The 72,089-nt window shown below is 30.5% G+C and overlaps 4 protein-coding genes across 8 annotated transcripts; 1 reads left to right on the forward strand and 3 right to left on the reverse strand.

Moving 5' to 3' along the window:
- Positions 1 to 3,882: 3,882 nt before the first annotated feature.
- On the forward strand, positions 3,883 to 7,449 carry LOC102580102 (probable xyloglucan glycosyltransferase 12). The gene is made up of 5 exons (XM_006356770.2): positions 3,883 to 4,960; positions 5,067 to 5,375; positions 5,501 to 5,791; positions 5,886 to 5,999; positions 6,105 to 7,449. The coding sequence occupies exons 1-5, from the start codon at positions 4,169 to 4,171 to the stop codon at positions 6,825 to 6,827; spliced, it is 2,229 nt and encodes a 742-aa protein (XP_006356832.1). The 5' UTR covers positions 3,883 to 4,168; the 3' UTR covers positions 6,828 to 7,449.
- A 12,413-nt stretch (positions 7,450 to 19,862) lies between these two features.
- Positions 19,863 to 24,495, reverse strand: LOC102580436 (transcription factor bHLH74). 4 transcript variants are annotated; one of them, XM_015313125.1, is made up of 9 exons: positions 24,349 to 24,495; positions 22,867 to 23,393; positions 22,173 to 22,409; positions 21,998 to 22,063; positions 21,848 to 21,916; positions 21,365 to 21,436; positions 21,138 to 21,278; positions 20,377 to 20,458; positions 19,863 to 20,278 (listed from the first exon to the last, which is right to left on the reverse strand). In XM_015313125.1, the coding sequence occupies exons 2-9, from the start codon at positions 23,323 to 23,325 to the stop codon at positions 20,256 to 20,258; spliced, it is 1,149 nt and encodes a 382-aa protein (XP_015168611.1). In that variant the 5' UTR covers positions 23,326 to 23,393; positions 24,349 to 24,495; the 3' UTR covers positions 19,863 to 20,255. The 4 variants fall into 4 exon arrangements, with proteins under 4 accessions (XP_015168611.1, XP_015168609.1, XP_015168610.1 ...); XM_015313123.1 differs by having other exon boundaries at positions 22,867 to 23,471; XM_015313124.1 differs by lacking the exon at positions 24,349 to 24,495 and adding an exon at positions 23,909 to 24,317.
- An 18,990-nt stretch (positions 24,496 to 43,485) lies between these two features.
- Positions 43,486 to 47,489, reverse strand: LOC102581225 (AP2-like ethylene-responsive transcription factor ANT). Of its 2 annotated transcripts, XM_006356775.2 has the most exons (10): positions 47,028 to 47,489; positions 46,582 to 46,951; positions 45,892 to 46,492; positions 45,591 to 45,673; positions 45,401 to 45,409; positions 45,222 to 45,310; positions 45,056 to 45,129; positions 44,906 to 44,956; positions 44,723 to 44,799; positions 43,768 to 44,426 (listed from the first exon to the last, which is right to left on the reverse strand). In XM_006356775.2, the coding sequence occupies exons 2-10, from the start codon at positions 46,904 to 46,906 to the stop codon at positions 43,768 to 43,770; spliced, it is 1,968 nt and encodes a 655-aa protein (XP_006356837.1). In that variant the 5' UTR covers positions 46,907 to 46,951; positions 47,028 to 47,489. The 2 variants fall into 2 exon arrangements, with proteins under 2 accessions (XP_006356836.1, XP_006356837.1); XM_006356774.2 differs by having other exon boundaries at positions 43,486 to 44,426; positions 46,582 to 47,489.
- An 11,449-nt stretch (positions 47,490 to 58,938) lies between these two features.
- LOC102581784 (uncharacterized) lies at positions 58,939 to 65,281 on the reverse strand. Its single transcript, XM_006356776.2, has 5 exons — positions 64,712 to 65,281; positions 64,491 to 64,618; positions 63,975 to 64,087; positions 59,979 to 60,164; positions 58,939 to 59,220 (listed from the first exon to the last, which is right to left on the reverse strand). The coding sequence occupies exons 1-5, from the start codon at positions 65,116 to 65,118 to the stop codon at positions 59,191 to 59,193; spliced, it is 864 nt and encodes a 287-aa protein (XP_006356838.1). The 5' UTR covers positions 65,119 to 65,281; the 3' UTR covers positions 58,939 to 59,190.
- Positions 65,282 to 72,089: the final 6,808 nt, after the last annotated feature.

Consider the following 72,089-nt stretch of genomic DNA (forward strand, 5'->3'; position numbering starts at 1 on the left):
CAAATGATTAATGTCAATATAGCATTTACCTACGTTGGATTCACTTTTAATGTTCCGCAATCTTTTCATATTTTTCAAAAATTTGTGTCAGTTAAACTATTCATGGTATTTAGTGCTTAATTAAATTCTATGAGTCCTCTTTTTACTCGATCAATAAATTTATCGCCCTGTTTTTTTTTAATCTTCTCAATATACTAGACATTTGTATTTGACCGCAAAGTGTCGGTGTTTGGTTGAGAGTTAATAAGTTTGTTAGATCTTCACTTTATAATTTAATCAAATTGATTTGTTTTTATGTGTCTTCTTTTTGTATATTTTTTGTTGCATGTTAATGTTCTTACATCATCAAACGCGTATTTCTCGCACAACATATTATTCGAGGGTGTAGTAAAATATACAACGTAATTTATTTCGCCAAGAGTTTGAAATGGATAGGTTGTGTTAAATTTGAGAAGATCAAAATAGATTGAATTAATAAATGGACAGGTCATTAACTCGTTCAAAGTTATTTGGGCTGAATTGAACAAAAACTCGAATCATAATCCAATCCGTCCAATTCTTACTAAGTTTTCAATTTAAAATTAATTTTTTTTAATAATTTGTTTGAGTACCTAATAAAACTTTATCCCTTATATTATGACTATAAAAAAATAGATAAAAAAAATCAATCAAAACTACGTATATATTAACTAAGTTTTAAATGAATTGGACTGAACGAGTCAAAATAAACTTATTACTAATAAATTAAGTAAATTATTAACCGTCCACGTATAAATAAATTAAATGAATTATAATTTTACGAGCTGATTTTCACATCCTTAACCCTAGAAGCTAGAGATTGATAAACTATTAAATCCATAGGTTATATTCTTTCATCACGGATAACCTTTTATAGGCTCAACTTTTCCACAGCAACATTTCTACCTTTTTTTTCATTAAATTTTTGGCTTTACATGTTACACTCTTAATAATTATCATGGGCTTTTACCTTCTTCTTTTTTTCTTATCCAACAATTATTGTGATTTTTTGTAGTTTCATTTAGGTTAAAAGAAGTGATCTCATATTACCATAATTAGTACTATAACTCTACGTAATTCACTTCATCATTTAATGAGTACCATACTTCTAAAAAGTAACAATATGTTACTCCATATTTTTGAATATTTTTACCTTTAGAAAAGGAAAGATTTTATGCAGCCTTTTTGTAGAGCTCCACTTGTTCAAGGCAACTTTCGTTATTTTCGGAATTATTGTAAAAAGACAATTTTATTTTATTTTTTATAAAAAAGAAAGAGGTCCACCACTTAATAATTTCTTTTATACGTACAATAATTCGTATAGTATTTTTGTCTTTTCAAATTTTTGTTTAGTTGAAGTGTCAAATTTTGGTTTGTGCATTTGTGTTTTTGGCGGAGCGTGAATGACGCTAATTATTTAGATAAGTATAATTATTACCACAAAGACAAAAACCGATTAAGACGAAAGGAAAAAGTTGACTAAATAAAGTGTAATTACTATCAAGTCCTCATGAAAAAATCTTTAGTTTGAAATTATATACACTGACAACATAGAGAATACATTATATTGAGTTTTAGTTTTTGAAGTTATTATATCAAGATTAATGTTGAGAGTTATTAATTGTTGTATGTCTACTTAAAATAGTTGTAATTCATTTTTCTCAAAATTATCAAGTCGTTTGGTACATTCGACAAATATAGATAATTTTGGTATTAAACATTTAGTAGTTTCCTCTTGTTTGGTTATTGATTCTAGATACGTTATAGTATGATTAGTAATTAGTTTTGAGATAAGTTTTTTCAAGAGTGAAATTGTTTAGTGCTAACTCTACTAACCACCTACTTATCTCATGATAAAATAATTAAAATGACAGAAACACCCTTAAACTTTCTCTATTTATTATTCATTACTCATTAAATAAGATGAATGATATTTTTATAAACAACAACTTCTTAAAAATTAAATAACATATGTTATTTTTAATAAAAACAATCGAACAAATAATAAGAAATAATATCAAAATAACCAGCCACATCATAATTAGTTACAACATACGTTATCTTTAATTCAAAGATCTCTTAGTGTATTATATATTTCGTGCACAATTTTTTTTAATCTAAGTGGGATTATATAATTCCATGCACTAAAAAGTCTGATCTAATGATCATAAAGCAACTCAATACCACACAAGTTAATCCGTACACTACGATTATTAAATTCTAAAAAACATATTTCATATATTATAGGAGAGTACCATTTCAAAGGGGGTGATTTGGACATTAATCCTTTGATGACGGCAATGACCCGCTGTTTTCTCGGTCAAGGAATTTCGAACATGACCAAAAACAGTACTAATTTTTCTTTTTTTTCTTCTTCTTTCCTTTTCTTTTATTCTTACAAAAAAATATATTAGGAATTTATTACAGCTAAAAACAAAAATTAAATGCTCATTATTTCCCAGATCTTATGATCTTAAGATTAGATGATTAGTTAAGCCCTTTCATCATATCCTCCTCCTATCCTATATTGTTCTCCTTGTGTATTCATTTCATATATATACAAAATTTATCATTTATATTATCAAAAGAAAAATCTTGAATCTTGATTTATTACCTCGTGGAATTCACACGGTAAAAAAATTCATGAGAGAAGGAGCCAAGATTTGAAGCTTCGTTAGATCTTTTATCATTTGAATCTCTATCTCTGTTTATCTACAACTATATACACGCATTATATTATTATTATTATTAATATTATTAATATGAATATAATATCTACTATTTCATTCTTCTTTCTTGATTTCATTATTATAAAACACCATTAAGGAGTATACAGTAGGTGAAAAATACAATAGTCCACAAAATTTCATGTCCTGTTTGATTTTTGGGTTTTTTTTTTTTTTTTTCTTGGTCATGTGAAAGGGTGAAAAAAAAGGAGCAATTAAACCACTCTGGTAATTTATTTATTTTTTATATATATAAAAAATAAATAAATTACCAGAGTGGTTTAATTGCTCCTTTTTTTTCACCCTTTCACATGACCAAGAAAAAAAAAAAAAAAAATTTCACAATTTTTGTTATGGTAACAGCGCAACACGTCTTTGATTTTTGTTAAAATCAAATATCTCAAAAGAAAATTTTGACAGCACGTTGTTCTTTTTTCTTTCAAATACCACCACTCTTTTTTTTATATATATAAAAAAAGAGTGGTGGTATTGAACGAAAAAAGAACAACGCGCTGTCAAAATTTTCTTTTGAGATCTTTGATTTTATAAAAATCAAAGACGTGTTGCGCTGTTACCATAACAAAAATTGTGAAATTTTTTTTTTTTTTTTTATGTTCTTGGTCATGTGAAAGGGTGAAAAAAAAGGAGCAATTAAACCACTCTGGTAATTTATTTATTTTTTATATATATAAAAAAAAGAGTGGTGGTATTGAAAGAAAAAAGAACAACGTGCTGTCAAAATTTTCTTTTGAGATCTTTGATTTTATAAAAATCAAAGACGTGTTGCGCTGTTACCATAACAAAAATTGTGAAATTTTTTTTTTTTTTTTTATGTTCTTGGTCATGTGAAAGGGTGAAAAAAAAGGAGCAATTAAACCACTCTGGTAATTTATTTATTTTTTATATATATAAAAAAAGAGTGGTGGTATTGAAAGAAAAAAGAACAACGTGCTGTCAAAATTTTCTTTTGAGATATTTGATTTTACAAAAATCAAAGACGTGTTGCGCTGTTACCATAACAAAAATTGTGAAAGTTTTTTTTTTTTTTTTTGCAAGCTGTAATCCAAGGGGCTCTGTTTGTACTGCTTTCTTTAACTAAATCATATCATTATATTGTAGCTCTTTTTTTCACTCTTATTATATGGTCCTCTCTCTCTCTCTCTACATTCAATATACTGTTTTGCAAATTTTCATATTCCCTTTATAAACCTCTGTGAGTGTGTGTATTTTTGTGTCTCTCTTCTTATCTCTTCTCTTTCTGGACTCTGAAATGAGTTCAAGAATTCAAAAATCCAACACCCTTTAGTTTTTTCCATCTGGGTTTACTAGCATTGTGTTGATTTGAGGTGAAAAACAGATAAAGATTCAATCTTTACAGTTTTTAAGTGATTTTCCCATCTGGGTCTGTTTCAAGAATCTCAACAATGGCACCTTCTTTTACCTGGTGGGGTAAAGAAACCCATAGGGGTACACCAGTAGTAGTAAAAATGGAGAATCCAAATAATTGGTCAATGGTTGAGCTTGAAGGACCATCAGAAGATGATTTCTTGTTACCAAACGATGATGTTTCTTCAATGTCTCCTTATAAACGTGAAAAAGTCAGAAACAAGAATGCTAAACAGCTTACATGGGTTCTTCTTCTTAAGGCTCATAAGGCTGCAGGTTGTTTAACTTCTATAGCATCAGCATTGTTCAGCTTAGCCTCCGTCGTACGCCGCCGTGTCGCTGCCGGTCGGACTGATTCTACCGACAACAGCTCCACTGAGAATCCGGCAGTCAAGAACCGGTTCTATACTTGCATAAAGATCTTTCTTTGGTTGTCGGTAATCTTGTTAGGGTTTGAAATAGCAGCTTATTTCAAAGGCTGGTACTTTAGTGCAACAGATCTTCAATTACAGTATTTGTACTCATTGGATTTTCATACATTTGCTAATCCATTAGCTGTGCAAAGTGTTTTTGATTGGTTTTACTCAAAATGGGTGTTGATTAGGGTGGAGTATCTTGCTCCTCCTCTTCAATTTTTAGCTAATGGTTGCATTGTCCTTTTTCTTATCCAAAGTGTGGATAGATTAGTACTATGTTTAGGGTGTTTATGGGTTAAAATGAAGAAGATTAAGCCAATAGCAAAAGAAGGTGCAATGGATCTGGAGTCTGGTGATGGTAGTGGTTATTACCCTATGGTACTAGTTCAGATCCCCATGTGTAATGAAAAAGAGGTAAACTTTAGTAAATTTTTTGTCTTTCCAAGATTTTGTGTTTAATTGTTTATCAACAACTCATTTTTATGTTGTCGGTGGGAATTGTTATTATTATTATTATCAGGTTTATCAGCAATCCATTGGTGCTGTGTGTTGTTTGGAGTGGCCTAAATCAAGATTGTTGATTCAAGTTCTTGATGATTCTGATGACCCAATTACTCAGACATTGATCAATGAAGAGGTTCGTAAGTGGCAGAAGGAAGGTGCTAATATCGTATACAGGCACAGAGTGAACAGAGAGGGTTATAAAGCTGGAAATCTTAAGTCAGCTATGAATTGTAGCTATGTCAAAGACTATGAATTTGTTACCATTTTCGATGCTGATTTCCAGCCTATGCCTGATTTTCTTAAAAGAACTGTCCCTTATTTCAAGGTATTGATTACCTTCATATGTGATAATTTCAAGTAATTGTGTATGGTTTGTGTTATATGCTATCACTTTAGAGTAGAATGTGCTAATGATGTGAGTGGTTTGTTTGTTTTGATATTGAATTGTAGGATAATGAGGACATAGGATTGGTTCAAGCAAGATGGTCTTTTGTGAACAAGGATGAAAATCTACTTACAAGATTGCAGCACGTTAATTTGGCTTTTCATTTTGAAGTGGAGCAGCAGGTGAATGGTATTTTTCTGAATTTCTTTGGCTTTAATGGGACTGCTGGAGTATGGAGGATTAAGGCATTAGAAGAATCTGGTGGTTGGTTGGAGCGGACGACCGTTGAAGATATGGACATTGCAGTCAGGGCTCATCTCCATGGGTGGAAATTTATATTTCTCAATGATGTAGAGGTAAATTCACTGCAAAAGCTTCGCTTTCGAGTATTGCTTTATTGGAAGTAGTTGCTTTGTTTTGAGCCTAAAGAAGAATTTGTTGATACTTCAGTGTCAGTGTGAGTTACCGGAATCATATGAAGCGTATAGGAAGCAACAACATAGATGGCATTCGGGGCCAATGCAGTTGTTTCGTGTCTGTTTACCTGCCATCATTAAATCGAAGGTATTGGAATGCTTCCATTTAAGTGATCTCCAGTTTAATTTGTTAAGTTTTAGCATATTTGGATGTTGTGCCTAGCAATAATGCTTGCAATTTGGTTGGATGCAGATAAGCATATGGAAGAAGGGCAATTTGATATTTCTTTTCTTCCTTTTGAGGAAATTGATATTGCCATTTTATTCATTCACTCTGTTTTGCATAATCCTCCCAATGACAATGTTCATTCCTGAGGCGACGCTCCCATCATGGGTTGTCTCTTACGTCCCTGCCACCATGTCATTTCTCAATATACTTCCGTCACCTAAATCTTTCCCATTCATCGTGCCATACCTTCTATTCGAGAACACCATGTCCGTTACCAAGTTTAATGCCATGGTCTCTGGCCTCTTCCAACTAGGAAGTGCATACGAATGGGTAGTCACCAAGAAATCAGGACGTTCCTCTGAGGGTGATCTTGCTTCGTTAGCTGAGGAAAAACCAAAACACCAGCGAGTTGCTTCGGAAGAATGGACAGCGACCAAGAAATCAGGACATTCCTCTGAGGGTGATCTTACTTTGTTGGTCGATGGGAAACCAAAACACCAACGAGGTGTTTCAGTGCCTGATTTGGAGGAACTAAGAGAGGAAATTAAAGAGAAGGAGAAGAAGGCGTCAAGGAAGAAGAAGCACAACAGAATATACACAAAAGAATTGGCTTTAGCTTTCTTGCTGTTGACAGCTTCACTAAGGAGCCTACTATCAGCTCAAGGAATCCACTTTTACTTCTTGCTGTTTCAAGGTATATCATTCCTGCTTGTTGGCCTAGACTTGATCGGTGAGCAGGTCGATTAAATCTTTCATAGCTTAGGGATAAATATTAGTTCAACTGAAAAAGTCAAGTTGGAAACTAGACGCTGAACCTGACCTTTGGTACATTCCTGTAAATGAGAAGAGCAAGCAATGGGGGGAAATTGTGGAGAGTTGAGTGCACTTATATCGCCTCCGCAAACCGTTGGAAACCCTTAAAGATGATGAAGGAAAGTTACATTAGAGCAGATGGTTGAGCAAATGCAACATCCTTGAATAGAGAAAACCATTAAGAATGGTGAATAGTGTTCATTTTAAGCAACCCCCCTCCCACTCTTTCATGTAATTTCTTTATCTTCTGAATTCTTTTTTTTTCTTCTTTCTTTTGGCTATATTCTTTTGTAAGAAGAATTTGTCTTTGAAACATTAAACAAGGAATTTAGTGGAAGTTGAATAGAGTATAGCAAAGCATGCAGCTTTTTTTCACACATAAATCTCCCTTGGTTCATTTCTTGTTTGGAGAATCTCTCAGGAGGAGTATTATGTAACCAAAAGATTGTACATTTTTTCATAACTAGGATAAGAAGATGCAATAGGTTTTCTATTGGTGACTTTTTGTTTAGTCTTTAGCCCCTGAAACCAAGTACCAAAGGACCAGTTTATAGTGTCTTTTGAGCTGCATCTTTGTGACATTGTTCCTCCAAAGCACATTTTTATCTGGTTTTTTGACATACACAATCTGAATTTCTTTATTCCTGCAAATGTATGACATGTACTATTTTTCTAGTAGAAATAGCAAATATTAGTGAAATAGTTGTATGTGTTGTTTGAAAGTAAGTTTTTAGGTAAATGGTAAAGTTGTTGCACTGTGATTAGGAGGTCATAGATTGGAGATGTGAAACAATCCTTAGTAGAAATGTAAGGAGAAATTATATACAATAGATCTTTGTGGTTAGATCCTAAAGTGTTGTTTGAAGGGGAGTTTTTGCGTGTCTAGTAAAGTTATCGCTCCAATCAAGAGGTCATAGACTCAAGTTGTGAAATGTAGTTTTTTTTGTAGAAATATAAGGTAAATCTACATGGAATAGACACTTGTGATCCGAGTTTGAAGCTTGCAAACTAATTCAAACAAAAACTCTATTTGTTCACTTTTATTCGTCATGTTATGCTTTTCGAAAGTCAATTTGATTAATTCTTAAAGTTAAATTAGATTACATTAATTCGATATTTTTCATCAAAAAATTTAGATATTCAAAAACTATACGAAAAGTACTACTTATAAATTGCAATTTTTTGCATATCAATATGATGAAAAAATATATTATAAAATGTCAGTCATAGTTCTTATAGTTTGACTCGAAAAAAGAAACCATTACGATTAAAAGTGGACAGAGGGAGTAAGTAGTTTGGCTTGGATTTCCAATAATACCCCTAATAGAAATAAATTTAAGAAGGAATGTGAGGGTCTAGAATCCATTTGTTTCTTTTGTTACCTTTTATTTTTCTTCGGAGTTAGAAAAACACCGACAAATAGTAGATTTAATACAGTCAACTCTGCATTCTCATTAACTTTTTTTATTTGTATCTTTTAGTGAAATTGCATACAATAATTATTTTTTAAAAAAAATCCATGATCTTGGACCTTTATTCTAATTAGGAAATAATTAATCACGCTGGTTATCGTTGACATAAATGCAAATTTCGGCGGAATAATTGGAAAGGAATTCATCTATTATTACACCTTCCGTCTCAAATTATCTGACGAACGTCAATTATCTCAAACTATTTATTATTTTTTTAAAATTTAGCATATAGTTAATATCTTTTTATTTTATCCTTAATAATTTTATATGCCAACTCCGCCATAAGCATTGTGCAAGGGAAGATTTTTTAAAATAATTGAATGTGTAGGCGAGCTTTATGTGTACTACTACGTTAAATGCAGCACGTTATTCGAGTATTTCTTCTTTTATTTACTCTCTCCGTTCACTCTTAATTGTCATAAACAAGAACTTTGATTAATATTTTATGGTACATTTTTTCATTATATTGATATGTAAAAAATTACAATTTATAGTACCTTTTATATAATTTTTGAATAATTTTTTTTGTTTCAAAGATCGAATTAATATAATATAATTTAACTTTAAAAATTATTCAAATTCACTTTCGAAGAGCGTAACATAACAACTAGAAATGGATGGAGGAAGTATTTATTTTTAGATAAAAAACTTTCACCGTTCCTATTTACATGTCGACTTTATTAAATATAAATACTTTTTTAATACTTGTCATTTCACAAACCAAATACACAAATAATACTACTATTCTTCTTATTTTACCCTGAAAGTTATTAGCATTGAAACTATGAATTTGATTAATATAAAAAAACTAAATAATTAATTTATGTTCATTGGTCAATTTAATTAATTAAAATAAAATCTTGACTTCATATATTTATTAAAAGTTTATTTTATTAAATTAATTTTATACGTTAATTTAAAATTTTAAGTTCCTGTACTTTATATAGTTATTTAATGACAGAAAGGTAGGATTATAAATTTTACAGGTAGGCCACTAATTAATAGATGGCCGTCCTTAACCTAATTTTTCTGCCATTTACTCAATGCAGTGGTTACAAACTACAGTAAACAATTCCTATAAATTCACAACTAAACATTAAATTATTATGACTTTATTTTGAGAAAAATAATCAAAATGGTCCTTAGTGTATGTGTAATGCTATATTTTGATCCTTGATGTATTTCAATTATGATCTTCAATGTATAATAAAAGTTTCATTTTGATCCTTAATATATTTCACTTGATTGAAATGTGCTTTAATTATAGTAAAAATTGTTCATTTTAGTCCCTTATCCTAAATTTAACAGATTTACTAAAAAAAAAAAGTTAAATTTAATTATGAACCCATGTGACTAACTAAATTCACCGTTGATGTATTCTTTGTTAGCTCCAAAGAAAATTTCATCAAATCTAACACTATTTTCTTTACTTTCTCTAACAAAATTTATTATTTTCTTTTGTTTAAAACAGAAATGGATATTACATTAGTAGACTAATATTTTTAAAAAGAAAAAATAGAAAATTTTGTTGGAGAAACTAGAGAAAATGTGTTAGATTTTACGGAGTTCTTTTCTTTGAAGCTAACAAAAAAGACAACAATGGTAAATTTTGTTAGTCACGTAGGGTTTATAATAAAATTTAACACTTTTTTTTTAAAAAAAAATCTGATTGTTTTAAGGTAAAGGATCAAAATGAACATCTTTTGTCATACATTGAGGATATTTCAATCAAGTAAAATATATTGAAGACCAAAAAGAATACATTTGTTATACATTTAGGACTATTTCAATCCTCATCCCATACCAACATGGATTGTGGTGCACTGGTGGGAGTGCTTCACCCTTAACCAGATGTCTCAAGTTCGAGCCCTGGGTATGGAGAAAATCCTGTTGGAAGCGCCACCCTCAAATGGGTCATGCAGTGCGCGATCCAGACGATTTAGTCGGAGCTTCAATATGGACTCCGAACACCGGATGAAGAACAAAAAAAAGAACTATTTCAATCAAGTGAAATACATTAAAAACCAAAATAAAGTATTACCATTTTAGTCATTTTTTCACTTTTTTTTAATACATAAGTATGAGATTTTGCATATTACTAATCATAAGGTTGTAAGAAAGGCTTATTCAAGACACCATTTTGCATTCATAAATTTATTGTTTTCTTCTATTTATTTAACTTATCATATTTTTTTAAACGCTCCATAAAGAAAAATATTAATCTAAAAGCAATTTAACTATTTTTTAAAATATTTTTATCTTAATTAATATTACCTTTTATCACTACACTCATTATTAAATAAGATAAGAAGTATGTGCTAACTAAGTAATAAACTCCAAATTTCTCAAATCAACAATAAATACAAGTTTTTCTCTTTGTCCATCTTTTCAATTTCTATTACATTGGGAGGAAATTGAAAATAACTTCTTATTATTGTGTGAGAGATTCTCATATATTTCACTACACTCTATGTCTTAATCATTCTTACTTCCATAGCTCATTGTCTTAATCATTCCTACTTCCATAGCTCATTTTTACTTAATCTGCATTTGATTTGACACATTTCTTAAAAATATATTGAAAGATAATTATGAATAAAAATGAACAAACATTACAACAACAAAAAATTAGCGGCAATAAATATAGACATTAGTAAAGAGTACTCAAGTCTTTACCGGCATTAGTTAAGTGCCATTAGAATCAATGTCGCGGGACATATACAAAGAATGCTAATTGCCGCTAAAATACATATTTAGCGGCAATCAAGCTATTCCGTTAATTAATTGCCGCTAATAATCATTTTTGACGTAGTGAAATGAAGTAGTAACAAATTTGAGTTAAAAATCATAAAATGTCAAGATAAGTTTTCAATGTTATTCATCGAGTCAAATGATCAATAATAGCAAATAAAAATATATTTAATTTAATTTCATAAGTAAAGTATGAAGAGGATAATGTATATCTAATCTTACACTATCTTTGAGAAAAAAAATCAATAATAGCGACAATAATAATAATGCTTTAACTTCAAATAACTTACGAATCTAATCATTGGCAGAAAATGTTATGCAAAAGTAAAATTATACTCTTTTCGTTCACTTTTATTTATTCATTAATTTAATAATTCAAATTGTACAAATAAAAATGAACAGGAACGAATTAATCATGTAATTAATGAGTTTGTTGCTGGAGGGTAATTAGATGGAGGTCTTAATTAGTACTAGTACCGTGAGTGTAAAACTCTCATCAAATGAACATGAATATCAACATGACTGCATTTAATATAAATATTAAAAAGAAGGGCCACTAATATTATTTATGTGGTGTTTGGTGTCACAACCTACTTGCTTTTATGTGACTTGTTAACTACCCCATATATATATTTTTTATTTTTCAAAATATTTCTTGAGTACTTTTTTTTGTTTTTTGTAAAAGAAATTTAGTTTTTTCATTTGTCTTTATTAATAATGGTTGAGCTAGGTGATTTTTTGTTTGTTTTATTAGTTAACAAACTTCCCTGATATCCGTGAATTTGACACGTAAATAGTGACGTGCCTTTATTATAATATATTTGCATACATAAATTGCCAATTCATCATATATTCCATGTTACTTGTCACAGATATCATATACTATATATTAAATATTATTACATTATATATAAAACTCGAGTGAACACTCCAAATAGTTATAACTCGAACTAATGTCACCATCGATCATTGTTCTGTTTAACTTGTGACCTTCATGTTTACTCTCTGACCAAAATGACTAATATTAGAACAAAATAATATGATAATCAATGTAAGAAATTATAAAAATAATATTATTAGTATGGATGAAGATAAATTTATATTAATATTATTTTACTTCAAATATGAGATATAAGATAAATTTAAAATAAAAATAATAAAATACTAGCATTTTAGCTGGATTTGAACTCAAGTCTCACAAGTGGTTCATCTAGCTTGTACCAGCTACACAATGACACTCTTATGCTCCTCATGTATGCATTGTTAATTATATTTGTCAGTTCTTCAAGATACATAAATATATATATATATATACATGATTTTTCGAACTTAACAAGTGCACGTACACCCACCTATCCACCTCTGCTCTCATTTTGTTTAGAATATTCTATTTTTAATTGTATCTCTCCTTTTACTCTTTCTTGATAACTTTTTCATATATCAAATGAATCTATAATAGTTTTATGAGAAATAATACGAAATACTCATCATTATTAGAAATAAAATAGATTATCATAACATTAATTATTAAACATGCATGTAGCTTTGATCAATTAGTTTACTTGTCTTTTATCTCACGTGGAACTTATCTCTTGAGAAATGATAGAAATTGACTAATGTCTTGACGAGGTCCTAGGGAAGATTTGAAAGAAAAAAAAGCATAACACGTGTGTCTAGACAAGCATGTTCTAACGTATTTAATTTTTATTGAAAACAAATCTTATCATTAGTTATGTAGTCAATTATCAATGCACATGTAATAACTGATTTTCCTAATTTTATATTTTTCAAAACTTATGATTCGTTGGAAAGTTGTATCAAACATTTTTGTATCTCTCCCCTCACGAGTTCCCGCTTTTGTTATTTTGGTGATTCGAACTTACAAAATACAGATTGAAAGTGAGGAGTGTTTATCACTCGAATAACTCTCTTTTATTATCTCAAACATCCGCGAGAATTCAACGTGAAAATAAGATTATGGTTTATTTGGTTTCATGTGACATGTTCTACGAATAAAGAAATTAGATGGCTATATAACCTTAAATTTCCCTAATGTTTCCATCGCAATTGAGGTGATCTGCCGGCTTCTTATAACAACATATGGTAGTCATCTGGTATGCAAGATGAAATAAATAAGAATATTTGAAATTATTTTATATCATTTTTTTATATGAAATAGTAATTTTATCATTTTTTAGTATAAATAATAATTTCAGAATAAACTAATACCTCATATTAATATGAAATAAAATTAATTTCAAATTTTATTTTTGAGATTATTTTCTCAAACAACCAGAGAGTGCATTATTATTCAAGGGTAATGCTAAATTACCAGAAAATTTTGTCAAAATTTGATCAGAAATTTAAAAAGTCTATCATATTTTTTTTATTTTAAAATAAACTGATCTCTTTTCCATTTTTTAATTAAAAAATATTAAAATTTGACCAAATTCTAGCTAAATTTTCTGGTCAAAAGATTTTTCCTTATTCGAAAATGTACTTTGGAACCGCACCCATCCGACATGGATGTGTGGACTGGCTTTAATATTTTAGTTGTTAAATGTTGTGTCTATCCATGTGAGTGACTTCAAATTTTCAAACAAAATTACTAAAAGGAACATCTTTACTTTTGGCAAAAGGCTTTGGAAGGGGGGATGGATAAGAATGAACATTTACAACAATGAAATCATGTCATTATTTTACTACAAAAATTCCACTCAATAGCCAAATAAAAACGTTGCTTTTGAGGGGAAATTAAGCGTATGTTCTAGAGGTATAAATTCAAAATTTGTATAATTTGGTTTCTAATTATATAAATTTAGAATTTTTGTAATTTAATAGATTCATAATTTGTATATGCGTACCTTAGCTTGTATATAATTATCCTATTTATACATTTGATTTATATAAGTTCTGAAAAATTCCTAATTAGTATTCCCTCTGTTTCAATTTATGTGACTTACTTTCCTTTTTAGTCAGTCCAAAAAAGAATGACACATTTCTATATTAAGTAACAATTTAACTATAAAATGTCTATTTTACCCTTAATGAAATGATTTTACAGCCACACAAATTTCTATCATTCATTTTGGACCACAAGTTTTAAAAGTCTTCCTTTCTTTCTTAAACTCTGTGCCGAGTCAAACTACTTCACATAAAATGGGACAGAGGGAGTATATAAATATAGAATATGTATATATTTAGTCTGTTTATATATTGGCAAGCGAATTATACAAATGACAACAGAATTATACAGAGCAAATGAAACTATAATGATCGAGCGTAATTAGGCAAATTGTAGTGAAAAAGGCTTATTAAATTTAATCTCTTTATTATTTATGAAATTTCCTCAATTTGTGGAAAAGAATAATAGTTAAAGTTAAATTTAAAGAAATTAAAATCGTGTTTAAGATAACACTATATCATAAAGTGTATGGATAGAGTATCTAGAGATGGCAATGAAGCGGTGCGGGGCGGGGCGGGTTGAGCTTAACTTGTAAAACTTTTAACCCGCCTCGCTTCACTCAGCATAACCATCTTTTTTATTTTCAACTCGCCTCACCCCGCCCCACATAATATTAGACATACTTTAATAGATGACGACATAAAAAATTTGTTTTATAGAGCGCAATTGGAAAGCATGTAAGAAATCATATTAGTTTTGATTGAACCATTTTCATGTACTATTTTAAATATTTTAGTAAGTTAAAGAACTCTCTTAGTAAATAATGCTATATCAATCTTAAAACATGTAAAATGTTAAAATTAAATTTAAAACCGCAGAGACTCACAACTCACCCCACATTAATTTTAAAAAAACTCACTTCAATCCATCCGGATTCCTCCCCACCACGCACAACCTTAAATTTGCCCCACCCCACATAGCCCTAACTCAACCCTGCTCTGCATCCGTCCCCGTTGTTGGGTTTTATTTGCCCTGAATTTCTTACAATAAATAGGTTTTCCTTTTAGGAAAAGGTTTTGGATTGGCTAGTCCTTTTCTTGTAGGAAAGGTTTTAGGACTCTATAAATATAGGCTTGTTCCTTCTAACTTAATTAGCATTCACAATGTAGTCTTAAGGGCTTTGAGAGTTTTGGTTAGGGGGAGAATTTGTGGGTCACAAGCTTGATACGTTATCACTTGTGTGAACCTCCCATGTTCCGAGTGAATTGGTTGAGGTTATTTCTCTCTATATTTTGTACTCTCATGTTTATATAGTGGATTGCTCATCTCCTTTGTGGACGTAGGTTGATTGACTGAACCACGTTAAATCTTTGTGTCTTTGTATATTTCTCGTTTGTCTTCTTACTCATGGTCTTTCGAGGTTTGCTTTGCTAGCTTCAGCGTTACACCTGCTTATTTCGGTCCTAACACCTGTCCCATTGCTATCCCTACATGTATCTCATAACATATGTACAAGTTTCATTGAAATACAGTAGCATACAAGTGATTTTTTATGGTGATTAGGGCTGATTTTGTGAGAATTACACACCGTGTATGTTTTATACTTTTATGTAAGTAAGTTGTTGGGCTGTGTGGCACACAAAGCTACCGGGCTATTTGGTACTTATGTTGGAAAGTTACTCAATTTAGTTTCAGTATGTTAAGGCGCATGGCAGCAAACAGGCCTAAGTTGTTAGCTCGGAAGAATTGCAATTTATAGTATTTTTTGTATAATTTTAAAATATTTAAATTTTAAATTTTAAAATTTGAACTAAGATAATTTAATTTAACTTTAAGAATTAGTCCTTTACTTTCACATATAACCATTCAAAAATAGTCTAATTACTCTCCATAGCTATAGTTTGATAATTACAATTCGTAGCTACATGTTATAGGAAGGAGAGAGGCGAGTGAGACTGGGAGAGAGAGGAGAGCGAGACTAGGCGAGCGAGATAGGGCAAAGAGTGGGAAAGAGGTGAATTGTATATGTATATTGGTAAGATAATTATATATTATACATATGCATTTGTCTATATGGCAAGCGAGATTTGGAGAGGGAGGAGAGAGGTGAGCGAGAGAGGACAACAATTTGTATAATTCGCATCTCGTTTGTATAATTTGCAGGTACGTTTGTATAATTCACATGTTTTTGTATAATTGAGTAATATAAAGTATGGAATTATACAAATATAATAAAAATCGAAATAACAAATTGATACAAACATAAATATATGAACATTAAACAATTATACAAATTACATTATATAAATCATATTATACAAAATCCAAAAACTACACGTTTATACAAACTTTAAAAAGTTAAACACAAAAAGATTGAATGTATATGATGACAAAACTGAAAAACCAAAGGAAATCATCGTCATATACAAATACAAACAATCGTATACAAATACAAATCAAACAAAGAATTGTTAGCTACAAATTATACATATATAAACGTGGCTAATTATACAAACTCAAGTCAATTCACGTAATTAATGTATAATGCTAGTCACGAGTGATAATTATAGCAAATTGTAGTTATGATGACTAATTAAGTACTACAAATTTGCTTAACCGCGTAATTTCCCCAAATTATCACTTACAAAGTAAAGTGTGACAAGTAAAAGTGAATCATGGGAGTATTAGACTGTCATTTACACAATATTGTGAACCAATGTTTACATGTTCATGGCCCAAGATGTTTTGCGAAAAAGATCTTAGCCCAACTTTGTCCAATATTTAGTTGGGCTGAGATGAATTGGGTGAAAAAAAAAGGGATAATTGTACAGAATGACAAACTTATAATCTAAAATAAATGGAGTAGCTACTGTTTGATTTAATTGCGCCCCGTAGCAAACGTTTGTTAGTCGCCTCTCTCCCTCTAAATTCTCGCTTGCCACTCTCCCTTCCTCGCTCGCTCCCTCTGTGCTCGCCTCTCTCGCTTTATACAACAGAATTGTATAAATTGTGTTTCTGTTTGTATAAAGCGAGAGAAAATTGTATATACACATGCAAATACATATATATTCGTCCTATACACTTATAATTATACAATAAAAATATTCCCCTGCCCAATTCTCTTTTTCCTTTCTCTCTTTCTCGTTTTATACAAACACATATTATACAATATAATGTAAAATTTATGTTTGTATAATGTATAATTTATGTTTGTATAAAGCGAAAGAAAATTGTGTATACACATGCAAATACATATATATTCGTCTTATACACTTATAATTATACAATACAAATATTCCCCCGCCCAGTTCTCTTTTGCCTCTCTCTTTCTCGATTTATACAAACACGGATTATACAAATATAATGTATAATTTATGTTTGTATAATGTATAATTTATGTTTGTATAAAGCGAAAGAGAGAGTAATTTTTTATATACAAATATTTTTGTCAACGATTTATACAAACGAGAAGCTAACAACAATTTATACAAATGACCTGCCAGCGAAATTATACAAATCTGAAGAGGAGCCAACGAATTATACAATTACTTCTTTTTGTATATATGTATAGCGAAATAGACATAACTTTCAATTGTATATGTATAGCGAATTATACATATATATGTTTGTTATGAAGCGCAATTATGCAAACTTTGCTATAGCATACAAATATGATTTTTTTTTTTTGTTATATGTGAAAGTTACTCAAAAAAAAATGGGCTAAGTAAAGGATTATAGGGGTAGCCTTCCCAACTTCTTATCAAATTTTAACAAAAATCTTTTATTTGTAATTTCACCAAATAATTTTTTTCAATGTATTATAGCTTATAACATAACAGACAAAGAAAAATAAAAACATAACAAACAAAGAAACAAAATTTTCTTTTAAATATTTAAACCAGCCGTAAATGTTTCGCAAAAAAGAAAAGGCCCAGAAGACATATCACAAAAGTTTTGATGGGCTAAAACACACGAAAAATTGAGAAAATTGCTTGATAACTGTAAATAGGACCTAAATGCCCAAAAGTCACTATAAATCTGGTGAGACGGTATGTATTGCTCCCCCAACTCCCTATGAAGACTTCCGTAAAGGTTTTGCAAAAAAATTATCCGAAAGTCATATCACAAAAATATTCATGAGCTAATACTTACAAAAAATTGAAAAATGGCCTAATTCCAGTAAGTTGGCCCCTAAAAGCCCAAAAGTAACTTATAAAATGGTGAGATTGTACATACTACTCCCCCGACTCCCTACAAAGAGTTTCGTAAAGGTTTCACAAATAAATCATCTGTAAGCCATATGACCAAAATATATTAATGGGCTAATACACACGAAAAATTGAGAAAATCACCAAATTTCCAATAAATTGGCCCTAAATTCCCAAAAATAACTCTAAAAATGGTGAGATTGTACATACTACTCCCCCGACTCCCTACAAAGAGTTTCGTAAAGGTTTCACAAATAAATCATCTGTAAGCCATATGACCAAAATATATTAATGGGCTAATACACACGAAAAATTGAGAAAATCACCAAATTTCAATAAATTGGCCCTAAATTCCCAAAAATAACTCTAAAAATGGTGAGTCTGCATGTACTGCTCCCCAAACTCCCTACGGAGGATTTCGTAAATTTTTAGTAAAAAAATTATACGGAAATCTTATTACAAAAATATTCATAGGCTAACACACATGAAAAATTGAGAAAATCTCCTAGTTCCTGTAAATTGGCCCCTAAATACCAAAAAACCACTCTAAAAATGTAAAAAGGTTTCACAAAAAAACGTCCAGAGGCCATATCACCAAAATATTCATGGATTAGCACACACGAAGAACTGAGAAAATCGCCCGATGTAAATTGGCCTTTAAATGCCCAAAAATAACTCTAAAAATGGTGAGACTGTACGTATTGATCCCCCAACTCCCTACGGAGGATTCCGTAAAACACTGCTCCATTCTACTAACACTAGTAGTCTAGTACTACTTGAAATTCATGAGTATAGGTTTTTTTTTCTTCCCTAGGATCTTTTTGTTTAGGATTGGAAGTAAAGAGTGTTTACCATTCGAATAATTCTCAGTTATTCACGATTGACTTCATCAATGAATTACATCAATGCTTCATGTACAACCCTTGCAAGCATCAAGTTATTCATCTTATTAAAGCTCCTGACTTTAATTTGCAAGTTGAATTAAATCTACTATCGCTAAAAATTCACTATTTTTCCATTGAAGAATAATGGACAAAATGCTACTGAAGGGGACCTGATCCCTTCTTAGATGACACTATTTTTGTTGTAGAATACTTCAAAATGTTTGACACCTACAATTTACATGACAATTCTCGTTATAGAATATTTTTAAATGTTTAACTTTATTTGCTGATAATTTTATTTATACAATTTTTGAAACTTTCAAGAAATCAAAATTTAAACTTTAATGTGACACTTCAACTACTTTTAATAAGTAAAATCCTTTTATCAGCCAAATTAACATCTTAAACTTTGTATCCGTCAAACATCATATTATATATATTAAAAAAAATGGACAACTAGGATCCAATATTCAATAAGGGAAGGTTGCAGGAGGAAAACTAGAGTTGTAAAATCAACAAAATTTGAAGCTTGTGAGTTCGAGATTCTTACCATTTTATGCTATATATTAGATTCCAAATTAAAGATCTGTAGACATTCAATGGATTTCTTAAGACTAATACAAGGTTTAGACCAAAGTTACTGAGTTTTGCCAAACCTAGATCCACCCGTGGCCACACAAGGGAAAAAAAAAAACAACAGAAAGAAGAAATTGAGAAGCTCAGGTATTGAACTAGGAGGGCTATTAGAGTAAGAAAAAGAAAACACAACTATATTGCTGATCATTTCAGATATGACAAGACTTTACAAGAGAATCACCAATGTTTTTTTCTCTGAAAAATCCTCAAACAAATTCTTACACTTGCACAAACATAATTGAAACAAGACATCATACCCCAAATGATGTTTCTTGTTTTCAATGTACAGTCATTTCTTACCAATCTAAAATAATCTCTTCTGCTAAAACTCGAAGAACACCAAAATGAGTTAGGAGCTAATATCCTATACAACTCCAGAAAAAAGTAAAGTAAATTTTCACTATATCTTCTGTCCAAGTATGCAAAACACATTTTGCAGTCAATTGGGGTAAATCGAATCGTCTGATCATAGTAAAACAACGCAAACATCTGTCCCGAAAAAGAATCTACAGATCCAACTTTGACCGTCCTGTTTACATGAAATCGGTTTTATACTTGGGAAAAAATAAGAGATTGAACATGTTCTTTACAATAAAGAGCGTATGTGTAGTAGCTAAGGAGCAGTACCATTTGGTCCCATATTGTTCATAGATGAAGTTGAATCAAATCCCATTTGAAGAAGGCTTTGAAGCTCATTGTCCCATACATTCTGCATCGGAAAAAAAATAGGACTTCATTTTAAATTTTTTTTTGAAGATGAGTAAAATGTGAAACAAGAATGCAATGCCGTAGCAACGTACAGTGAAGGATGTTCAGTTATATAAACTATTATACTAAATGTATAGGTTAAAGTTTATTTTTCATACATTCATACTAATCTTGAACACCCGGAACAAAATTCCGGTCTTTGCCACCACAAGAATGAGAGACGGAAAATACTCTTGCTCTCGGTATTTACACTAAACCAATAATACTAACTTGTCATTAGCTAATATATATGCCCTCCAACTTTGGGCGTGCATACGTAGATACTTAAGCATGTACAAAGTTGAACAAATACACACATGCATCATACATTGCTTAATACATACAAATTTAAGAGTATCTCAAGTGAATTGCCTTGTAGGACGCGTGTCTACTTGTTCAACTTTATACAAGTTTAAGTGTCTATGTGTGCACAGCCAAAGTGGGAGCACATAGATGTCAACTGAAACCAAGTTAAACGGCACATTTACTATATGAGTCACATATCAAACAACAATTTGCATATTACCTAACTATGGTTTAGTGTTAACAGTGTATATGTTGAGTCGGGTCTTGCATTTATTTGCTTGGCGTGGGCATCGAGTGCACATAAGTTTTTTCCTATGAGAGAACTTTGGTTATACCTGAGGCAAGGGATGGAAGGGTGGTGTCGTTCCGGGGATACCAGCAAAACTTCCATGAGAAATTCCAGGAAAAGGAAGAGAGGAACTTAGCCCTGGACCAAGACCAAGAAGAGCTGCATTGCTAGTTTGCTGATGGAGCATCTACATTTAAGGGTAAGCAAGTGAATTTTCAACTTCATAGTTAAACATTGAATATAGATGATCACAAACACTATACTTAAACTTACCTCTTTTGATAAAATACGATCAATATCGAAGTTCAGTTCCGGATTTACAGTAGCGAGTTTCATTGACAGGAACTGCAACATCGAATCAGATCAATTTGGAATCAGTTTAATCAGTTCTTGAAAGCATGGAACACTTATTCTAACACAGGAAAAGAATACTTTTCCCTGCATTAGACCGGTACAATGAGCATATCCTTAAGTCAAAATTAATACTCATTTATCACAGACATCTTCTGAATGGATCCCTCTTAAGTTAATTTGTTAGGCCAAGCTTACTTTTCTCAAAACGAACCATGATCTCGCAAGATTCTTCATCAGAAGAAAAAAGCTCATGCTAACAAAATAAGTTAAAGGAGCACCATTGGATTAATCCTACATGATTTAGTTATGTCTTATCTAAAATTGTGTTACAATAGTAACTCACAATTCGTTCTGATCAGGCACAGAAAACACAAAATTATAGCCAGGGGCTATCATATTTACCTCAACCTGCTGTTGCAGCGATTGCACGTAGTTGATAATCTCATCAAGCATCACAGCTTTTCCAGTTATCTGTTGAAAATAAAATTTAACAATTTTAACCATACATCACAAATAAACAAAAATTTAAGCAACAATAAAACTAGTAAATACCTTATTGCAGCCCGGAACTAATTCTTGAAGTAATCTCATCCTCTCACTGATCCTTTCTCTCCTCACCTGCCAGCCAAAATGACTTTTAAGATTCATTCAATATGTCAAGAAATGATAAACAACTTAAATTGATTACAACATTATCTTTTAAGGCCAGTAGGAGACTATGAGTTACCCTTTCAGCAAGGCTGTGGCTGTTTGTGGCTTGCCCTCTTTTAGCCCTAACATGAACATAACTATCCTTAGGAGGTTCTCCACCATCAGAGTCATCCTTAACTTGTTTCCCTGCTTGCTTGCTCCTTAAATTAGAGCTAACATTTTGGTCTGTTTTGTGTCTTTTTCCACCATCTTGTTCTTTTGAACAGTCTGAACTATCTCTTGATGGAGCCTTCTGCAGCTCTCCTTCAACATTCTACATTGAAGAAAGCACAAAAACTAAATGGACATTTTCTAGCAGCAACACCGATGATCGGAAAGACTTAAAAACAGCAATGACTTAAACAGTGTAATCCCACAAAGTGGGGTATGGGAAGGTAGAGCGTATGTAGACCTTACCCCTACCTCAAAGGTAAAGAGAGGCCGTTTCTGATAGATTGTCATCTCAAGAAATAACAGTTCAAAACAGTCCAACAAAAGAAGTAAAGGAAGTAGAAGAAACAATAGCTAATAACAAAAACAGCATATAGTAACAAAACATAAACAACAAGAAAATAATATGATAATTGAGGTATAAGGAATAAATATATAGTAACAGAAATCGAAGGGCAAGAAACTATACGAGCAATACTAGGACTTCTAATATGAACAAACAACAAGACAATGCACTACTACCTACTAACAGGAAAGACTTAAAAAAGATAGCAATATACCTTGTTGGCATTGGATAAAGAATGGTTTTCTGATATTTTCCTCTTCCCATTAGGTGAAACCTCCACAGCACCTTCACCAGAAATTTGGCACTCTCCTTCAGTGGAAATCCCTCTGTTCTTAACATAGTTAGCATAACAATTTGCCCCTCTTAGCTGTTCTTGTAAAGGAAAAGTATTGACCAATTCTGAGTAACTTTCATTTCCAAAAGCTGGAATCTTTGGGACCATTTCAGCTAGATTTGAATCAGATGGATAGTGAGCAAACTGAGATGATTGATAAGGCAAATTGACAAACTCATTGTGACCAACAACTGAAGATCCTTTAAACCCTCCCTTCTGATTCAGTGAAAGAAGTGGATCCCATCCAGAACCACTAAAAGGGTCAACATTAGGCATTGAATCTGCTCTATTCATCCCAGTAGAAGGGCAATTGAAAGAACCAGTTTCCTTAGTACCCATTTTCAAGAAAATACAAAGACAGAGAGCTCAGGATCCACAAATTTAGTTCTGAACTCAATTCGTGCAACCTTCAAAAAGGCAACAACACCAATGCAATGTTTTTAACCAAAGCTAAGAACTTGATTGTTATTTGACAGAAAGGAACTCTGTGCAAGAAAAATAAAAAAGAAAAGGTAAAGTGGGGTTTGACCAAAAAGAACTAGTAATATCTTGCAAGACTCAACAAGGAACAAAATAACTTGGCAGCTTTAAAGCAAAATAAATCTCTCAATGCAGCATCCTATAAACACACAACAAAGGTAAAAAATTAAAAAAAAATCCAAAGTAGCAGGCATAAAATCTTTAACCCCCCTTGTTTGTTTTCAAGAACCCTAGGATCAAGCCTAGTCTAATAAGATGGGAAAAAAAAGTAGTTAATTCCCAGAGACAAGAAAGTATGAAACTTTCAGAGCATAAAGTAGACAAATGAACAAGTGAAAAGCATTGGTGAAATAACAGCTCACACTAATAGAAAAGAAAGCAGATTCCTTTTGTTTACTACTATTAAAAACAGCAAAGAGAAAGTTACAAGCTTCACATTAACCTTAGCTCTTCACTGTTCTTTTTATCTTCCAGCAAATTCAATATGGAGAAGAGAATGGGGTTTGTTAAAGAAAAAGGTTCTTGTTAAGGAAATATACCAATTGTCTCAGCTGAAGCTTAGAATCAAAAAATAACTCAAAGCCCCACAAGTATCAAGAAAAAAGAATAGACTCCAACAAGACTTTTCAGATATTCTGAAATATTTTAGCTAAAAATGCCAATAAAAAGCACTAATTCCTAACCCCAATTATATAACATACAGTAGCCTAAATTGGGTTTTTGATAGTACTCCTTTTACACCACTTAAATTCACCAACTGGGGTACTTTCAAGAACTAAGTAGTAAAGAAGCAAACTTTATACTAAATAGATCAAATTATATATATTTTTAGAAAGAGAGAGCAATAAGTAATACTTAAGAAGATAGTAAAAGGTATTTTACCTGCCCAAGCAAAATGGTGACATCTATGATTTTATAAAAGACATACTAACTACTGCCAACTGCTCTTACAGAAATGGTTGCTTAAATTATTACAGAACCTAATCCTTCCCCTTTTTTTCCCATACTTTACTCCTTGTAATTTCCTTTCCTTTAAAATATTGTAAACACATACACTCATTCCTATACATTATGCTTTTTATTATTTCCAATTAATAAATGACTTCACATACCGTCTTTCAGCATAACTCATAAAGTTGTTGTCATGTGATCAGGATGTCACAGATTGAAACCGTAGAAACAATCTATGTATTGAGTCTTACATTTGGTGGGATAAAGTAATTTTGAACTCTTTGTATGATTTGGGTAATTTTTGGGGTTGAGTTAAACTCAAAGTTTGTTTTCTTTAATTGGTATCAAAGCCACATTTATACTAGATTATAATTTACAGATGTTGGATCCTCATATTAAATTATCAACACATCTCCAGTTCTAGATGTGAGGCAGGTTGTTGAGTATGATGACAACTCTTTATATGACTTGGATAATCATTTTTTCGTTGAGCTTCAGGGCTGAGTTAGACCTAAAAACTATTTCTTTACACTTTTACAGAAATATAGGATAAAACTGTGTACATTAGTCTGATCCTTTTCTCAAATCTACCCAGGGCCGACTCCTGCCTTTGTAAAACAAGGCTTATGCCTTAGGCCCCCAAATTTTGGGGGCCCCAAATTATTATCCAGAATAAATTATGTGTTAAATTTTTATAGAAAAAAATGATTAATTATGATAAAAATATATATTATTTTACCCACTTTAACATCTTTTATACTTAGTTAAAAATAAGAATTAATAGTGAAAAGTGTTGAACAAAGTGAATTACAAATTATTTTTTATTACTTTGTTAAAAATAAGAATTAATAGTGAAAAGTGTTGAACAAAGTGAATTACAAATTATTTTTTATTTCTTTTTAAATTTTAGTTTCAAACATTACAACAAGCATATTAAAATGGTGTATACCAAGTCATCAACTTCTTAAATCAGATTATTTGGTTCTAACTCTTATCTTTATTTAATATTTGTCAACTTATTACTTATAAAATTATGTTAACAATTTATATAATAATTGTCTCACTGAAAGGATGTTTTCAATGTTGAGTCGATAAAATCCTACCTAAAATCAATAACTGAAAAACAATATTAAATACTAATAATTTTCATCTAAATAGTGTGAGAAAAATAATTTTTGAATAAATATGTACACGAAGTTTGTTTATATTTTAGCCCTCAAATTAAAATTTCGTTTTAGGCCCCCAATTACGTTGAACCGCCCCTGAATCTATCTAACGAAAGTTTATTGCACCGAACAACCTTATTAAATGATTTCACATACAACATACTGGAGAGGTTCTTGTTCTTCTCTTGAAGGCCAAGTTTGACATAACTTTTCATTTTTTTCCTAATTTTTAACTGACACATTTTGCCAACTGTTGTAACAGAGCTCTCTTTGCTGTTACACACTCATTTTATTTTCTATGAGTGCCAACTAACCTAACAATTCTTCTCCTCTTTCAGAAATAATCTTGTGCTTCTCTGGTCCATCAAAACTCCATGAGTTCTACTGTTCATTACTACTGTGTACTATGCATGTTATGGCCCACCAAATCACTTCTCAATTTGATTGATGATGTATACTGCTGTACTAGGCCTGCATTTCTTATTTGATGCTTCTAACACAGATATGTAATATTATATTCCCTACAACAAAATATCTTCAATTGATACACAGGCACACGAATGATTTATAATCATATAAATATCTAAAATTTATTTTTGATCACAAATCTCAAAAGTGGTGTCATGTAAATTTGAATAGAGAGAGTATTTTGTTTCTCAAATTTTGAATAATATGAATTTTAATCAATATTTTAACTTTTGCACTATCTTGATATGAAAGAAATTGTAATTTATAACATGATTATTTAAAATATTGAATTTAATTAATTCAATTTAGTTGTGATGATTAGTTTAATTGACTAAATAAAAAAATAAAAAATGAAAAGTATTATATTTTTTTCTTTTACCAAAACCATTTGATGCATACTCAATTTAACTTCACAACAATTTTCATGTCCGAGAATGTGAAACAAATATTATAGTTTCTTTTACTTGCTCCCTTTATTCCAAAAAAAAAAAAATTCAAAGTGTGAACAGTCTATTATCTAATCTTGACGTGAATTTGGATATTGATGTCTTAAATTTGTGAAATAGTCTTTTACATATTTAAAAACAATATAAGACCACATTTCATGTAATAAACGTTTAAATTTTTAATGAGGAATTATTTGATTCCTGTGAAATAATAATATCACAAAAAATAGAATAGAGGGACGTTTTCTTTTTAGTATCTTGTTCTACGTCTGTTTTGAAATTTGATTATTATGAATTTGTACTGAGAAGTCTCATTATAAGTAGTAAAACCCATTTACTAAAACTAATTTTATTTTTAAAGCTCGAACTCTTTATTCAATACATAAAAGGAGTTTGTTTAGTATATGCTATATACTCTGTTCATTTCAATTTATTTGTTTCATCTTCTTTTTTAGTCTATTATAATATACAACTACATACCAAATTGTTGTCAAATCAAATTCTAAATGAGTTACAACATCAATAACATACTAAATATGAATTAAAACATCAAATTTAATCCACCAAAAGGATCCACATAGTCTATACTATAAGGTGCACACCACGCCGGAGCCACTTTCATTATATTCACAAGTCACTTGTGCCTTGAATATCTCGACAATACTCTATATAGTAGTATTATTTTTGTAACAAACTATCTTAGTTTATCTTTCAAAATACGTAGAAGTTATTCAAATAGCCTTAACATAGCAACGATCTAAACACCATCAACCTTTTAACCTAGCGTGAAGTGTCAACACCATTCAATTCAGTCTTGACTCCTAGGGCCTAGACCCCTAGTGTTAAAAAAAGTACTTACTTAATAAAATATTGCAATATTGAGTTTCTAGGAATTAAAATTTGTAAAAAAAAATTAAAAAAAGAATGGGTCCCGCAAATTGTATTTCAAAGATGCTATGCAGAGAAGTTGCTTTGATTGATGGGTAGATAATAAAGTGTGAGGTTTAAGATTTGTACAATTGAAAAGATAGTGCTGCTGTTGACAAAGCTAAGTACTACTCAATAATAATACTCCCTACTCTTCTGCTTTACATTCATTTTCTATTTGGTTTTTAATATTCATATGTCAGTCTCATCTTTTCTTTAATGTATACTATATAATACTATTTGTTTTTAAGAAATAATAATGCCTTCTCCATAGGGCCATTGGGTCCTCATATAACATAATAAAGGAATTAGGGAATCTAATCCCCATAATTTTACCTCATTGTTTCCAGCTGTAGGGGTAGTCTCTTTATATATATACTGTTTATTTGTTTTTCTTTCATGTACCTACCTAATGTCCCAACCTTAAAACTTGGTCAAACCATGTGTTATCTGGTCAATACTCTCTTAATGCTGTAATTTTGCTGGAAATAATTCAAGTTTATGTCCACCCCACCCCCACCAACACAAACACAAAAGTCTTGATACAAATTGATGCTCATTCTTGATTATTGATTCATAAATACAAATTCTATTCGAAAAATAAAGTTATTTCATATTTGAAAGTTATATCAAATCAATAAATGTATAATATATGGTGTATATAGACAAAACAAAAATAATATATAGAAATTTGACTTCCCAGATCTTAGTTAGGAATGAGTCACAAGTCTGAATTCTTTCAGCAAAACAAGTCTGGTTTTTGAATGAAGAAAATTAGGGGACTAATCCATTATCTTTGAGTTTCAAAAAAATGTTGTTGGTCTAAGGATTGACGTCAGTCCAATTTTTCAATCATAAAATCAAATTAATAAATGCATAATATATATACGTTATGTATAAACAAAAAATAGGGGGCACTTCAGCCCCAGGGATTAGTTCAAGAGGGTTGAGGGACGAGTCACAAGTCTAAGCTCTTCCTCATGCAAAATAAGTTCGGTTTTCAAATGGAGAAAAGTAGAGAGACTGATTCATTTATCTCTAGATTTCAAAGATACAATTAATCCTAAGGTTGACGTTAAATTGATTTCTCGGTCATAAAAATAATATAAATTCTATCACTTCATAATTGATTTGCACTATATGGAAGTAACATCAATTTTCCATTGCCTCTTTTAAAGTTGAATAATTTGTTTTGTACTAATTGGCTCTATATCTATATAGGGATAATTCGTTAAATGCCTTACATTCTAAGCTTGTGGTTAGTTTTGTACTATGTTACATTATAATGAGTGATTAACACATTAGTTATCATTTGTTTTCATATTACGTACGTAGGTGGATCATAATTAATAATCAGCCTAATTTTTTTACAAAGTAGCACACATTAGTCAAGAAAGTTCTTAATTGCGTCACGGCAATATATAATATATTTGTACATCAACAATTTGGTGTGACATTCGTTATTATAACGTGATAAGTACTAATTATTCAAAATGAAATTCATGTGAATAGTTGAATTACTAGATCTAGTACATTTATTTAGGGTTTATAGGATTATATAGGAATTGGACTTGGACTTTCTAAATGATAAAAGTGTGATATATGCGTGATGAATTAGTCTAGTATGATTCATTCAACTTGTTCAAGTTTGAATGTTTAATTATAGACCTATTTATTAATGGAAAAACTACCCATCTAGACATACTTTACTACCCTATATACATATTTTATCTCTACTTTAAAACTATTACATAAAATACCACTTTTTAATAAATGTACCACTATCCCACGTATCCCACCATTACCCCTTCTTCCTTAACCCGTTTCACCCTATTCACAAAACAAGTTTGTATCTCATTCCCACTCCCACACGTATCCCACCATTACCTCTTCTTCATTAACAGTTCAATATACTTTTTGCATGTACAAGATTCATATCCACTACATAATCAACATTAGTTGAAGTGGCAAAGTAAGATTTTATGTAGTTATTCACATTGTATATTTGTTTTCAACCCTATCATGTATCTTAAGCAATATTTTAAACTTTTTTAGCCGATTGATTTTAGGGTTTTTACATTGTTTGAGTTTGTTATTTCTCCATTCCATTCCAAAAACATGTATCTCGAATACGTATTGATAAGGAGATACATCTAATTATGTGTAGCTAAATATGAAATGTATCTGAAACGCATGAATTTAGAAACAATTTAGAGTATCTGTCGTATCATTAATCCAAAAAATAATAATTCAAAATTAATACCCAAGAAAAAATAGATACATGCATACTTAATAAGATACAATGATAAAAACTAGATACATATAATCACATCTCAATTATGTGTCAGATACATCAATAATGTGTCAAAAACATAAGTCTCCACTAATTGAAACTCTAATACTAATCAAAGCTCATATTACAAAGTAAAAATATAAAATCGAACATTAAGTATCTGAAATACGTGCAAAAGGATCCAAAAACAAATTGGACCAAACGGAAACCAAAAAGAAAATAAGCTAAAACAAAACCAAAAGAAAAGAAAGAAAAGTAAAAAGTTTAGATACACATCGAGATAAATCTGGAGAAATGAAAAAAATGATCCCATCTTCGTCCACCGGACTTTTCTCTCCTTGTTGGTTCCTTTCAATCACAGAAATTCGAAAATGAATATCATCAGCACTGAGCCTAACTTTGAGATTCAAGAATGTCTCTTCTAGCATTTGAGATTAAGAAAAGATCAAGATTGATCCCATGGTGGTCCACGATTTTCAAACTTGTTGCCAGGGAGATGAAGTTTTCAATTAGAAAACTCTTGTGGTTTTAGGATTTCGTTAGTTTAGGAAGATTTGTTAAAATTGATATGTTAATGAATGTGACAAATCTAGTTAGAATTATTAATTAAGCCTAAATTACTCCTTTATTTAAGGAAATAGGTTACACACATTTAATTCAAAATTATTAAAATATGTATCTCTTTAATTCAAACTGTCAGATACATGTATCTCGCGAGTAATGATATATGTATCCGACAGAAAAAAATATGATATAGGATGTAATTACCGAAACTATCTTGAATTCTAGTAATTAGGTCCTAAACTAATGGGATTTATGTAGTTTACCCTTTATTAATTCAACTTATTTTGATCGATTCACTTCAAATAATTTTAACATTTAACTTATTTAGGCTAAATACGTAGCCAAATAACATATGAAAAAGTTTATTTGGGCTAAATATGTAGCCATATAACATATGAAAAAAGCTTATACAGATATTTTTAATTTTTTTACTTGTTTGATGTGTTATAGCCTTAATAAGAAAAAAAAAACTTAGATAACAAATAAATCATAAGAAAATAACAAAGACCGAAACTATGTAAGAGTTGGGTGTATTAAACATTTAATCATTGTTTAATTCATCACATCTCAACTTAAATAACTTTTGAGAGAATTAATACATATCTTATTGACTTTTTTAAACTCAATTAAATTGCCTCCTATTAACATTACCTATACTTTTTCTTTCTTAAAAACACCATATTAAAAATCTTTGGAAATTTCTAGAAGGAAAAAAATACTGTATATATGAGGAAATTATTACAAATATCTTAATTTACAATTTATGCAAACTTATGCTTCAAATGTTTCAAACAGAAATATGATGATGATATATAATAAGATGAGAGATAATTGAACGGCATACCAAACTTAACAGTGTGGGCACTCACATCATATCATTCCTCTCATTACATTACAGCTAAATAATTAAACAGAGGTAATATGGGAAATCTACTTACAATTTGCACTACATTTCTGTTGAAAATATTTTTTTTAAAAATGTAAATAACTTTAATATATAATTTTCCCTATAAATTTATCATGATATTTCATTTAGACACAAAAAATTAATCTTTGTTTCAATTTAATAAATCAACTCGTAATAAAGTATTTATATTAAATTTTTTTGGTTCAAATTTTGATTATTATTTTTCTTGCGTGTGTACTGGTTCATCTACTAATATGTTATTTTCTTTAATTTTATGCATTCACCCATATAAGCCTTAAAACCTCATGCATTCTTTCTTGAGGTTATTGCATGGAATTAAAGAAGATGACATATTTTATATGGTTGATTCAACTATCTAATAGACAAATGAAAACACGCAAAAAATTGTTTTTAAAAATCAACCAAGAGTATCTAATTGGAACACTTTATTAAGAGTATCTAATTAAAACATGACTTAGTTTGAATGAAACATCGGGATGACTATGTTTCAACCAAAGTTCTACTGTTTTGTCTTTTTTTCATTTTCATTATTGTTATTTTGAGTTTATTTTCTTAACATTTTAGTGATTAAAATGTCATAATTAAAACCATGTAAAAACTCGAAAATGCAATAGACAAACAGCATGCGGCTTATAATGGGCTTTTTTTTGGGGGTGTGTTTTGATTTTGTTGTTTGGGGGGGGGGGGGGAGGAGTGGGCCTTTAATTTTGAGTTCTAACAAAGATTGTGGTCCTGCCCAATTAGCAATGATGGGTTAGATAGAAGAATCTCTAATAAAGCAAGCTTATATGTGCCTAATCAGATTCTTTAACTTTAAACATAATCAATTTCTAGATTAAGAAAATCACTTCATGCTTTGCTTTACTCCATACTCCAATCCCTTTTCTATATTAACATAATAATAACATTATTAATCTCCAAAAGAAGCTTTGTCATCAATACTGTTTATGAAAAGTTGGACCCCCCCCCCCCCCTATGGTTCAGATTAATTAGGGGGGGTGGGGGTTGTTCACAAATTATTACTTATTTTCTACTGATATAATCATAGAAAAATAATTTTAAAGAAATTTTAGATCAAACTTCTAATAAACTTTAATTCTCTAGTAGTGCAACATTAACTCTTTGATATATTTTTTGCTAGAAGTATCGGTGATACGATATATATATATATATTAGCCATGAAGTGGAGTAATATTTTCAAGCAATGTCATATGACACTTCTTATTAAGGGTCGTGTTTACCATTAGGGTGAGCATGGTACAGTATGATATGATTTTGAAAGTCATAATTTGTTAATAAATAACTATAACTTCGCCTTTTCGAGAGACATCTCAATTATATCATAATAACACCCGCTTAAACATATAGAAATATTTAAAAGAAAGTACAAGTAATTTTCTTTGTTAATTAAATACACAAAAATAACATTTCAATCAAGATAGAACGTAACTGCAATCAAAGTCCAAACATCTAAATATTTAGATTTGTACTAATACTAATTTTTGAATTTGTTAGAACTATAATAATATATATAAATTGTATTTATAATTACATACTCAATATGGTATTCAGTAATTTTTTAAAAATATACCGAATACCAAAGTTTATAAAAACATGCCAAATATCATAAAACCGAAATTGCAATATATAATTTTTTTGATTCAAATATAATAATTCGATATCTACCGCGTACTTGTGAATTGTCATAGCTAACTTGAATCCTACGTTGGTATGTAAAAAGAAGTAAAGGTAATTAAAGAACCCATGCAAATTAAACCAATATTAATGTGAGAGGTAGGAAGCATGCGCAGAACACGAGTATAATAATTAAGCTTTTCCTTTTAAGAATAATATAGTAATTAAAAGCTAGCAGTAATAAGGCTGCAGTTTAATTAGCACTAGATTGATATAATTAAGAATGTTACTTTTTTTTTCCTTTGCTGTAAAACAATAATTCCATCGACAACCATGAACAAGACTAATCATTTTCAAGACATTTTTTAAGTTAATTTTTACCCATCAAGAAGTTTGTGCAGAGCTCCTCTTTATGGTAATGCCAAGGATGAGTAAAATGAACCTACTCGGTTAGTCAGAGGCAGAACTAGAATTTTAAGTTTATATGTTTTGAATTTTAGAAAATATAGATTACTAGACCTTTGTAAACTAAAAGTAATTATACATATTAAATGAATTTTAAATATAGATTACAAGGTTTGAGCTAAAGCTATTGATTTCTGTCGAATATGTGGCTGAAGTAATTGTAGTTTTACCCCCTAATTACACCAACAAACATTGTGTTGGAATGGATCGGATTCACCACCATTTATCCTTTATAAGAAGTCTCAAATTTGATTATGGACTATGAAAGAAATCAAGACAATAAGCGTGGTTTCGTCTTCAATGAATCTTATATTGTACGAATTCAGAATATGTAAAGTACTCCTAATATGAATATCGAATACTGTATTTTCTTGGAGTTAGAAAGATGAAAACATCTGAGTTGTTGTTCTTGGAGTTTGGTGTGGTAATAATAATACTGCTAGGAGTAGCCATGAGAATTTAGCAAACAACATAATTTTGTTGTGATTATTGTGCTTTCTGCATGGCCTTGCATGCAATTCTTGGGTGAAGATATTGAAACTTTTTGGTGATTGAGAAGCATGTACATTTATTCACATTGGTCGATAGTGTTAGAATTATAGTACCAAATTTGGATATAATTAAGGAGGGTTGAGTTACTACATTTTGTTTTCAAATCATTTGGATCTAATAATCTAATGTCTATTTACATGATACCAAATTCTACATAAATTAATTTGTAAAATTTATTTTGATCTCATTATTATCTTAAATAATTCAAAAAATTACCTCCAATGATCGTGAAAATGAGTAGTTTTGAACTTCTGACTAACCTCATTGCCAAACCTTCAACATCGGAAATCAAAATTAGTTATACTTTATGTTTCGTTCATGGGAAAGCGAGGTCAAATTAAAAGTCAAGACAATCCATCCTCCAAGATCATTTTTGTAAATCTTCCCTAAATTAACACAATACCATACAATCAAAAGCTACTATAGTCACGTGAATCCATAGTAATAATTCATGTAGATTTGCCTTCGAATATTATCGGTCCATGTATAAACACTTTGAGCTATACGTATCGGAAAACAACAAACTATATACTCGTATTTTAGTATTGGCTAATACAATCAAGTTAATTAAAGATTATCGTTACTACGATTTATATGTAATTTATGTTTTCTTTAAACTATTAATATGAGACTTTGTTTGTGTATCTAATTACTATACTAGTAGTCATTGAAGCTTATAGCCTCTTGATCATTGGTATTCACTTATCGATACATTTACACAAATCCCAACCCAAGGTCCGTCCAAACGTAAATGACTGGGCCTAGAATTGAGCACTTGAGTCCAGCCCATTATTAATTGCAATGGTTTTGGATATTTGTAAGGAGAAATTACTTAAATACACAACACTTCTTTACATATTCTCAGTATTTCCCTACTCTTTTACTAAAATACAAAAATCCCTTATTTTCCCCCAATTCAACTTAACCGGATACTTTATTAGTTTAAGTATCCGCCCGTATTAATTAAAGTATCTGCGCTGCTATATTATGCATCCGCCCGTTAATTTAAGTATCCGCCCGTATTAATTAAAGTATCCGCACTGCTATATTATGCATCTGCCCGTTAATTAAGTATCCGCCCGTTATTAATTAAAGTATCCGCGCTGCTATATAATGTATCCGAAAAACACTAAAAAAAGGGATTTTTGGTAATTAATGAAAGAGTAGGGAAAGGAAGTAATTTCTTTCTTATACTATGTCATTTGCCTAATTTTTACTATTTGTAAAAGTCACCAGGCCCAGCCCACTTTGGGGTAGAGGAAAAGGAAATCAGAGAGGGATTCGGAATTTCAGATGTGAGAATTTGAATCCTCACCAAGTAATAATTTAAGCAATCAACTATCTAAGCTAGTGGGATTCCCCCTGCCCCCATAAAAATTGTTTGGTTCAAACTTTGTATTTGTAGTAAGAAATTTATTGAATATGTATAAGTTATTAATTTAAAATCTCAAAAATTCAAATTCATAAACTTTAATTTCCGACTCCGCATGACAAAAGCAAGGACAGAAAAAGAGATTTGCAACTAGATTTGGGGATGTGGACATGTCGGATTTTTCAGATCAGTACGGCCCAACTTAACGTCATTTGTCTGCTCTTCTGTTCAATCCTTTTCCTTTAATAATTTCCCTCTTTTTTTTTGTTGCTCATAAATAAGAGATAAGGATTTAATTTATCAGATGCGGAGCTAGATGAGATTCATGGGTTCGAACGAACTCATTAGCTTTTTCATAGACCATATATTTGTATTAGAAAATTAAATAAATTTATGTATATTAACTTATGAACGCCTAAATAAATTGATTTAGACCCTCCAAACTTCTAAACTTGGCTCCGCCTCATTTTTAGTACTAATATACTTATAAAATAATGAAAAAAAATTATTACAAAAAATAAGTGTACTTTGATATTATTGCATGTTAATTTCTATGTTTTAATTTAATTCTTTATGTGGTACAATTGAAATTTTGAGAATCAATATATATTTTTTAATATTTCAAATTGTCAGATATTATTATTTATAGTACTTTTCACATAATCAAAATTTAAAATTTGAATCTCTAAATTTTAAATGTGACACTTCAATAAAGATGGAAGAGGACTATTTTCCAATGTACTAATCTACCCATACATGATAATGCTACAACTCTTCATCTTTACTAAAAATTTCAAAAGAGTAGTATCTCCCCACCCCCACCCAATGATTATTTTCTTGATTATTATTAAATTTTTGATCATATCATGGGTCTGCAACAACGTGAGGGTAATTCCTCACTGATATTATTTTGTTACATGGCTGTAACGAAATAAGGAGTAGTGTATGGTACCCCGCAAAAATAAAAATGGTACTATACTACAAATTAATTACTATGCAGAGGTAGTGTACCATGAGTCTGCAAAAATATCATATAAATGATGCTTTTTTCTTTTTTGTCACAAAGATACCAATTACCTAATGTTTGAATTTAGCTACCCATACTCAGACAATTTGCATTGGGAATGCACCTCTAGTGGACCTTTAATTTATGTGGAAAAAAACTATTTTTGATCGTTTATTTATCTATGTTTTTTTTTTTTTTGCTGAAAATATCTATAGTTTACTACTACTAATTTTAAGATTTATGGTTAAGTATTTGGTAGATGTTATTACATATTATACTAGGGGGTGTTTGGTATGATCGATTTTGTTTTTTGATTTTCTCATATTTGATAGGTCAAATTTTTCAAAAAATATTTTCTCCAGCAAAATTAAGTTATTTAAAAAAAATTTGACTTTCTTAATAAAAATAGGAAAAACAGTTCTACAAATAATATTCAACATTGATTGTATTGTCCTTACCATCCAACTCATTTTATCTCTACCATCGTCCTCATAACCCGCACCCCCTCCCCAACCACTCACAATCCAATCCCTTGTCTAGATTATATATAAATAAATTTAAAATAATATTTTTTATATACACATTAAACATAAAAAACAAAAAATAGATGCACTTATTTTTTAAGAAAAAATATTTCCGTTCGTACCAAACACATCCTGTAGTGGACAATGGACCAATAAAAGCATGTACTCATTGAGTCATTATTGTTGCTTGATAACTCTGCCTAATTTTTCAGGGGGTAGTAAATAGGTTATTTAATTTGTTCGTTTTCGTTGCGCTATGCTACTTTGTCTAATGTTGAGAACAATTACCTCAGTGCTTTCAGATCCGAATCAAAGTCAAAATTTTTATTAAGAATATTTAACATTTAATATATATATATATATATATATGAAATTACTTTTTATTTTATATATTTCACATAATATTTTTATATAATAGTATATAAATTTTGATAATGATGCATGTTCGACTTGCTATTATCTATATGTCAGTCACTACATGTGGCTACGTTGCGGCTGCGAAAAGCCTAAATGTAAAGGCAAATTTAGAGTATCATTTACGGGCTTTCAGTAGATTTTATCGAAATTATATTGATAATGGATAGATCTTGAATTTTTAACTTCCATTTGCATTATAATGTAAACATGTTAAACTTGAAGGTACGCCCATGAGGCAAGCTGGATAAAAATTTCAAACCATCCCCCTCTAAGGTTATATTTATAAATCACTCATTTATGCGCACATTAGATATAACAATAATAACAAAATAACTAGTATAGCCCAAAAGTGAAGTCTAGAGAAAGTAATTTGTATACAGTTTTAATGTCCTTATATTTATTTTTAGATGTTTTTGACTTTTAAGTAGTTTTTTAGTTTTGGAAGTATTTAGAAAAGTTATAAAATGCTTTTAAGCACCCATTTTTAGGCCAAAAAAGTTTTAAAATAAGTCAAAAATTAAAAATAGAATATCATCTATTTATGACTTATAAGTTACTTTTATACGCCCACCCAAAAATGCCCTTATACATATTTAAATATATATATGACCATAAAATTAGTTACCTATTATAGTAAACTAACTTAAGATTGTTACAAAATTTATAAATTTTGAATTTTGAATTTACGAAAACAAATCATTATGTAAATAATTAGCATTGATCACACAAGGATGGGGGGACCTGAGTACTGGTGAAAAAATTTGAAGAAACTGATCTAACACTGAGCATTCATAAATGGTGAATTGGAGAATAAGGGGTTCATATTTATGGCCTTTTGTTTTGGAGACAGGACATACCTCCCCAATTGTAGCTATCTCTTTACTTCTCACTCTTTAATGTTCATTTTTCTTCTATCTTTCCCTTTGTCTAAAGTACTCCCGATCAGTGGTGGTGGAGTCAGAAATTTTATCAAGAGTGTCCAAAAAAATAGTGGGTGACTGTCAAAATAAAACAAAAAAATATTATATTATTTGGAGTTTGAACCTAAAACTCCTTCATTCAAATGGACATCTATTACCACTGCACCAAAGAAATAACTTTTGTCAAGGGTGTCCAACTTTAACTATATATCCTTTAAATGTAGAATTTGACATGTATATACAATTTAATTTTTTGATGAAGGGTGTCCAATTGGACATCTTGGGGTGGCTGTAGCTATGCCACTGCTCACAATTACTCTTTTCACCATCATGTGCCTATAAGTGTAAATCTAACAATTTTTTTTGGTTCTCCGCCCCTGATGTTTAATACTTATTTTGAAGTTTGATTTATGTAAATTCAGTTTCATTTTTGAAAATTAGAAAGAGCGTTATAATGCACTTAGTTGTAAATGAATAACATCGATCTAGTAAAGTTACCTTAGTGAGATGTTACGCATGAGTTGAGCTTATTAAGGGTGTGGTTGGAAATTATAAGAAGTTTAATAATTCACTTAGTGGTGGATGAATAAAATTATCTTAGTGAGGTGCTAAACATGAGTAGAGCTAATTGAGAAGGGTATGCATGGTTAGCATTGACATCCTCTTGACTATGGGTTGGCTTCCACCTAATCTTTTAATTTTTAAGTTCGATCTCTAAACTTTTGATTATAAATGAACGGGTACTTACAAGTTTCTATTTTGTCTTTTATACTTTCATTTATATTTCTCCATAAAAGTCTCACTAATTAGTACTCCACTAGTTGGAACACTAATAAATGATCTTTTGTTTATGTGAACGACAAAAATAATTAACCATGTATATACTAAAAAAGCCATGTCCAACCATGTATATACAATTTCTTTATTAAATCGTGAATTACTAAATTCAGAAAATATTACTCCCTTCGTCCACAATTAATTGCCATGGTTTCCTTTTTTAGAGTCAAACAATAAGAACTTTGACCAACATTTTACGATGTATATTTTCATCATATTGATATGCAAAAAATTGCAACTTATAGTACTTTTCGTATAGTTTTTGAATATCTAATTTTTTTTAAAAAAATATCGAATTAACGTAATCTAATTTAACTTTAAAAATTAGTCAAATTGACTTTCGAAAAGCGCAACATGACAAATAAAAGTGGACAGAGGGAGTATTTGTTTATTGAGTCATTATTTAGGTTACAATGGATGAAGTTGTCCATTTTTAATTAGCGGTCTCAATTTCGAGTTCTGACTATAAAAAAAAAAAAATTTAATAGGAAACGCTTCCCTCAAATAAACCTTGTGCGGAGGCGCACATTTGAATTATAGTCAAACTCTAATGTGAACCTTCCCAAACCACTTCTAAAATTATTCTCATGAATTTATAATTACTATACAAAATGTCGAATAAATTTTATTTTCTACTCCAACTTTAATCTATTCTACCAATAAAAACGGACTAGAAAAGTACCTGAACCATAGATTTACATTTGTTTTTTTCACCTAGGGTTTAACTTTTAACCTAGCCAAAAAGCAATCTAGTAAACTTACCAATAATGTAAAAGCCTTCTTAGTTTGGCATAGAAACAATAATGTCACACATCCAAATTTAAGAGTTTTTGTTCTGCCAATTTTCACGTGGAAATGGGGACTTGCGTACTACCAAATAAATAAAATAAAGAGGGGCCATTTTTTTTTCTTGCAACAAAATTCAACAATATATTTACATAATATTATTTATTTTTAAATAAAAAAACAGTTTCATGGTAGGAAACAAGGCCCCTCTAGAGGGAACATTATATATATATATATATATATATATATATTTTAGCCTCATCATATCATAGTCCTTTTCTGAATATCTATTAGTGTTATTAACTCTTTGAAAACGAATCAACATATTTTGTATAGTAGAATTGTCCCATGCTTTACCAGCTGCCATATTGTACGGTTTCGTTTTTTTCTTTGTTTTTTCTTATGATTTTAAAAAAATATATATATATATTTTGAAAGAAAATCTTCTTAAATCTTTGAGCATGTATAAGATATGGTTGTAAAGTTATGTATAATAATAAATTACTACTACTGGACTTTCACTTGCTTTATTCAGTTTTACGTGGTCCTCAAATGAAATAAATTGATTTTGTGGTCCATTTTGCCGCATACATTTTTGTTTATGGACTAATGTTTGAGTTTTGAATAATTTTGGATGTAAGGTCATTTTCTTGTACTATATATCCATTAATTAATTTATCTTACCCTTATAATTTGTTTAACTTTATTTTCAAAAATTGGATAGAAGACCAGATTATGGCAATCCGAATTAAATCTATAGGATTTAACTTATAAAAAATTGGATAGAAGTACAATTTCTGGTAATCTCAATTAAAACTATAGGATTTAACTTATATATACTAATATCATAAATGATTTTTTTACACTTTGCACCCAAAGGCTCAAATCGCTGTAGAGACAAAAATATTATGTGGTTTTTTTTTTTTCCATTTGTTATAGGTTTAGTGGATAGAGTTATTTGATACTTATTGCTGGTGGGAGATGATAAATATCTGTGAAATTAATCGAAGTGTTAAAGTGATGCGGGCATTAACAAATATTTAAAAGAAAAAAACACTTGACTTTTTTATGTTGCCAAATCTCACACTTTATGAATTTGTCATATGTATATTACTTTACGTGACCTCTTTGTGAAATAATAATTTTACATTGTCAGCCTAAACGAAAATAACCATCTAGTATTTATATATATTAAAAACTTATATTGAAATTGGCTTCTCGAAAATATTTCTTACGAAATTTTATTTAAAAAATTATATATTTTTACCGATCTCTCATCAGATAAAAGTACTACACTAATTTGAATGTTTTTTGAATTATAAAATAAAATTACGTGACTTTCTAAGGATATTATTGTAGTAACTTTTGAAGTAAACATTGCATGGAGGGCAAATATAGTTGATTAGCTGATTAACTGCTGTCTTACATAATACACAGTGATAGTGGTTTAGCTTGAATTAATTATACTACATAGCTGTCCACAACCGATTAAGTAATCATTGTTTTTGACTATAAACCAAAAGGTGACAAACTTCAAATCACATTATTTTTAGTATATTAGATTTTGGTTATTATATATAGAATTTAGAAGTATCCAAATTTACTTTCCCATTTTTTCCACAAAAAATTCAATCCTTTTGACCATTACAATGACCTTTCAACAAGAAAATTAATCAATTATACATATTCCCTCCTTATTATATGCCTTTTTTTTATTCATTGACCATTCAATTATTATGTACTCTCTTCATATTTTCCTCTTCACCCACTTCTATATCTTTTTTTCCATTTTAATTTTTGGATGGATTTTAAATATTAACAATTATAAATATAAAATAAACTATATAGTTTATGGAAGTAGTTTAATATAACCTATTCTTTCATAGATTTAAATTAGTTACAAATAAATGCTTCTTAATAATTAAAATTTAAGTATTATCTAAAAAGAACAATATGATGCACGAAGTATCACACGACAGATTAGGTTCAAAGAAAAGTTACACCCACCTTCAAAGGGTGTAATATAATATATATATAGTATGTTGCTCCTTACATAATTGATGCCTAATTTCACGACTCGATCTTATAACCTATAGATAATAGGGAGATAACCTCATTGTTGCTCCAAGATTTTGCTCAAATGACCTTTAAAACAAATATTTTCCTTCTGTTTCAATTTGTTTTTGTTACTTTCCTTTTTAATTTGCTTTTAAAATTTCTCCCTTTTAGGAAATTCTTTATTTTATTATTCATTATCTTGACATATACGGTATATCTTCAGTTTAAGATTACAAATCTAATTTATTTTTTAAAATTTTCTATCAAATAAATTGAAACATAGAGAGTAGTATATATTAAGTTTTTTACTGTATAAACCACAAAGTGTTGATTTATAAATTAGTTCTTGTAGGCACTTAATTAATACCCTACTTAAAAAGTTTATGCGCAATTATGGCCAGCTAATGAAGTTATTGATAAGGATAGAACAATAACATCATGATTATGAAGATCAGTACACTATAACCCACCTTGTCAATTCTCATTTCATTTTGGGTCCACTCTTTAACTTTTGGACCATTTTTGTACTCTCCATGCAGTATCTAACATTGTCCTAATTTTGAAACAAACAGTATCACATTAATTACTCAAACATGCACTTACTATGAATCAACTAACCATTAATTCCCTCTTTTAACTCATAATTAATGATGAAATCAATGATGTTCATTACATTAGTTTTAATATTCCATCTATTTCTATTTATGTGTCACCATTTTAGATTTCCAAGTAAAAAATAGACAAGTAAGTAGAAATAAAGGGAGCATCATTAAAAAATCACTTATTTCTTTAAAACATGTAATTAAGGGTAAATTAGTAATTAGTAAAACACACTTCAATTGTAGAAATGAGTATGAAGCGTGTCAAAGCTAAAAACACTACTTGTTTGGAAACGAATGAAATTTTAAACAAGAAGCAAAAATTAACTTTATTTGGTACATATTCCTGCTTTCATGGCATCATTTCCTCTTTGTCTCTAATAATACAAAATTTACTAATATTACTCAAACTTTCTCAATGGTAATTTTTGCTCAAAAAGGCACATTCACACGTGTGAGAAAAAATAATTAACAAAGATCAATTATTAAAAAATCAATAGGTTTAATTAGTGCCACATCAACTCATCAAGACATGAATTTGCTTTTAGGTACCACACTAGGAAAAAGCTAAAGTGATTTTTTTTTTATAAAAAAACTAAGCTTATATGACTCATATAAAAGGAGACAAAGTTGTAACTAATTATGACTTATAAATCCTTAAAATAAAAAAATTCAATCCAAGAATCTCCCTCTTTCCAACACTTTTTGAAATATGAGAGGGAATGTTTGTTGCCTTTAGCTCAAAAAGAAGAAAAAGAAAAAGATATAGGAATGATGGTGTTATCAATATGAGAATGCAATAATTTGGTCAAAGGATATACCTTTTCTTTATTCTTTTACATTTGCATTATTGTGAAAAAAACATGAGTAATTAGTTTTTTGTACTTGATCAAAGAATCCACAAAGGAAAGATAAAAGTAGATTCAATAATAAAATGGGGTCATCTTGAATTATCTCATTTTACTACTTTAAATTTCATCACGAGATTAGACCCCCAATAACAACATAAAACTTAATAGTGATGGACTAATAAGTACAACTCGTATTAGAGAAAACGAAGTTACTATTATTAGTTGAACGTCAATGCAGATACAAAACATCTAAGTAAGAGTAACACATACTACTAATTACCTTCATTTTTTTGAGTTTGAAAAAGTTTCCACAGACAGGTAACTTGGCCCCTCCACCTAGTCTGTCCATTAGTACCCTAAAGTCATCCACTTACATTCAAAATTAGGAAAAAAATATATAAAAATACTAAGCTAAAATCCGACAACTTCCTTTGTTTTCTTTTCCTTTTTTCAACCAACCACTACCAATTTCTTTTTCTTGTTCATACAAAAAAAAAAGAAACAAGTTACAACATGTAACCAAAAAAAGCAATTTTTCATGCATCATTCAAAGCTGCAAAGACTGGTAGGTGAGCCATGGAGACTGGAATAGGCCTTAATTGAGCTGAGGGAATACAAGCATTGACACTAGTTGCCGTTGGGACGGCGAATTTTGTAGGCTTAGCAAAGACTAATGAGGCAGCAGTAGCACTTTTATCAGGACTTGGTTCTCTTGAACTACCAAGACTAGTTACCAAAGATGAAGCATTTGAAAAGTGGTTACCAATCTTGTTCTGTTCATGATCAAGAATTGTGGCATGATGGTTATTTGAATTAGTCATCGAATCAATGCCAATCAAATCTTGTAATGCCATGGAGAATGATGTAGGGTTGCGATAATTCAATCCTAATGAAGGATTAGATGTTTGATATAACACCATTTTCCAATCTGTGATATTCCCATTGTTGTTGTTGTCAACACATTCCTCATTCTTGTGACCACCAACACCTCCTATGTTATTGTTGTTGTTGTTGTTGTTGTATTCAATTGGCTCTCTTTCTTTAGTTCTCCTAGCTAATTCACCAGCAGGCAGAGTATTACTAGCCATGATCTTTTCAACGTCGTATCGCGATATGTCAAAGTTTGTCACAGCATTTACACCCCTGAATTTGATTGCAGCAACATCATAAGCCTCTGCTGCTTCTTCTTGTGTGCCTATGAACATCAAAATTGACTGTTTTAGTGAACCATACAAATTGTTGATGATAAAGAACTTTCCTTTCTCTTTATTATGTGATCACAAGGAAGAAAACAGCTTTTGGAAAAGTTTTTCAGTCCCACCCAGCATATAGTCAGCCTTTGACAAGCATTACTAGTAGTGGCTAAAAAAGATACTATATGGTACCAAAAAGAAAAGACACTCTTATTACTAGTTATTTATAATGAAATTATATAAATAATACTAAAGTTTAAAAGACTAAATCAATGTAGAAGAGTTTGCAAGAATTTACTAAAAGTGCCAAGATAAAGATCTTTGTTCCCAGCAACTCTTCCAATTCTAGCCTGCCATCTTCCATGTTGATGGTGCCTGTTATAAAAGAATGATTAGTACTAAAGCACGAGGTAGGGGTAAGTATTGCGTACGCTGAATATGTTGTTTAAGACTATTTATTCATATGAAATTTGAAGTATACCTTGTCACTCCTCTGTAAATAGAAGCACCTCTTGAGAATCCACTACTTTTCCTGTATAATAACAATGAGAAGAACACAAAAGTATTCAACACAAACTAATAATAAAAACACAAGAATATAAGACTAATTATGAGTAATGACAAAACTCACCTTCTTAAATGTGCAACATATTCTTGCCTGGTCATATTCTTCATGTCATCAAGCTCTTTCTGATAATTTTCCAACTATAAAAAGGAGCAAAGAAAATGGTTGTCTTCTGTTAGTTAAAGGCATTAGATATAACAACTAGACTTAATTACTAATTAACAAAACTTACTGGGAAATTGATGTGAGTTGAAGGACCCCAATATTTTAGTGCAGCTTGATCATATGCTCTTGCAGCTTTTTCTTCCATATCATAGCCACCTATATTCCACATTATTTTTTTAGTATAGTGCTAAGTGAAGAGTATAAAAGCATGTTTCTTGAAATTTTGATGTTGACAATGTTACTTACCAAGATAAACTGAAATAAGGTGGAGTTGATTAGATTAGCATATCCCCACAGCAAAGCAGATACATGACAAAAATTCATAAAATTAGTCAGACTATGAACAGAATGGGGCCATAAGAATAGGCAGTCAAAGAGCAAAATATAACCAAACAAATTAGTGTTGATTGATTAAAAGATTCATATATTAGCTAACCTTGTCTCCCTTTCCTGGTCTGCCCTTCCTTCTTGCAACTATTATCCCATAAATGTGCCTCATACCTACCTGTCCACCTATGTCTGGTTGAAATCATATTCACACAATGTCATTTGAAAATCTTATAGTAAAGTATATAAAAAGATTAAGAAATCAAGAAAAAGGCAAGTCTTGCCAACTGGAAGCATCCAATATTCACATTTGAATAACAAGAAAATGACAAACATCTTGTATACCCCTCAATAACATGAGAAATAGTAAACCCCACAAACCAAAATATTAAAATAAATGGAGTACTGACCTAGTGACACCTCTATACTGAGAAGTTCTCTGACCAAATGTGTCAATGGATTTCCTGTGGACAGGTTGTTTTTGAGCAACTTTACCAGAAGCCCTCTTCTTTGATTCTACAGCTACACATTCCAGTCCAGTAGGAGAAATTTGTCTTGGAGTGACACAGCTGGACTGAGAACCAGGATTCATAGACAAGCTTAAAGACTGCAAATCATTACAACCAGAGGTACCACCACCACCACCAGCTGCTGCAGCAGCAGCAGCAACCATGCTGCAGGTGGCATTTATGTGTTGGTCAATAGCATGTTGTTCAGCATAGTGGCCCCAACTTTTCAGCTCATTTCCAGTCATTTGAGCATCAGAGTTTGAAATTTGAGTTGGTTTTGTTTCTTCCAATAGTGATTCTTGGTGATACATGCCATGACAATGCATGGGAGAATAGTAAGGATGATGACTATGAACTTGAATCTCTTCTTCATTTTGATGATAATACATACTATCTAAGCTTAAAGCCATGGCCTCCCTATCATGACTTCCATATTGACTATTCCCCATACTTGCACCACCTAAAAAGTCCTCAAGCTTAGGTGAAGAACTTTGCACCATAGCTTTAAAAAACAAAGATTAGTCAAAGGGGTTACTAGAAAAATGAAAAAGATAAAAACTTTATAAACAAATTAAGTTAACTTCAACTAACCATCAGCATGAGATCTTGATAGAGCTTCCATTATGCAAAGAGAACCATCAGATTTTAAAGGCATGACAGATAAGGAAGAATGAAAAGGGTTATTTTCATAACAGAGAGCAGAGGTTGTTGATACATTCATTGGAGGAGGAGGAGAAGATGAAAGATAGAAACTTTGAGCAAATTGATGTTGATGTTGAGTTTCAGAAGAATTAGTAACCTCCATTTTCATGTGGGGTGAGAGAGAAAAACCCAACCAGTTACTATTAGCAGCTGCACTGTTATGATTATTATTGTTGTTACTTCTGCTATCATCATTCATTGCCTTCATCTTCATTCAGTTGTTGAGGTTCTTGTAAGTTACAAAAAGTTCTCTTCTTTTCTGTAGTTCAAGACAGTTCACAATCATTGAGAGAACTTAGAGTAATCATTTCAAAACAAGAAAGGGTTTTTTTTACCTTTAAAATTTCAAGATTCACATCAACAACTTAAGAACCCCAAGAAAATATTTATGCTCAATCACACAAGCAAAAAAAGGAAAAGAAATCTTCACTTCACTTCAATCTAGGTGAAGAAAAAAGCCCAAAACTCTCTTTTTTGAAGTTTCTCATTCTCCTTACTCTTAAAAAAGGAACAAAAACTGGACCTTTTAAACTAAACAAAGAGAATGAGTTTCAGCAAGCAATGTTGGATAGCACCCCCGCATTCCAAATAGCCATAGGGATCTGTGTAAAATAGATATTCTATCTCACTACACATATACTATATGCTTTTTTTTTCAAAAAAAAATATTATTTTTTTCTTAAAGAAGCTTAGAGATACCCAAGACCAAGAAAGGGGAAAAAAATGCCCATATGTGATATGCCCAACTCCCTAAGTTGTTTTTTCTCAAACTTAATGGAAACACCAAGTACTTATTTAAACCATAAATGAAGAAAATAACATGAGCAAAGGTTATATTTGGCTTTTTGTTTATTTTTATTCTAGGTAAAAGGCAAGATTAAAGAATGGAGTAGGAGTGGGTGGGTGGGTGAGCGGGGGGGGGTGAGGGACACTTCAATCTAGTGCGAAATAAAGAACCAATGGGGTTGTAGAGTGGACAGAGATAAAATATCAGTAATCAAAAGAAAAAAAATTGCTTTTTTGTACAGAAAATTTAAGGGAAATTTTTTTTAAAAAAAGGAAGAAAAAGAAAATGTTAAACAGTAAGAGTAGTAGCATAAGGGCTAAAGGCAGAGAGGGTTTTTGGATAGATCTGATATGAGGGGGGCAAAGGGCTGGACATCCTGCCCATCCAGTCACTTCATACAGTACAACAACTTTCTCCCCCGCACCCCTCACAACGTACCCACCACCCCATCACCTACATTCATTCTGCAATTTATTTATTTTCAGATCATAGATGCTAACCATTTTCAAAAACTCAACTTCCCTCCTTATTTTTGAGCGTTTGGACATAAAAAATGTAATCTTTGGAGAAAAATAGTGTAGTAGTAATATTTGTTTTCAAGTTGGAAATGATAGTTAAATGTAGATGTTATGTTTGAATATGAATACGAGGTATTCTTAATAGATTAGTTGATTGACTATCTGAACTGTCACTTTATTATAATTCTCAACCCCCACTTTTAAAAAAACAAAGAATAGAAATTGAAATTATTTTTAAGTGAAAAATTGTGAAATTCATTTTACATTCTTTGATTTTGTAAAGAATTATAACAATTCTATATTCCCAAAAAAATTCCAAAAAAGTGAAAATTATTCGAAGTCGAGAAGCACCTTATATAGTTATATTTTGTCATTTCTTTTCTACTTGCGAGTTTGTTTTAAGATAAGAGATTCAATTAATTTAAGTTTGTGTTACATAAAATTCATTAAAATTAATAAGTGTTTTATAAAAATTCTAATTTGAAATATGTGGTTAAAGAAAGAATGACCATATTCATTCTACCGTACCTTTTGATGGCATTACAAGTCATGTAAACTAACTTATTAAAACCATTAATCCAATATATCTTGTATAATCTGATATAATATTTGATTGACAGGATAAGAAATGATAGTAATAGTTACATAAATAATGTAGGGCAGTATTTAGTTGATAGGATTAAATAATTCTTTGTATTCTCAAGTTATCATATTATGTGTTTGTGCTAAATAGTTATCTAATGGCACTATACATATTTTATCACCATATCATTTTACTTATTTTTGCTTTAATACACTTTTAGGCAGTATCACTTAAAAAATATCTATATATCGACATTTATTCTGGTAGATTTATTATTGGAAGGTTAAGAATTCAATAACGATCTTAAGTTCATACATAAATTCTGAGCAACAATTACTTAATTGTCAATACTAGATACTTGTCTATAGGAACTTTTCTTTATTAATTATTTTTATTTTATTTTGTTTGTGAATAATATAAATAACAGTATTAGTATTAATAATTATTATTTTTTTAAAAAAAGAGAATGTTACCGACATTATAAAGGAAATAACAAAAGAATAGGATATATATATTATTAGCATTTAAGACTTATAACAACCTTATGCCAAAAACATTCTGGTATAATTCAGGAATACAATATTGGATTTTTCTTTCTTCCCCCACTGTCATAAAATTAAAGTATTCCACTGCTCTTTTTTCGTGTGAAATCTCATTATTCACACGTATGAATAATCAGTACAACAAAAAATAGCATGCTCAAAATTTAACTTTATCATTAGCATCAACCATTTTATTGACTAACATACTTACAAGTTAAAAGAGCTTAATTAGACAATTTTTCGAAATAACTTATTGTGACAGTGTGACTTAAGATAACATAATCTCTAAGAAAAAATTCTACCATTTCAATTTATTATAAAAATCTCTTTTTCTTCCCCTCTCTTAACATTCGGATATATCATCACTTCACCTCTACTCTATTAAATTATAACTTTGTTTTTGTACAATATATCTAGTACAAATGTTATTGTTGATACATTGCCTCAATTATTTAAAACATATATCAGTATGAATCTGGTTTATAGTTATGTATCTGATATATAACTTATGTATCGTTTGCTTTGTACTGTATCCATAAATTCTAAAAAATTCGGGATTATGATAATTTGGAAAACTTTCCAAATATGATATGATTAGCAACTAAATTGTTGACGTTTCTATATGGTATACTAATTTAAAATGTGTTTATAATAAGAATCTTTTTATACTATCTTTTTATTTTCTTTCTAATTTTTTCTATGTTTTCCTTTTGCATATGCAAGGCATGCTTTACCAGATTACGTGAAGTTTTTTGTTATTAGTATTTTATTTTGCCTTTGATTTATAATCGTTGCTTTTTCTAAGAAAAAACATAAGTGCTTAGTCAACACCTGCTGCCAGACATAAAGTAGAAGTGGGTCTAAATTTTCTTGAAATATTCCAAGAATGATTAGTAAAGGCCCCTCAAAAAGAAATTAATTTCTTTGCTTTTTCTCTAATAATTTATTTATTAAATTCACAATCTATTAATTTATATATAATCAAGTCATTTATATTAGAAATTTGCTGTTGTTCCACATGTTAATCAAAGACGAAAGTCTTCTTTTGGATATAAATCACTGCAGAATGTTTTTTCCACTTTAAAAAAGCTAAGATTAATACACCATCTTTAATTATTCTTTATTGTTTGTGTGCTGTCCTTTTGTTTCGTTTATTTTTATTCACGGGATCTAATCAATAGTTTACAATTTTGTTTTTTTCTCTCTTCTTTCCAACATAAACGAAACAATTATTATTAAAGAAAAAATTAATTGTTTTATAATGTTATCACCTTAATTATACCCTAGCTACAACATTAATTTCTCATCCTCTTTTAACATAATTTTCTCCCTTTTTTATACCGTTAAACAATAGTTTACCAAGTACATGACATGACATGAGTGTAATTAGTGTCATTAACCTATTTAATTATCGATCAAGAGTGTGACCTAGTACTTAGTAGCTAATAAAGTAGTTGAGAATTCTAAAGTCGCTATCGTTAATGGACAGAGTAACCTGATATGTAATGTGTACCTACGGATAATAAACGAAGTCGATTTATGCAAATGTTTTTTTTAATTAGGTCATCATTTAAATATTTCCCCTCTTACTTTGAAGTTGTACAAATATATATAACCTTTGCAAACATTACCCTTCTGTGCAACGTCAGTTTCGAGTCTAATAATTATTCACGTATTTCTTAATCTTACAAGTAAAATATCATATTATCATTTAATGTCGAAATAACTTACAAAATCTTAACCCATAATCTAACGTTTTATCATAAATTTTCAGTTTACTCAAAATAATCGTTAAACCATCATCTAAGATATCCATAAAATGTAAGATAAGTTATTTATAAAAAAAAAAAGATATTTACTAAATAATTATTTCAAAACGCGAAAATTTCACGATAAATGAATCTCTCTATCGAGAAGAATTCGAAGGAGGATATAAACAAGAAACTTAATAACCAAACTTGCTTAGTTACTAAGTATGTTGTTAAGCTATATGCATGATCACTTGAAAATAGTTATAATTAAGTGGTAATCAAACTAGAAGAAATATATACTTTTAGTGGTCGTGGGTAATAATGAGTTAAAAAAAGAAAGATATAAGTGGTTGGGCGTAGGAGCACTTATTATTTTAACTTTATGAAAATTAAGAACAAGTAGTAATGGAGGATGTTTTCTTTATAGTGATGAAAGTGGTAGAAATTATATTTGCATGCTAAAACTTGCATGGATATAGGTCTTCGTGGAGACAGATTTTCCAAATGTAAATCATTTGGTTTGAATCTTATAAAGAGAAAAAATAAAATGATGAGTAAAGATTATTTTTATTTTTTTTTTTATTTTTTTTTGGGGAGGGAAGTACTAAGATTGAAGGGATTTATGCGTGTGGATTCATTTGTTTTGATAATATGGTAATGATGAGTCATTCCACCAAACAACAGTAATAGATTTTCCCTGCCATGAAATCATTATTAGTGTGGTCTTTTCTATCTTTTTTATTTTATCATTTCACATTCGAAATATAGATTAATTTGAATTTACGCTAAATAAATACTCTGCAAAGGTACGTAAAACACTTATTCCTCGTAAAATATTTGATTTTTATGATTCGAGGCCTTTAAATGAAATTAAAAAAAATCGTTTTCATCTTATCAATAGTTAGTTATCTCTCTTTTTAATGCTTGCAGGGGATCAAATCTTCCTTTGTTATTGGGTCGAGAGCAAAGGGAGATTTAATTTGGTTTATACCTCTTGTTGAGAATATATGGTAAATTTAGTTCCAAGAGGTGTAGGTAGGTAGATTCACTAAAAATTGGGATAAGGGGGGTGGGGTGGGTTATTGATCAATATTCAATATATGTATTGATTGTATCAATCGATTAAAAAAAAATACTCTTCAGCAAGATTTTTTTTTTATTTTTAGATTTGATCTCAATACCTCTAATTAAGAGATGTTTGCTAATTATAAATTTATAGATTTATTGTTTTAAGAATTATTGAGCAGAAAAATAAGATTTCCTGTTAAAATTGATTTGAGACAACCAATTTTATTAATCTGCCAAATCAACATCACCTAAGTAGTCATTAGTTTATTTTCCCCTTGCTATAGGAGATTCAATTTGGTTCACCCCTCTTGTTGAGAATGACATATTTAATTTAATTCCAAGAAATTTGGAGGAAAAAAAATCTGACCACCTTCCCCTTCATAAGTGGATCATTAATAATCATAATATGAAAGTTCTTGTAATATGTTAGCTGTTTCACTTATTTTTGTGGGGTCAGAATCATAAATAGCAGGCAAAATAAAAATATATGAAGGAAAAGAAATTTCGTAGAATTGAAATTAAACTTTCATCAAAGTAATGTGGAATTTATTATATTCACCACCCGAAAAAATAAGCTAATTAAACTATATGGCATAGCTTAATTACACCAATGACCATGCTATAGAATTTATGTAGCTATCTTAATATAAGTCAAATCAATTTAATCGATAAACCAGATATCTTTAGTTTATCTTAATATAAGTAAAATCTAAATCCAGTTTTACCTTATCAATTTATTGAGATCATTTGCCATGAGTTTTGTTGTTCAAATGTTAGATTAGCTTCAATTCATCTTAGTCTCATAATCATTTCACCAAATTTTCTGAATTTTTTATATTCTGCTTGTAACTAGACCTTATTAGAAGCCTAGTCATTCCTGTGCAAACATTGTTAGTATTTAGTTGATACTTGACGACTTTTTTTTCGTATTTTGATAATCAAATAAGTCTCTTTCTTTGATTGTATTTCTTTTATATACTCTAAATATTTTGAATTATCAATTATCATAATTTATAGTTCTTTTAACATAGTTTTCAATTGTGTAAATCTTATTTCCGTTTTCTATAAAAAAAATTCATGCTCAAATTCACGTTCAAAACTATATTATTTGATTCTCAAAATTTAAACTATGCCACATAAATTAAGACAACGAAAATAACATTTAAACCCTTTTTGTGACGAGTGAAGCTTGCTCAAATCAATGCACACCTCCATCGTCAATCAGTAGGTTGAAAGTTCAAATTATGAAAGTAAGTGAGAATATTGTTGATTTTTTTTCGGGATGAAATTAATTATTTTTTTTCAAAAAAATAAGAACATTATTTTCAAAATTTTAAAAAATACAAAGTCGTAATGAAGAGATAACTATATACTATGAATCTAGCCTATATAGAAACTAGCAAGTCATAGAGCCAGCAGCTAAAAAGCCAGCTAGTTCTGTACACATAACTTTCAACACGTAAGTATAATGTATAGTTTTTTTTTCTTTCTTTCATTCATATGGTCTATATTATATATTATATTATAGTAATAGCTAGATAGAAGAGAAATAAATGAGGAAACGTAATCACGTGATAAGTGAAGAAAAACATAAACCATAAAATCCAAAGAAAATCTAAGGAAGATCCCAAAGTGAGTTAGTATTATTATTGGCCAGAGAAACAAAGAAGTATTTTATGGATTTATTATATGTTGGATATATGTCAATTATTTTCTGCTTTTAAGGACTTTCGTCACTTCATCCAGCTGTTTTAATGTCTCTGACTTACTTCCTGTCCTTCCCATACTCTTCTGGCCCTAACACTATCAAAGATGCGGAGATCGTGGATTAGGGAAAAAATTTAGTAATTAGTTGAGCATTAATTTCTTATTTAGATATGATGATAGTTTGATAAAAGAGATCAATAAATAAAATAGAAGAAAACTTTGTGTGGTGTGGACCGTCCATTATTGAGCTAGAACTATTTTTTAATATGTTGTCATATTATTCGTTTTGAGCTAACTCATACAATTGTCTTAAAAAAAGTATCATATTATTTAGAATCTTCGTTTTCTTTTTTTCAATTACTACTTTGATCGTACACACAATAATATTCTTCCCTTCTAACCTAATTTCACATGACCGTCTTATATTAAAAAATACTTTTTAACATGACAAGTTAAAAGATACTTCTCTCTCTTTAACTCCCTTTACAGGACTTTGTTCACACATTAAATCATCATAATAATATCATTTCCTATTTTGTTATGGTTTTACTTGTTTCCAAAAACAAGATTAAAGTTTACCATTAATGCACCATCATAGTATAATGAGCATTAGTCCTGAATGTCCAAAACAAGATAATTAATCCACTAGGGGAACATATAGTATAATCTAGAATTTGATCAAATTGAACAACTAAGTGGTCCAAGTGCACATAATTATAATAATAATGAAGCATGTTATTGCAAGGACAATATTAATATAACAAATGGAAAACTAAACAATATTGTTAGTATATCTAGTTATATCTACTATGCCTTATAGGTTTTATTAATAGTAGCCCTTTCTCTGTCTCTCAGGTCTTAAACTTTCATCTGATATGTCACCCTCTATACTGAATTGTATAGTCACAATCACCTTAGATTCTCTCTCTTATATATGTGCTGCATAAAAATCCATTAGATTTTAATATTTATTATTTTAAAAAATCATGAAACACGCTAGATAAACATTCATTAAGCGCTCGTTTGACATAGTGTACAAGAATAATATTGAATAGTGTGTTAATATCGTTGATATTAGTTAGCTTGCATTGATTATCTAGAAATGATTTCTTATACAATATTTGTTTTGTTGTATTAAAAATAACATGCATTGCATATTTTATTTTTTTAAATATTGTTTTAAAAAGCACCCTCCATGGATGTAATGAAAAAAATCGTGAAAAAGGTTCTGAGGGGCAACTATGGTATATATTATCCATGCTAACTCACGCATTAAAACTAATTACAATGCTTATATCATGGTTTTCCATGTTCTTTTCTCATCTGGTGTCCAACTTTCGCTATCATTGAAACTCGACTAAATTCATATTCACTCTGAAAAGTATCATAACATAATATCAAATAGAGTGTGCCAAACAAATAAAGTACGTGTTATAATACATAGAATTAATGGATACATTATTTTTTCTTTATGTATCTTACCAAACGATCCCTAAAACCACCAATAACAACAAACTCAATATAATTTTATAGATAGAGTTTGAAAAGAATAAAGTACACACATATTTTATTCCTATTTATAAATAGATTGTTTTCGATAAACATTCTCTAAAATCATAAAAGTAATTAACCACTAGAAAAAGTTCAAAGAAATCCACTAGGTCATAGGTAAATTCCTTTCAAAGGTTAAAAAAATAAATCCACTTAGATACAAATTGTGACTTTAATGTTATGCTGATGCAATGGGCCTGAAATTCCCCTTTAAATAATACTAATGTTCACTATACTACTACTACTACTTTTGTTTTGTAACCACTTTCACTATAAAGGGATATAAGACTATAAGGTTTCTTTTTCCAATATGGTGTAAGATGAATTATAAGGGCAAACATGTACTAATGCCTTGCCACTTTCCTCATTAAATTCTTTGCTACAAATACACAATCACTTTTTTTTCTTCTTTCTCCCTAATAGCTACTATAGTATAGTCTATAGTACCACAAGTTTAGCACTAGCTAAAAAGAGTACTTTGATTTTACATCCACTTCTTTGGATATTTTTCTTTCAAATTATACCCCTCCGTTTCACAAAGAATGACCTAGTTTGATTTAACACGGAGTTTAAGAAAATAAAGAAGACTTTTGAATCTTGTGATTTTAAATTAAAGTTATGTCAAATTTTTAAAATTGCCCTTTAATCTCATGGTCTTAAACATGTCACGTGGAAAGCTGAAATTAAAATGTTACAAAAAAAAGAAAGAGGACATTCTTTTTGAAATGGATAGAACATGTTTTTTCCCCCTCCTTCTTGATTTTATTGTTTTAAAAAAAATAAAAAAATCTAGTTACCATCCAAAGTCTTGATAATTTTGGTTTAGTTTGGACTACTTTCTTAGGTAATTTAATCGTAACCGAGTGTTGTGGTATAATGAATCAGATCATTCTATTCTTAGGGGACGTTTGGTTACTGGATAAGGGCAAAGTTAATGCATGAATAATTTGATTATTCATGTATTAATTTTATACCATGTTTGGTTTGTAAATAGAATCAAAATTATTCATGTATATATTTTATACAATGTTTGATTGGTGTGTCTCCAAATGATGTATAAAAATTATTCATGTATTGATTTATGTGGTGTTTGGTTGCATTTTTGTAATTCTACATAGCTAATACTCACATAACTTATGAGGAAATCTATGTATAATTTTATGCGGGCTAGAAAGTGGAATAAGTTATGAGGATATTAGTTATACATGGATTAAAATAATAAAATTACATATTTACCCTTAATTTGTTTACTTAATTATTTATTTTTAAATAATAATATATTAATATTAATTCACAAGATTAATGAGTAATTTTTTATTTTTATTTAAAAAGGACTGGCCTAACTCAATTTTTTTTAGTTTCGTGATCCCCCCCCCCACACAAAACAAACCCAAAACTGTTTGCCCCCGACCCCGACCCAAACTGTTCCATTTTATTATTTGTGCGCATCATACTATAGATTTCTGCAACGCATCACACTATAGATTCCCCCCACCCCCACCTCCCACAAGGGCCTGTTGCATTTTATCTTGGATACAAGCTTTATAATTTTCTATTTAATAAAAAAACGTGTATTAATTTACAATAAATTAAACAATCAATAAGAAATAATATATGTATTATAATATCTACACAACTAAATCCTACATAATCAATACATGCATAACTAATACCTACATAACCAATATCTGCATAACTAATACCTCCATAACTCTAACTGGTAACCAAAGTCCCCTTAATGATTAAAAGAATTGACTTTAATATTACGTGTAAAAAAACAGGAAAATTTCATTAGGAGTATTATATTTAGCATCCGTTTTTGTGAAGAATAGCGAGTTCTTTTTAAAACGAAAGTGGCAGCATTTTCCTTTTGAAATATAGTAAAATATATTTTATTCACATGTATTATATACAAAAAACTCAATTCTAATTGAAATAGCGCTGATACATTATATGTGTTTGTAATTCAACTAATATTTAATTTAAAAATATCTTGGTCGAGAGTGCTGCGAGTAGTGTATAACAAATGGAAAATTTAGAAGAAAAAATTAATCATGATTTTCATACAAAGTCAAATACAAAGGTCAACTATTTTATAGCATATAATCTGCAATTGTCAATTCGATGAAAAAAAATATTAGTACCTCTCCTGTTTCTTAATTCGTTTTAAAAAAATATATTTTTTGATAATATTTTAATTTTAATTTTCGACGTGATTCGTTTAAAATAACAAATTAATAAACATTTTCACTTTTACAAATTCATGATTGAAAAAACTTTTTTATTTTTTTAAATTTCATATCAAGTTAAAATCAGACAAACAAATGAAAGTAGAAAATTATTTCAATTTTATGAAATTTGAGTTTCTCGATAAATCAGAAATTACGGGAAGTTTGACTTGAAACACAATTAAACATTGATATAATGTGATGATGATGACTAATTTAACACCAAATGAAGACATGAGTGACCACTAAATCAATCAGAAAAAGGAAAGTATTAGAAAAAAAGAAAGAGTGCAAAATTCAAAAATAATAATTTAAAAAGGAAGTCAGTCAAACAAAGATTGATCTGACATCACTATTGATAGAAAGAAAAAGAAGGCAAATTTCAAAACTGAGCATAGGCAGTGAGTAGTGGCATTTCTTAGCTAAATAAATATCCACTTGATAGAAACCCTACATCAGACCCTTTGCTAATTCACTATTAATAAACAACATTCGAATCAGCTTGCGTATATCTATCTCAATTATTTAACATAATATCCAGAGTTATGTAGAACAACATATCTACATTTTTACGGGTGGAGTCTAGAGAGGATAGTGTTTACGCAGACTTTACCTCTACAAGATAGAAAGACTATTATCAATAGACCCTTGACTAAAGTAAGAGAAATTTGATAGAAAAAACATGTAGTTATCTCTGTGTGAGCTACAAAACTCCTAGAGTAATAGTTCGACTACTAAGCAAGACACCGAGACTTAGGTAGACAAGAAAAAAAAAAGACCGAATGCTATACTTGAACAATGTTCTCCTATAATTTACAAAAAAGAGTCTTATAACACATATAGTTATCTCTGTGTGAGCTACAAAACACGAGTAGCTAACGACTACATCTCATCTTCATGGGCTGAAACCCTTCCTCAAACTATACGTAAACGCATAATATTTTGTGATTTATTGGAGTTACTAAATTCAACTGACGGCAAGTTGACAATGTATTCTTTTGTCATAGCCTCTATTATACTACTTAGTCACTATTCATATACTGTTTGGCCGACCTACCTACATTCCCTTCCCCATTAACATGTTGCATAGGCCCTTTGCCACCCAGAAATAATGCAGCAAACGTCTGTCTCATCACTGCAAATCAAAATATTGTTGGATTTTTCTAACAACAGATTTCGAATATTTTATGCACTTATTTTCTAACCTAACATAATCACATTCTAGACAAAGTTATGTAGAGAAACTGAATACAGCATCTTCTACTACTCATACATATGTGCAGACATCATATAGCAATGAGCATTCTTGGTTAAAACATGACTTCACAAGCATTGGGCACTTTCAGAACTTAGTTACCTATATAAACTCACAAATTCATCTCATGCTATCTAGTGACGGAGTATATACGAGAATTTTTAAGCTACTTGCACAGTATAATTTTATAGGCGACTCATCAGAGTTCAAGGGCATTAAGAAGCAGCATCAGCAATATGCTTTCAAGAATGAAACATTGATAAGTATATGCCACCATTTTCATGCACCAATTTAATCTGATTTCTCAAAAGTATTTGGGATGTATGGCCAAACACTAAGTAACCTGTAGTATAGTGAGGAATGGATGGAAACTGTATTTTCTTCCACTGTTACTCAGACAAACGAACTACATTGATCTACTTATAATGAGAAATAACATGTACAAACTGGAAAATTTCCGTTAGAATTTAATCAACAATACCACGTCACGTGCACTGCTACCACACAATCACCATCTTCTTACCAATGATGTCAGCAACTGCAACAAAAGGATATTTTTCTTAATATATACAGGAACGATACACGGCCATGTTTTACACGGTTACTGCATACATTCATGTTACTGGGCAAAATAGCCGAAGATGGCTGAAAAATTGACTCGGTATATATTCATGTGCAAAATAAGCATAGAAAGAAAACGCATGTCTACACCCACTCCTTTTGTTCCCCCTCTTAGGTGAACATGAAGAATTTGAATAATTTCTAGTAGGTTAAGAAAACACCGAGTTTGTCCAAGAACAACCAAAAAGTGAGCAACTAAATGATACTATCAACTTTGCCTGAGCTCTTACACAAAAATGATCAATCGTTAACCAATTGTTGTCACAAGAAAATTAATCAAACTTCTTATTCCACCAGCTTTACAGTTTATTTCATCTTAGGGTTTAGTTCATGGGAAAATATAAGGCATAACAATCAAGATGCAAATAAAGTTCCATGACTTAAGTCAGGGGCGGAGGTAGGCTTTATCATATCAGTTCGGCAAAACCAATGGCTTTTGCCCAAACATGAACAAAAAAATAAATTCAGAACTCAGTTATTAACCCTTAAGATCATTGTCCTAGAATCCAAAATCCATACAGGTTAAATCTTGGATCCTATCTGCCTTTAGTTCAGAGGGAATTAATTTGGTAGTTCAAACAGGCTAACCATGTTAGGAAAGGAAGAAACACTTCATACAAACAGCTATCACACCGTTAATATCCCCATGTTACTGATTAGACAAGAGAACTTTACCTCAAGAAATTCAAAAGGGTTTCCACTCTTATACACATCATTCTTCTTCGGCTTGTCTGTTGGTAAAATGCTGAACAAGAGTGTCCTCCATCCAATGAGTAATACAGCAGTACTCCCCATGGTAACTATTACGAAGTTGACTGGTGGTATATGACCCACAGAGGCAGCCCTTAGAGCTATACCCACCTGCAAAATAAGAGAAGCAGAGAGTAAATAAGAGTCAGCTCACAATCAAGAATCCTTGACGCCCAAGAAACGGAAGAAAAATGATAGGCTGATAGGAGTATTTTTAGACAAAATCCATGATCAAAGTCATGCTCCACACAAGTGGAAGGGACTGAGACTAATCTATACACTTATGTTTGCAGTGAACAGTTTTTCATGCTACAATCATACAAGTACAACATTATACCATGTTCAAGTTTAAACATACAAATAGTTCCCCCAAGACAAAGAGTAGCACGCATGATAGGTAAGACATGGAAAATGTCAAACAAATTACTTAATTGACAGAACTACTTCATCATTCCATGACTATAATGGAATTAGTGCCCACCGAATCAAGATTCGAGGAAAGCTTGAGACTAGAATGTGGTAGTCATCTATCAAACTCTAATTGAAGGCCAAAGGTTGCCTAGTAAGGTGACAATAACTTACCCACCAGCATCCATGGAAATGTCAAAGCAAGCATTGCATACCAAATATCAAGAAAAATACTAAGAAATATAACCCTATAATTTTACCAAAGACAGTAGAGAGTGAGTGTAACAGTGGCAAGATCCCCTCATGACCGATTTGTTACTTCTTACTACTCAAATCAAGACTTTTCCATTGCCATTTACTTGACGCAAGACAGCATCTTCCCAGCCAACACCACTGAATAAAATAATATTCTTTCTTACTGTCGCCACTGCTATTATTACATGGACTTGTGATGAAACTTAGGCAGAATTTCACTAACCATATAAATTTCTTCCAATCGGAGAAGTTGCAATATATCATATATGAACACCTAATTGTAAACATTGAACTAAAACAACAATTTTCACAAAATCATTCAACACTTCAAGCACCAAGCTGTAAAAAAAAAAGGACTTGTGGATGAGAACTAGGGGTTTTATTTCTTACAAGAGTTTGTCCAATGAATCATAAGCAGAATGACTTAACCATATATCTTTGCCTCTCAAAAAAGTTTCAATATATAAACACCAACTTGCAAAAATTGAACTAGACTGCCAGATTTTACAAAATCATTTAACACTTCAAACACCAAGCTATAACAAAAGGAGAGAACTGTTTGAGGAGAACTAGAGGTTCAATTCACAAATGGTTTCAAAGACAACTAAATTACACTGAAATATTCCAACTGTCCCATATGCTGGACACACATTATAAGTGTGTCATTAGCATAATTTATGAGTGTTGAGACACCACTTTAGTTATTTTCCCTTCCTGCCCACCTAACAACCCCTAATCCCAACTCAATTGTACAGCTTTTTTCAGCATTTTGTTTTGATCCTCCATTCACCATTAAAAAAAACAACAAAAAAAACAAAAACAATGGGTCTCTTTGCCTTATCCTCTATGAGGGGAGAAAAACCCTCAGCTGAAATAAACTACAACTAATAGTTTGATAGCATAGATACACCATTCTGTTCCAACTTACTCACTTTTGTCTGAATCCCATAAGCTTCAATATCCTTAAAGAAACTCCAATTCACACGATTATATTATTTTAATATTTTTTATGACTAATTTTAAGATAACTCCACCTTTTTTAAGATTGTGGTGTCAAAACCAGCTTGCGAGCACCTCAACTATTTTCCCGAGTACATGTTACCTCCATCACTGCAAGTATCGGGTAACATTGTCCACCAAGGCACCTAGTGTTATTTGCCCCTGCTAGAATTTTAAATTGAGGCCTCATCATGGTTCTCCTCCCACTTCATTGATCATTATGTCACACCCTTGGTGTTCTATTCCTCTCTATTCTTCTTAAAGTGTCTGAGCACAAATAAACTATTAGAGGATCGCATCTATAATCTATATTTATTTACAAATCCATTTGTATATGTCTAATAAAACTTCCATAACATCTTCAATCTTTTCATAAACAACTTTGTTATTTTTATTTTTTTTATGATAAGGGAAACCCGCAGCTGCTACCCTTTGGGTGCGCACAGGGTAATCCTATGCAATAGCTCGCAAACCACATAAGAGAGGTAACCCGCACAAGGCAAGCCCGGTGCGACGAGCTCAACCCAGAAGGCAAACCCATTGCTTTCGCTGGCAAGGGGTTTCGAACTTGAGACCTCCAACATGGAAGTCCCAAGCCCAAACCATTGGACCACCCCGAAGGGTCATTAACAACTTTGTTATGATCTTGTTAGGCTTGAAATATTTAGGCTCTTAAGCTCCGATTTTCTTTAGTATCAAAGATACATATGAGCCATCAGTATTTTTCATAAAACCTTCGAATTGGTTAAAAAAAAATTAAACATCAATCAATGCCTTAATAAAGTACCAACATTAGTGATGAAAAGCCAAGATTCTCGAAGCACATTCTGATTGAAAGAAAGTTTTTAACCTCCCTCCCTCCCCCCCTCTCTCTATACAACTTTGATATATGTAGTCTTTCTTGTTCTATGATGTCTTGATCTTCAATAACCTCTCCATTACTCACCAACTTATCTATTTGATTAACTCTTGTGGATATTTGGCATCTTATGAAGAAATAATTATCTTGTCATCACGTTTCAACCATAGACACCTACAATTTTGCCTCCATGTGATTTCTTCCAATCTAGTAATCTCTCACAAGTCCATCAGATTTCTAGCTTTTGGAGATTCCCTTCCTCAATCAACTACCTCATAACCAGCAATTTGTCAAGAGCCATAAATCTGTTCAGTAAAGTAACAAATTGCATAGCTATGCCACCGTGTCACAACTCTTTCCAAAAAATCCTTCGGTTTCATCCATCTGAAATATTGTCCCATTGATCACAGCTAAAAATTCTAAGATGATGATCCGAGAACTTTTGGCAAGATATTTAGTGTGATGTGTTTGAAATAATTATCCCATTCTAAAGATATCTATTCAGGACACTAATGATGTTCTGCACTTTCCCACCTCTATAATTAACTACCACATGACGAGGGATTCACCACTCCACCCCCTTTATGAAATCAGAGTCTCGACCATAAATCTTGTGTATCTATAATTTCACTATCTTTTAGAAGAGAATCTAGTGACTATTAAATCACCTACTAGATAGTGGAAATTTTCACCCATAGATTTCTCATTGTTATTTTGTTATTATGTCCACAAACATCAAGTCTATCGGAACAACCTCTCTACCTCTAAGGTAGGGGTAAGGCCTGTGTACAGTGTACACTCTACCCTCCCCAAACCGCACTTTGCGGGACTACACTGGGCATGTTGTTGTTGTCCATAAACATCTAAAATTGGTCAGTGTATTACTGAATAAAATTAAGATTAAGTACATGTCACAAATTCTTTCTTTTGCAACCAAGTGTTTCTTTCTTTCTGAAATGATAGTAAAGCCTATGTTCTATAAATTCGAATCCACTCAAGCAAGTTCCAAGCTTTAATATAATATCTAGCTCTGTTGTAGTTAACTAACAACCACAAGTGTTTCTTTCTTTCTGAAAAGATAGTAAAGCCAATGTTCTATAAATTCTACTCCACCCAAGCAAGTTCCAAGTTTTAATATCTAGCTCTGTGGTAGTTAAATAACAACCAGAGCTTACAACTACTCCTAGTTAAATTGGTGAAATAGAAGCATTCAACCGAGTTTTTAAATTTCCGTGTTAAACAAGTTGATTATCTAGACTTGTAAATAGGAAGCCCGGATAGTCAAAAGTTCAGTCACTCCTATGATGGATTTCTTTGGTATCCACCAGATAATTAAACTAGTCCACCAGAACATCCACAAATTACAGTATCCAATCAACTAGAATGTAAAGAGGACTTACCGGAATGCCTAATGACCATGATTTAGTAGCAGCAATGAAAGCCTTAAACAGACCATTCTTTCCTTTACCATCCTCCCCAAATCCTCCAAGGAAATACGCACTCAAAAACCAACCTAAAGAACCCACAACCATCATCAAAAATTCGAACTTTATGATCAAAATTAGGGATAAGGCACAAGTACCCCTAGACTATGACCGAAATCTCATAGACACACCTTTAACTAAACTAAGGTTGTATTACCCCTGAACTCATTTTTTGGTAATTTTGTACATCCTTTGACTTACGTGGCACACCCCGTGACTCCACTTAGTAGAGGCACATAGGAGATGTTTGGATGCCACATAGGCCAAAAAGGTGTACAAAATTACAAAAAAATGGGTTCGGGGTAATAGGACCTTAGTTTCGTTAAGGTTTGTCTACATGATTTCGATCATAGTCTAGGGGTACTTGTGCCTTATCCCTTCAAAATTACATAAAAACTTCAAAACAGAAGAATAACATCACAATTCCCTTACCAGCAATGAAAGGGTCAGCAGTTCGCAGTGTTTCGGGGTCAAAAACAGTGAACCCATGACTGAACCTTCCAATCGCAGAGAACAACAACAAAACCGCAACATCTCCACCAGCTAACAACGCCACCCAACTGAAAATAAAAACCCAATTCAACAACACAATCACATAAACAAACTAATCCAAAGCAACCCAATCAGATAAAAAACGCACAAAAACAACTTACCCCCATTTATTGATTTTATCACTAATCGAATTAGAATCGGGTTTCTCAAACTGAATAACACCTTCCAGAGGAACACTATTTTGACCCACGAAGGAAATCGAATCCTCTGGGCTAAAAGAAGCTGACCCATTACTGGAATTAGACGATCCAGCAGTACTAGTAGTAGCAGTTGAAGCTTCACGAGGTGCACCGGCGCCGGAAGAAGAAGACTCTGCATTAGCTAGAGTGATGGGTTTTGGTCCATTTTTTGAGCCGTGAATTTGGTTTTTAGTGGAAATTTGAGTGGGCCGACGATGGGAGAAAAGGGGAGGAACTGGATGGGTAAATGTGAGGGAACAACGATGAGTCGCCGATAAAGCTCCGGCGGGAGCTTGGGCTAGAAGGCTCATTGTTCCCACAACTTCCATTTCGTGGCTATTGTTTGATAAGAAGATTCCCGTTTTGGGAGTTTTGGTTTAAAATATAAAAAAAAAATTGGGACATTGTCAGCCTTGGAAAGGGCAAGGCTGTATTTGCCAGAAAAAATTAAGTGGTTGGAGAGAAAATCTAAGAAAATAATTAATTTTAGAAAAAACCCAACCAAAAGATTTGGAAAAAAAATAAAATATGTTGACAAGTCATAATTCTTGTCTGTTTTTAAATTTTGTAAAATGATTTGAATTTATCTTTCAATAATTGAGGTTAAATATACTTACGGCTTAGAAATTGTATATGGTCAGTGTCTCAGTGATGTAGTGTGATGATTTTGAACTTACATTATGATAGTTGAGACTATTAGTAATCCTGATCCATAAAAACTTTTGTAAAGATAATTTATACCGTGAGATATTTATGCATAGTTTAAAAAATTTAAATATATTGTTACTCTCCGAATTACTGTCGGTTCTCATTATAGTGAAATTCATGTCGATGTGTGATGATACCGCTATAACAGAAAGATGCTCATCATAGCAGTCTCAACCAAGTCAAGAACCGCTACAAAGTTTAAATAACAATGTGAGACTCTTTCCCTAAATTTTATATGAAATATATATATAAAAAAATAAATCTTGTATATCAATTTCTTACTTTTCTCGTTAACAAAATACATAGTTTGACAAGAACTTAAGAAGTCGTTTTCTTTCTTCTTTATTTTCGTTTCGTTAAGAGCCACACATCTACCTATGTTTACCATCGGTGTTGTCATTTGCTCGGTAACGAATTAATCAATTATTATAATTTCTTTTTTTTTAGGACTATTTTGTGTAGCTTCCTTGAAATAGAGAAGGAAAAGAAAAAAAAAATGCCAATTGATTGGAATTTTAATAATTGACAAGTGGAACCAAAAGAAATATTTTTTAGGACAATCTTTGTTTACCAACCACACAATGTCTAACCAAATTCAATTCTCTCTCGATACGTTCCTCAAAATTAAACCTTTATAAGTTATTTTTGTGTTTTAAGCAAGGATTTATTTAGGAGGGACGAGGGTATTCACCCCACTCCCTCGATAAATGTTTACATTGTATATATGATTTTTTAGTGTGTATTTATAGAAAGAGATTTTGAATTCTCTAGACACAAAATTAGACGTTAACTCAGTGGTTTAAGGGTTTAAAATTCATGTTTAGATTCCAACTTCAAAATCTAGACACTATTTTTATTTTTCAGACCCCTTAATGAAGTACGGCTATTTACTTATTACTTTACAAACCACAGCTAAAAACTCATAGCAGGCCTGAAAAATGGTCGGCCTACGTAATGTTTACGAAAGTTTAGGCCCAGCAGAAGAAACAGAAAACGTTAGATAAGGCCCATCAAGTTCATATCCTCATGGGCTCAACTTGCGTGTTTAGATTAGTTGGGCCGTTTCATGGTCCAATGTTGTTGTCAAATATAAACATTCTAAAATGGGAAACTTATAGAGATCTCAATAATTTAGGAACTAATTACTTAGTACACGCTAGTTTATAATATTATGAATCTTACAAGATTTTGATAAGTCCAGATATATGTAGCTCTGGCTATATGGGGTCAAAATTATGTGTAACTTATTCTAGATACACTATATCCAAGTGGATTCGCATGTATATGAGATACATAACAAATCTCACTCGCTTCCCTCCCGCCTTGCTCATCCCTCTCCTGTTTATCTGGGTCTATCTCGTTTGTCTCTCTCCCTATTTTAGTGTATATAGTAGCAAAAATATATGTGCTTAGGTGTATTTTCTCAACATATGATAGGAAACTGTTAATTAGTGATAAAATATATAGGCAAAATTAATATATAGATGTATGTCTAATAAGGTAGCTTTCCCATCCAAATAAAGCCCACTTGAAAGAGAAAAACAAAGTCCACAATTGTAGCCAAGTTACCAATCAAAATTGAACTTATTCCAACAATTGATATATATATATATATATTCTTTCATATTCTCATTTTGAAACACGAATCAGATTCATAAGGAACAAAAATTGCAAGAAGTGGTATCACTTGCATTACAAGTAAAAGATGATTGTCTTCAACAAATATTTTGGTACAAACATGATGACTATTGACTAGCGAATAACAAAGATTGATCGAACCAATCTGGACTGTGTTGGGATGGTCGAAATCTCTTCATCCTTAATTAAACGTCTTGTATTTAAGTCTTATGAATGAAATAAATTTTGTTGGGACCGTCATACGCAGAAATGAGTCTTACAATGCGTAAATTCAAATTTAAATCAATCTCTAATATGAATTCCGAATACGATATAATCAAATTAATTAATTAAAAGTAGTAGGGTGGGCAAGATTGGATCATGGAGGAAGGAAGAGAAAAATTGTCGCAGATGAGACTCAATCCCAAGATATTGTCACATGACAGGGTCTTAAGTCAGTGATTATTATAAACAAAAAAAAAACATAGAATTAGGAATTAGTTTCAATATTAATATACATATCATATAGTTTAATATGTTACATATATATTATAATAAATCCTTTAGGCTCTAATAGCGTGCGAATATTCGATAATTGCGTCCGAATTATTATTTCGTGCTCATGGATGTATGAACACGAGAATCCAAATTATTTAATTAATTAATCGATATCTCTTTCCATTATTTTAATTCATTTGCATGTGACTTGTGCTTTGAATAACTCATGTTTGTTGGGCTCATGGCTAAGATTACCATAAAATTAATGTATTTTTTTAAACTAAAATAACTTTTAAACAATCCAAAATGACTCCTTTTTTTCCCCTTAAAAATCTCAACTTGGAAATTTGAAAATGTATACTCTAAAAGCTCTAAATTGAGAAAAAAATATATATCTGAAAACAGAAAAGAACAAAAAGATGGGGAATCGTGACTCCAATGTGAGTCATAATTTGGGTATAGATTTTGAAAAAGGAAAGTTACATATACACAACTTATATGTAACTATATATATATTCGAAGTGTATAAATAATATATACTTCGATCATATTGATAAACTAAATAACAAAAGGTTCATTTTTAAACTCGATAGTACTCTTTTGTATATATCGCTATCTCACGCGGCTCTAGTTTTATTTAATTAGATCTATTGCTAGAAATGTCTATCTCAACAATCTTAATTTAATTTATATAGGGGATACCATAGGGAGAAGCATCTATAAATGTGACATGATTTATGAAATACTATATTCCCTCAAAATATTTGTCGTAATTCTAAAAAATATTGTCCCAAATTATTTATTATACAATTTTAAGATAAAATTTATTACTTTTCTTAGTTTATTCTTTATAATTATTTTTGAAGATTACAAACACATCAATATAACATTTTTTTAATAAAAAGAGATGATATATTAAGATGTAAATAAAGATAAAAAATTCTTTAAAAAAAAGATGACAAATAATTTGAAACGAAGCCAATGATATTTAGAAAGTAAGCATAAAAGCCTTTTATGGGGTAACCCAATCTCACTTGCATGGCCAAACTTTGTCATCTTTAGGATACCAAACCTAAGTTATTAATTTATAAAATAAAATAAAAATAAGGTATCTTTCTCTTGACCAAAACCAAAACCTTGGCAATTGTTAATTAATTTCATTTTTTTTTGGGGGTAACATGCAAATATAATATTGATCTTGGGCCGTGGGCTTTTTACAATGCAAAGGAATTGTTTGTTGGGGAGATTGTTGGTATCATGAGTGCTACAAATTCCAAGTAATTATTTAATTAAATTAAAGTAAAAGATTGGAAAGTTTAACTAACTCATCTCTAATAAAATTAGTGTTATTGGAACTCGTTCCCAAAAAAAAAAAAAGATTTATCCTCTGGGTTTTATTTAATCCAGGTTTATCTTGGAATAATCGCCTGTCTACGTTGCTCTCACGTGCCATGTGGCAACACACGTCAATAAGTATTTATTTTTTGAGTTTTCTATTCGATGCCAGTATCCATATTAGAGTCCTATCGTTTGAATTTGTGTCTTATGAAATGTTTCAACAAGATTCTTTTTTCATTTTCTACATTCGAACATACAACTTGATTAAAGATGGAGAAATTTATTTATCTATCTCAACACCGCTCTTACTGGTGATTTTCTTATTGTATGTTCATTGGTGTTGAGAATATAATTAACTAATAAAAGTGTAATCTGTCTAAGAACTTAAATTTTTAGATGAGATAGTAACAACGTTCAACTAGTGGCGTAGCCACCCTTATGTTAGGGTGTCCAACTGAACATCCTTCGTCGAAATATTGTACCGTATATACAAGTAAAATGATAAACAAAGTGGCTAAATAACACATTTTGGACACCCTTGACACAACAATATGATGTAGCCTAGTGGTTTCAAGCGCCTTGAAAGAGTAAAGACACACGAACTTAAAGTGTTTGTGTGTTTGAATCTCACTAGTAGCATTTTTTTTTCACTTTTTAAGAAGAGCAAGTTCACTTTAGCACTTGGATACCCTTCGTGAAATTTTCAGCTCTGTTACTGCATTCAACATGGTATTCAGATCAGGCAAAGGTCCAAATACTCACCATCATTTATATCAAAAATAATTTTTCACTTGTTTGAGAAAAAAAAAGAATCAAACCTGCACGTAAGAGGACGTATTGAGAATATAATCAAATAATAAAAATATGTTCTTTCTAATAACTTAAGTTTTTAGATGAAATAATCACACACTTTAATTAGGAAATAAAGCTAGAATATTAGGGATAAAAGAGTAAATGTTTAAACAAATAAAAAAAATGATTATAAGTTGAAAAATCAGAAGTTGATAATTTTATTTTACTACTACTAGACTTTTAAATTTTAATGTAGTTTCTAATGAATAATAATCCAATAATGGCGAATATGCATGCAAGAAGGAAATTTGAATTTGATGAAAAAAAAATCATAAATTGGAAGTGAGGAATGGTTTTTAATTCATAAATACTTAACTCTAAATTAGGTATAGGATACAAATTAATGTGAATATTATAATATCTGAAAGTACTCGTCCAAAACGATTTAGATTGCCTAGTTTGGTGTCATGAATTGGTGGAGTCTGCCTGGACCACCAATTTTTTCAATGAAAATTTTAAATAGTCACTACATAAATTTAGGTTTTGGGTTTGAGTATCCTTAAATATAGAGTCGTTAGAAAGCTTTTTATTTTTTAATGTTTTTAACACGAATCTGAATTTATTCAACTTTAATACATATATCAAACATCAAATATAAATTCAAACATATAATTAGTTTCAATTCCATGTGTTTATATATACTCACTCTTCCTAATTACTTGTCCACTTTTGAATTGACACACCGATTAAGAAAAAACAATAATTGACATGGAAAAAAAATTTGGCCAAAATTTTATTTTATCTATGTTATTTTGCCTTTTAAAACATTTTCCCCTTTTAATTTTAATACCTTTTAACTAAAAAATGGAAAAAGATTAGTTTATTTTAAAACAAAAAAATATTATAGTTTTTAAAATTTTCTGGCCAAATTCTGGACATTTTGCACTTCCCTAATTGACATGGTAAGTTACCATTTTACCCCTATTAATTATGAAGTGGTGAATTAAAAACTTAAAATTTTCGAGAAGTTCTACCTTTTACAAAGTAATTAATTGAGGGCATAATGAATAATAATAAAAATTATTCTTTCTTGATTTATCAAAATAAATAACTAATTAGGAATAACTAAAAAAGAAATATGGACAAGTAATTAATGAAAGATAAATGGAGCATATTCCAACTCCCAACTAACTACTCCTAAGAGTGTCATACAAATACCAATGAAATGTTGGAAAATGGGAAGAGTTTGCCTTTGAAAACAATGAAAGACAAAGTAGAAAACCTTGGAGATGAGGAGACCTAGGAAAACATAATACCTAAAATACACCAGGACAAAACATGGCATGTCTTCTTCCAATTTTTTTTATTTTTTTATATTTACTTTCACCGACTAATTGTTTAATAATTTTATTTTATTTTAGAAAAGAAAACTTTTTTTGACAAGACATGCCTTTGGGAGTACACACTCTTTGGACCTTGATTAACTAACTTCCTCCCTAGTACAACCCCTCGCCCTTCTCCACCACCACTACACACTCGTTCCGTTCTAAAATAAGTGTAGTTTTATTAAAAATAGATTTATCCCAAAATAAAGACAATTTAATCGAGTAATACTTTATATTTATCATTCTACTTTTAAAGCATGAAAAAAAAACTAAGATAGTATACTTATTTTGAAACGAAGAAAGTGTTTATAGTCTATATAAGTATGCAAATACATTTTGAAGTTCCCATGTTAGCTAGCAATTTCCCAGTGTAGTCATGTCTTGGAAACTACCAGTAAACTATTTTCAACTAAAAACTGAGAGGAAGAAGGATACAATCATGTCATCTTTCATATACAAGTCTTTCTTTATTTTATGTTCTCACAGGGGACCATATGATCTTTCTTAAGTCACCAAAAGACAAACATTTTTGTACCTTTAACATTTTAATCATAATTTCCCCAAAAAGATAAATAAAACAATATTCCATTCGTTCACTTTTATTTGTTAATACTGATCTTTGTATTTTTAATAGTATCAGATATTTTTTTTTAAAATGTGCATCTTAAATATCTAATGATACTAAAATCTAGTACTCCTTTTTTCATATATATGCATGTCTATCAAACATAAACATTTAGTTTTTTATGATTATAAGCTTTAAGCCTTTTAACTATGTAATTATATTTGCACAACCATACATTAACTATATTAGGGAAAAAGGACAAATATATCTTCGAACTATCGTAAATGATATGCAGATATCCTCTGTCATACTCTTGGGACATTGGTGCCCCTGTCGCCAAAAACTAGAGCATATATATACTCTTTATATTAACGGATATACACAAGTCATAATCTTA

This window comes from Solanum tuberosum, unplaced genomic scaffold, assembly GCF_000226075.1.
Source record: "Solanum tuberosum cultivar DM 1-3 516 R44 unplaced genomic scaffold, SolTub_3.0 scf00226, whole genome shotgun sequence".
Lineage (NCBI taxonomy): Eukaryota > Viridiplantae > Streptophyta > Magnoliopsida > Solanales > Solanaceae > Solanum > Solanum tuberosum.

Excerpts from the sequence above, each read along its gene's own strand:
- LOC102580102 (XM_006356770.2), top strand. The coding sequence starts at position 4,169 with ATGGCACCTTCTTTTACCTGGTGGGGTAAAGAAACCCATAGGGGTACA. Across the intron at positions 5,376-5,500 it reads GAACTGTCCCTTATTTCAAG|GATAATGAGGACATAGGATT; the intron begins GTATTGATTACC and ends ATTGAATTGTAG. Across the intron at positions 6,000-6,104 it reads CTGCCATCATTAAATCGAAG|ATAAGCATATGGAAGAAGGG; the intron begins GTATTGGAATGC and ends GGTTGGATGCAG.
- LOC102580436 (XM_015313125.1), bottom strand. The coding sequence starts at position 23,325 with ATGGGTACTAAGGAAACTGGTTCTTTCAATTGCCCTTCTACTGGGATG. Across the intron at positions 21,437-21,847 it reads CGCTGCAACAGCAGGTTGAG|TTCCTGTCAATGAAACTCGC; the intron begins GTAAATATGATA and ends TCGATGTTGCAG. Across the intron at positions 20,279-20,376 it reads GAACAATATGGGACCAAATG|GACGGTCAAAGTTGGATCTG; the intron begins GTACTGCTCCTT and ends TCATGTAAACAG.
- LOC102581225 (XM_006356774.2), bottom strand. The coding sequence starts at position 46,906 with ATGAAGATGAAGGCAATGAATGATGATAGCAGAAGTAACAACAATAAT. Across the intron at positions 45,130-45,221 it reads CAACTCACATCAATTTCCCA|TTGGAAAATTATCAGAAAGA; the intron begins GTAAGTTTTGTT and ends TCCTTTTTATAG. Across the intron at positions 44,957-45,055 it reads TATGTTGCACATTTAAGAAG|GAAAAGTAGTGGATTCTCAA; the intron begins GTGAGTTTTGTC and ends GTTATTATACAG.
- LOC102581784 (XM_006356776.2), bottom strand. The coding sequence starts at position 65,118 with ATGGAAGTTGTGGGAACAATGAGCCTTCTAGCCCAAGCTCCCGCCGGA. Across the intron at positions 64,619-64,711 it reads GATAAAATCAATAAATGGGG|TTGGGTGGCGTTGTTAGCTG; the intron begins GTAAGTTGTTTT and ends TTTTATTTTCAG. Across the intron at positions 64,088-64,490 it reads TGCTGACCCTTTCATTGCTG|GTTGGTTTTTGAGTGCGTAT; the intron begins GTAAGGGAATTG and ends TGGGTTCTTTAG.